The sequence below is a fragment of the Pseudophryne corroboree genome, chromosome 8 (assembly GCF_028390025.1).
Source record: "Pseudophryne corroboree isolate aPseCor3 chromosome 8, aPseCor3.hap2, whole genome shotgun sequence".
Lineage (NCBI taxonomy): Eukaryota > Metazoa > Chordata > Amphibia > Anura > Myobatrachidae > Pseudophryne > Pseudophryne corroboree.
Genome location: NC_086451.1, coordinates 171,920,945 through 171,993,033, shown reverse-complemented (window position 1 = coordinate 171,993,033; position 72,089 = coordinate 171,920,945). Strand labels below are relative to the sequence as shown.

At 39.9% G+C, this 72,089-nt stretch overlaps 5 non-coding genes across 5 annotated transcripts; all 5 read right to left on the bottom strand.

Annotated features, from left to right (window-relative positions):
- Positions 1 to 38,113: 38,113 nt before the first annotated feature.
- Positions 38,114 to 38,187, bottom strand: TRNAS-ACU (transfer RNA serine (anticodon ACU)). Its single transcript has one exon. It is a non-coding gene; the product is annotated as a tRNA-Ser (tRNA).
- Positions 38,188 to 41,622: 3,435 nt separating this feature from the next.
- On the bottom strand, positions 41,623 to 41,696 carry TRNAS-ACU (transfer RNA serine (anticodon ACU)). The gene has a single exon. It is a non-coding gene; the product is annotated as a tRNA-Ser (tRNA).
- A 4,582-nt stretch (positions 41,697 to 46,278) lies between these two features.
- TRNAS-ACU (transfer RNA serine (anticodon ACU)) lies at positions 46,279 to 46,352 on the bottom strand. The gene has a single exon. It is a non-coding gene; the product is annotated as a tRNA-Ser (tRNA).
- Positions 46,353 to 52,113: 5,761 nt separating this feature from the next.
- TRNAS-ACU (transfer RNA serine (anticodon ACU)) lies at positions 52,114 to 52,187 on the bottom strand. The gene has a single exon. It is a non-coding gene; the product is annotated as a tRNA-Ser (tRNA).
- Positions 52,188 to 69,639: 17,452 nt separating this feature from the next.
- On the bottom strand, positions 69,640 to 69,713 carry TRNAS-ACU (transfer RNA serine (anticodon ACU)). Its single transcript has one exon. It is a non-coding gene; the product is annotated as a tRNA-Ser (tRNA).
- Positions 69,714 to 72,089: the final 2,376 nt, after the last annotated feature.

Below are 72,089 nucleotides of genomic sequence, written 5' to 3'. Positions count from 1 at the left end.
TCAGATCCCTGTGTACTTTCTGGAGGCAATTGCTGGTAAATGTCTCCACGGAGGAATTGATTATAATTCATTTTGATGATCATCATCTTCTCCACATTTTCTGGAAGTAACCTCGTACGCCGATTGCTGACAAGGTGAGCGGCTGCACTAAACACTCTTTTGGAGTACACACTGGAGGGAGGGCAACTTAGGTAGAATAAAGCCAGTTTGTACAAGGGCCTCCAAATTGCCTCTTTTTCCTGCCAGTATACATACGGACTGTCTGACGTGCCTACCTGGATGCGGTCACTCATATAATCCTCCACCATTCTTTCAAAGGTGACAGAATCATATGTAGTGACAGTAGACGACATGTCAGTAATCGTTGCCAGGTCCTTCAGTCCGGACCAGATGTCAGCCCTCACTCCAAACTGCCCTGCATCACCGCCAGCGGGTGGGCTCGGAATTCTTAGCCTTTTCCTTGCACCCCCAGTTGCGGGAGAATGTGAAGGAGGAGCTGTTGACGGGTCACGTTCCGCTTGACTTGACAATTTTCTCACCAGCAGGTCTTTGAACCTCTGCAGACTTGTGTCTGCCGGAAAGAGAGATACAATGTAGGTTTTAAATCTAGGATCGAGCACGGTGGCCAAAATGTATTGCTTTGATTTCAACAGATTGAATCCTGGTTAAGCGAATTAAGGGCTCCATCCACAAGTCCCACATGCCTAGCGGAATCGCTCTGTTTTAGCTCCTCCTTCAATGTCTCCAGCTTCTTCTGCAAAAGCCTGATGAGGGGAATGACCTGACTCAGGCTGGCAGTGTCTGAACTGACTTCACGTGTGGCAAGTTCAAAGGGTTGCAGAACCTTACACAACGTTGAAATCATTCTCCACTGCGCTTGAGTCAGGTGCATTCCCCCTCCTTTGTCTATATCGTGGGTAGATGTATAGGCTTGAATGGCCTTTTGCTGCTCCTCCATCCTCTGAAGCATATAGAGGGTTGAATTCCACCTCGTTACCACCTCTTGCTTCAGAGGATGGCAGGGCAGGTGCAGGAATGTTTGGTGGTGCTCCAGTCTTCGGCACGCGGTGGCTGAATGCAGAAAGTGGCCCGCAATTCTTCGGGCCACCGACAGCATCTCTTGCACGCCCCTGTCGTTTTTTTAAATAATTCTGCACCACCAAATTCAATGTATGTGCAAAACATGGGACGTGCTGGAATTTGCCCAGATGTAATGCACGCACAATATTGGTGGCATTGTCCGATGTCACAAATCCCCAGGAGAGTCCAATTGGGGTAAGCCATTCTGCGATGATGTTCCTCAGTTTCCGTAAGAGGTTGTCAGCTGTGTGCCTCTTATGGAAAGCGGTGATACAAAGCGTAGTCTGCCTAGGAACGAGTTGGCATTTGCGAGATGCTGCTACTGGTGCCGCCGCTGCTGTTCTTGCTGCGGGAGGCAATACATCTACCCAGTGGGCTGTCACAGTCATATAGTCCTGAGTCTGCCCTGCTCCACTTAACCACGGACATGTGGACTAGTGGACCTTGGGTACAACTGCATTTTTTAGGACACTGTTGACTCTCTTTTTCTGAGGTCTGTGTACATTTTCGGTATCGCCTGCCTAGAGAAATGGAACCTAGATGGCATTTGGTACCGGGGACACAGTACCTCAATCAAGTCTCTAGTTGCCTCTGAATTAACGATGGATACCGGAACCACGTTTCTCACCACCCAGGCTGACAAGACCTGAGTTATCCGCTTTGCAGCAGGATGACTGCTGTGATATTTCATCTTCCTCGCAAAGGACTGTTGGACAGTCAATTGCCTACTGGAAGTAGTACAAGTGGTCTTCCGACTTCCCCTCTGGGATGATGATCGACTCCCAGCAGCAACAACAGCAGCGCCAGCAGCAGTAGGCATTACACTCAAGGATGCATCGGAGGAATCCCAGGCAGGAGAGGACTCGTCAGACTTGCCAGTGACATGGCCTGCAGGACTATTGGCTTTCCTGTCTAAGGAGGAAATTGACACTGAGGGAGTTGGTGGTGTGGATTGCAGGAGCTTGGTTACAAGAGGAAGGGATTTAGTGGTCAGTGGACTGCTTCCGCTGTCATCCAAAGTTTTTGAACTTGTCACTGACTTATGATGAATGCGCTGCAGGTGTCGTATAAGGGAGGATGTTCCGAGGTGGTTAACGTCCTTATCCCTACTTATTACAGCTTGACAAAGGCAACACACGGCTTGACACCTGTTGTCCGCATTTGTGTACAGGATGCATACCTTCATGTCCCCATTTATCCACCTCATCAGGCGTACCTCAGATTTGCGGTACAGGACTGTCATTGCCAATTTCAGACGTTGCTGTTTGGTCTCTCCACGGCTCAGAGAATTTTCACCAAGGTAATGGCGGAAATGATGGTTCTCCTGCGTAAGCAAGGTGTCACAATTATCCCGTACTTGAGCGATCTCATAAAAGCGAGATCAAGAGAGCAGTTGCTGAACAGCGTATCACTTTCACTGAAAGTGTTACAGCAACACGGCTGGATTTTCAATATCCCAAAGTCGCAGTTGGTTTCTACGACTCGTCTGTCTTTCTTGGGCATGATTCTGGACACAGACCAGAAGAGAGTTTATCTCCCGATAGGAAAGGCCCAGGAACTCATGACTCTTGTCAGGAACCTATTGAAACCAAAACTTGTGTCAGTGCATCACTGTACTCGAGTCCTGGGAAAGATGGTGGCATCATACGAAGCCATTCCATTCGGCAGGTTCCATGCGAGGACTTTCCAATGGGACCAACTGGACAAGTGGTCTGGGTCACATTTACAGATGCATTGGTTGATCACCCTGTCCCCCAGGGTCAGGGTATCACTCCTGTGGTGGCTGCAGAGTGCTCACCTTCTCGAGTGACGCAGATTCGGCATTCAGGACTGGATCCTGGTGACCACAGAGGCAAGCCTCCAAGGTTGGGGAGCAGTCACACAGGGAAGAAATATCCAAGGTCTTTGGTCAAGTCAAGAGACTTGTCTTCACATCAACATCCTGAAACTAGGGGCCATATACAATGCCCTACGTCAAGCGGAGACCTTACTTCGCGACCAACCGGTTCTGATCCAGTCAGACAACGTCACCACAGTGGCTCATGTAAACCGCCAAGGCGGCACAAGGAGCAGAGTGGCGATGGCACAAGCCACCAGAATTCTTCGCTGGGTGGAGAATCACGCAAGCGCACTGTCAGCAGTGTTCATTCTGGGAGTGGACAACTGGGAAGCAGACTTCCTCAGCAGACACGACCTACATCCGGGAGAGTGGGGACTTCATCAGGAAGTCTTTGCACAGATTACAAGTCGGTAGGAACTGCCACAGATAGACATGATGGCGTCCCGGCTCAACAAAAAGCTACAGAGGTATTGCGCAAGGTCAAGAGACCCTCAGGCAGTAGCTGTAGACACCCTAGTGACACTGTGGGTGTTCCGGCCGGTCTATGTATTTCCTCCTCTTCCTCTCATACCCAAGGTGTTAAGGATAATAAGACAAAGAAAAGTGAGAACAATCCTCATTGTTCCAGATTGGCCACGGAGGACCTGGTATCCGGATCTGCAGGAAATGCTCACAGAAGATCCGTGGCCTCTTCCTCTAAGACAGGACCTGTTGCATCAGGGGCCCTGTCTGTTCCAAGACTTACCGCGGCTGCGTTTGACGGCATGGCGGTTGAATGCCGGATCCTAGCAGTGAAAGGCATTCCGGTTGAGGTCATCCCTACGCTGATAAAGGCTAGGAAGGATGTAACGTCAATACATTACACCGTATATGGCGAAATTATGTTTCTTGGTGTGAGGCCAGGAATGCTCCTACGGAAGAATTCCATCTGGGCCGTTTCCTTCACTTCCTACAAACTGGAGTGAATTTGGGCCTAAAATTAGGCTCTATTAAGGTCCAGATTTCGGCCTTATCCATTTTCTTTCAAAAAGAATTGGTTTCTCTTCCAGAAGTTCAGACTTTTGTAAAAGGAGTGCTGCATATTCAGCCTCCTTTTGTGCCTCCGGTGGCACCTTGGGACCTTAACGTGGTGTTAAGTTTTCTAAAATCACACTGGTTTGAACCACTTAAAACGGTGGAGTTAAAATATCTCACATGGAAGGTGGTCATGTTATTATCCTTGGCTTCGGCTAGGCGAGTGTCGGAATTAGCGGCTTTGTCACATAAAAGCCCATATTTGGTGTACCATGTGGATAGAGCGGAATTGCGGACCCGTCCTCAATTCCTACCAAAAGTGGTCTCATCTTTTCACATGAACCAACCTATTGTGGTGCCTTTGGCTACGCGTGACTTGGAGGATTCCGAGTTACTTGATGTGGTCAGGGCTTTGAAAATTTACGTGGCCAGGACGGCTAGAGTCAGGAAAACTGAAGCGCTGTTTGTCCTGTATGCAACCAACAAGATTGGTGCCCCTGCTTCAAAGCAGGCTATTGCTCGCTGGATTTGTAACACGATTCAGCAAGCGCATTCTATGGCTGGATTGCAGTTACCGAAATCGGTCTAGGCCCATTCCACGAGGAAAGTGGGCTCTTCTTGGGCGGCTGCCCGAGGGGTCTCGGCACTACAGCTGTGTCGAGCTGCTACTTGGTCAGGTTCAAACACCTTTTCAAAATACTATAAGTTTGATACCCTGGCTGAGGAGGAACTCATGTTTGCTCAATCGGTGCTGCAGAGTCATCCGCACTCTCCCGCCCGTTTTGGAGCTTTGGTATAATCCCCATGGTCCTTACGGAGTCCCCAGCATCCTCTAGGACGTTAGAGAAAATAAGATTTTAAACCTACCGGTAAATCTTTTTCTCGAAGTCCGTAGAGGATGCTGGGCGACCGTCCCAAGTGCGGACTACTTCTGCAATACTTGTATATAGTTATTGCTTCAATAAGGGTTATGTTAGAGTTGCATCGGTCCTGCACTGATGCTACAGTATGTTGTTTTTTCGTACTCATAACTGGGTAGTTTATCACAAGTTATACGGTGTGATTGGTGTGGCTGGTATGAATCTTGCCCTGGATTAACAAAATCCTTTCCTCATACTGTCAGTCTCCTCTGGGCACAGTTTCTCTAACTGTGGCATAGAGGGGCATAGAGGGAGGAGCCAGTGCACACCCAGAACTAAAGTCTTTCTTAAAGTGCCCATGTCTCCTGCGGAGCCCGTCTATCCCCATGGTCCTTACGGAGTCCCCAGCATCCTCTACGGACTACGAGAAAAAGATTTACCGGTAGGTTTAAAATCTTATTTTCTACTTTATTCTTTTCTATCCTAGTTTATTACGACCAACTTTCATCCAAGGAGTTTGATATTCTACTACCTGCATGCAATTTAAATTGCTTAAATTGTTTATATGGTTGATTTGTCCTTCACAATCCATAATCTGCAACTTGGATGTACTTGTGTCATTGAAAATCTTATAATAAAAATGTTTATATATTGAAAAAAAAAGTTATAAGACATATGCCTACCTACTAAATGGGGTAAAATTAGGGGATTCTGTACTGGAAAAGGACTTAGGTGTCCTCATAGATAGCAAGCTAAGCAGTAGTACCCAAAGTAGGACTGCAGCAAAGAAGGCTAATAAGATATTAGCATGCATAAAACGGGGTATTGATGCTAGGGACGAGAGTATTATACTCCCGTTATATAAATCACTAGTGAGGCCACACCTTGAATACTGTGTACAGTTCTGGGCACCGTACTACAAAAAGGATATCCTGGAGCTTGAAAAGGTACAGAGGAGGGCGACCAAACTAATTAAGGGCATGGAGATGATGGAATACAAGGAAAGGCTTGAAAGACTAGGCATGTTTACATTGGAAAAGCGGAGACTAAGAGGGGATATGATCAACATCTACAAATATATAAGGGGACAATACACAGAGCTTGCGCGGGACCTGTTTCTGGTTAGATCAACACAGAGGACTCGTGGACACTCGCTCAGGTTAGAGGAGAGGAGATTCCGCACAATACAGCGTAAAGGCTTTTTCACGGTAAGGACAATACGTGTTTGGAATTCCCTGCCCGAGGGAGTTGTAATGGCGGAATCTGTCAACACCTTTAAGAATGGGTTAGATAAATTCCTATTGGATAAGGATATCCAGGGGTATGGTGCATAGTCATGCATTATAGTTACTATAAATAGGGATAAAATGCAATGGCTGACAGCAGCATCAGTCAGAAATTTTAGTAAAATCATCATGCATAGGACACCACAAATAGGTTGAACTCGATGGACAATTGTCTTTTTTCAACCTCAGATACTATGTTACTATGTTACTATGTAATATTTGAAGAAACAAAATAAAATAAAGCTATGTATTGGGTTTCACTAACAAGCACATTGGAAGACTTGACTACTGTTAAAAGACATGCATTACATGGTATAGAGCCACAAACCACAATGTAGTAAAATAAAAACAAACTTACATGTGTATCAAACCTATGTGAGGCTTACATTGATAGTGCAAGATCAACACTCTATCAACTGTGCAAACTAGACTGCACATAAATGCCATAAAATTTATCTGAGATTTTAGTAAATAAGGCCCGTTGCTGTCCGGGTCACACAGCCATCACGGCCCCGCCCCCATACGGTCCGGTCATGTCTGCGTTGTCCTGACTGTGCCCCCAAAATGGCGGCACAACGCCGCTGGCCCGACTCCTCCTGCCCAGTGACCGCCTCTACCTGTCAATCAGGCAGAGGCGCTCACTGGGCAGAGATGCTGATCGCATCTCTGGCATGTGCCGGTGCACTGTGGCACCAGCACACACGCACTTCAGACCTGATCTCCTGTTGTGTGAATATGCACAGCAGGGATCAGGTCTTAATTAGGCCCTATATACAGCTGTCAGTAAAGCAGGGATGTGCTGCTGCCAGTGAGGCAGGGATGTTCTGCTGTCAGTGAAGCAGTGATGTGCTGCTGTCAGTGAAGCAGTGATGTGCTGCTGTCAGCGAGGCAGTGATGTGCTGCTGTCAGCGAGGCAGGGATGTGCTGCTATAAGTGAGGCAGGGATGTGCTGCCGTCAATGAGGCAGGGATGTGCTGCCGTCAATGTTGCAGGGATGTGTTGCTGTCAACGTTGCAGGGATGTGCTGCTGTCAGTGAAGCAGGAATGTGCTGCTGCAGTGAGGCAGAGATATGCTGCCCACTATCTCCCTATCACCCCTGCCTGAGTCGCACACTTTCCCTGTCACCCCTGCCTCAGTTACCCACTATCTCCCAGTCACCGCTGCCTCAGTCAACCACTATACCTGCGACCCCTGCCTCAGTCACCCACTATCCCTGTCACCCCTGCCTCAGTCACCCACTGTCACTCTATCACCCCTGCTTCAGTCACCCACTATCCCTGTCAACCCTGCCTCAGTCTCTTACTGTCCCTGTCACCCCTGCCACAGTCATCCACTATCTCCCTATCATCCCTGCCTTATTCATTTATTATCCCTGTCACCCACTTTCTTCCCATACTTACCCAACCCCTTCCTATCACCCCTCCCTCAGTAACCCACTATCTCCCTGTCACCCCTGCCTAAGTCACCCACTATCACTGTCACCCCTGCATCAGTCACCCACTATCTCCCAGTCACCCCGGCTTCAGTCACCCACTATATCCCACTCATACATGCTTCAGTCACCCACTATCTCCCAGTCATCCCTGCCTCAGTCACCTACTGACACCAGTGCAGATATTTCTGCTGCAGCCTCTCCACTCTCCAGCGTGAACGTCCTGACGACTGAGGAAATCCGCTTCCCAGTTGAGGACTCCGGGAATGAACACTGCCGATATTGCTGGCAGATGACGTTCTACCCAACTGAGGATTTTTTTATACTTCCAGCTTTGCCATGCAGTTTCGAGTGCCGACTTGATGATTTGTGTACACTACCGTGGTGGCGTTGTCCGATTGTACTTGAACAGGCCTGTTCTGTACTAGAGGCAGGGCCAGTATCAATGAATTGAACACTGCCCGCAATTCCAGAATGTTTATCGGGAGGAGAGATTCCTCCCTGGTCCACGGATGGTGAAGGGTCGTCATCACGGCCATGACCTTGGTGAATTTACGAGGTGCCGTGGCCAAACCAGAAGGCAGGACCTGAAATCCAAAAACTAACCAGGCACAACACTGCTTAGCTTCCAACATCAGATGAGATTGGACATATCCAGTGTGATGCGGCTGTAGATGATTTTTGCTGTTTCTAACTTCTACATCAATGAATAAGTTTCAAAATAGAATGCATCAAGAGAACGGTGTTGGTAGTATAAAACTACCTACAGCACCTGGTATTCCCAGGTGGTCTCACATCCAAGAACAAACCAGGCCTAAGATCAGGTGATATTGGGCATATACAGTGTGGTGTGGCTGTAGATGAGCTTAGTGGTTTCTGTTAGAGTTCTTCTACTTCTAACTACTAGTACATAAATGAATAAGCGGCCGATTTATTAAACCTGGTGGAATGATAATTTGCATGGTGATAAAGTACCAGCCAATCAGCTCCTAATTGCCATGTCACAGGCTGGGTTTGAAAAATGACAGTTAGGAGCTGACTGGCTGGTACTTTATCACCTTGCACTTTATCAGTTCACCAGGCTTAATAGATCTGCCCCAATGTTTCAAAATGGAATGCATCAAGAGAACGGTGTTGGTATTGTAAAAATACACACAGCTCCTGGTATTTCCTGGTGGTCTCCCATCCAAGTACTAAAACCAGGACCAACACTGCTCAGCTTCCATGATCAGGAGAGATTGGGCAAATCCAGTGTGCTGTGACTGTAGATGAGCTCGTGGTTTCTGTTAGAGCTTTTCTACTTCTAACTTCTGGTACATAAAAGAATACGTGTAAAAATTAAATGTACCAAGAAAAGGGTGTTGGTAGTTTAAAAACACCTAAAGAATCTGATAATACATGGATGGGAGACTGCTTGGTAGTAACAAAGTCCAATACTGCTTTGCTTCAAAGATCAAATGAGATTGGGCATATCCAGTGTGGTGTGGCTTTAGATAAGCTTTGTGGTTTCTGTTAGAGCTCTTCTACTTCTAACTACTGGTACATTAATGAATATGTATAAGGTTGTAGTTTATCCAATATGCCTTTACTACCTTACCTTACCCCCCCCCCTCCCCTCCCCTCCTTATAGCTTCCTTTGTTCTCTCCTCGTGTGTGCGTTATTTGTTTTCTCATACGTCCTAGAGGATGCTGGGATCACATTAAGAACCATGGGGTATAGACGGGATCCGCAGGAGACATGGGCACTTTAAGACTTTCAAAGGGTGTGAACTGTCTCCTCCCTCTATGCCCCTCCTCCAGACTCCAGTTTTAGAATTGTGCCCAGTGAGACTGGATGCACTACAGGGGAGCTCTACTGAGTCTCTCTGAAAAGACTTATGTTAGTTTTTCTTATTTTCAGGGAGGCTGCTGGCAACAGTCTCCCTGCTTCGTGGGACTTAGGGGAGAGAAGTATGACCAACTTCTAGTGAGTTCAATGGCTCTACCTCTGGCTGACAGGACACCATTAGCTCCTGAGGGTGCTGATCGCTGGGTACGCCTAGATGCCCACTCTCGTAGCCTGCCGTCACCCCCTTACAGAGCCAGAAGTCAGAAGACAGGCGAGTAGCAGAAGAACAGATGGCATTCTGAGGTACCACGCAGCGAGCGGAATGCTGTGCGCCATGCTCCCACACAAACACAGGCACTGCAGGGTGCAGGGCGTTAAGGGGGGGGGGCACCCTGGGCAGCATAAATTCCTCACAAAAGGCTGGCAAAAGTGGACATTAGTGCCTGGGCACTGTCCTTACCCCACCAGCGTAATTAATTATTTGTTTCTGAGCGGGACAGAAGCGTGCCATTACAGCGGCGGGGCTTCTTCCTCACCTCACCAGCACATCTATAGAGCGTTACAAGTCTATCACTATAGAGTTTATTATTTCCCAGACTGTGTACTTTTGACGCTGGGTTGTGAGCTGAAAAATCCCATCTGTCCCTCTGACAGATTTACTGTAGGTCTATCCCCCATAAGCCGATGTGTCTGTGGGTACTTGGTACATGTGTGTCAACATGTCGGTGGCTGAATGTTTTTCCCAAGAGGAAACTATATTAGGAATGCAGACATATGATGGTGGCCCTGTTGGCACCACCAATAACTGACTGGGTGAAAGTTTCAGTAATATCAGAGTGAGGTTGTATAAATCTGTGTCCCAGACACAGACGTAGAGAAAAGATGTGATGTTCATGGCTATGCTTCTTTTCCCTCAGGCCCCGCAAAAATGTTATTTTGCCCAGTTACTACACACTGATACTGACTCGGATACTGATTCCTATGTCGACCATAATATTTCCTGATTAGATCCAATATTGGCAAGGAGCATTCAGTACATGATTGTGGATATTAAGGACATATTAACATCACTGAGGACCCTGCTGTTCCTGACAAAGGGGTCTATATGTATGTATATATAGATATATAATGAAAGCTGATGTAACGTTCCTCCATCTCTGTTTGAGAAAGTCTGGGCCAGCTCGACAAGATGGTTTCAAATCCCCAAAATGTTTCCGGTTGTTTATTCATTTCCTGCCGCGGACAGAATAAAGTGGGAATCACCCCCTGTTCTGCACGGGGCCCTGTCACAAATCCAGCGGATCGTATGCAGGAAGCTACATTATTTCTAGTTATGTAACCACGGGTACATTACTTAGACCTGCCATTACATGCGCATGGGTGAGTAGTAGTATTCAAGAATTGGTCGAATACCTTGTCATCCGATATAGATATCCTGGAGACATGGGATGCTCCTTACGTTGGATCATATCAAGGACACTGCAGCATACTTACGACTGCAAGGGATATAGGACTCTTGAGTTCACGGGCCAATTTCATGGCAGTCTCGTATAGGAGGGCATTGTGGATTCACCAAGGGAATGCTGATGCTGACTCCAAGAAGAAAGGGAGTCTCTTCCCTATGAAGGTGAAGCCTTGTTTGGCGACGGCCTAGTTAATTTGATCTCAGCAGCTCCCGCAGGTAAGTCAACCTTCTTGCCCTATGTTTCCTCTCAACGGATGAAGACGCATCATTATCTAATGCAGTCATTTTGGCCCAATAGATATGCAAGAAGTTAAGATTCCCCTTTCTTTGCAGGTAGAGGAAGGAGAAGAGGGAAGAGGTCTGTAGCCTCTTCAAGATCGCAGGAGCAGAGATCGTCCTCTGCTTCTGCCAAATCCACTGCATGACGCTGGGGCTCTCTTGCAGGAGCCCACACCAGTGGGGGCACGTCTAAAACACTTCAGTCAGTTCTGGATTAATTTGGACCTGGACTCGTGGGTTTTACAAATAGTGTCCCAAGGGTACAAACTGGGGTTTCAAGACGTTCCCCCTCACCGATTGTTCAAATCGGCCTTAGTCAGCAGGGAGAAGGCTTTTATTCAAGCCTCTTCGTGGTCCCGAAGCCGGAAGGCTCAGTCAGACCAATCTGAAATCTGAAATCCCTCAATTTCTACCTAAAGAAATTCAATTTCAAGATGGAATCTCTCAGGGTAGGGATCTCCAGTCCGGAGGAAGGAGATTTCATGGTTTTGGTAGACATAAGGATGCCTACTTACATGTTCCGTTTAGCCACTGCATCAAGCTACCTGAGGTTTGCAATTCAGTATTGTCATTACCAATTTCAGACGTTGCCGTTTGGTCTGTCCACGGCTCCGAGGATTTTCACCAGGGTGATGGCGGAAATGATGGTTCTCCTTCGCAAGCAAGGAGTCACAATTATCCCGTACTTGGATGATCTCTTGATAAAGGCGAGATCCAGGGACCAGTTGTTGCAAAACATTGCACTCTCCCTGACAGTTCTTCAACAACATGGTTGGCTCCTAAACTTGCCAAAATGGCAGTTGGTCCCAATGACGCGGTTGTTGTTTTTGGGAGTGATACTGTACACAGAAGAGGTTTTCTTCCAGTGGAAAGGCTATGGAGATCCAGAGTCTGGTCAAACAAATTCTGAAACCAGCAAGAGTGTTAATCCATCAATGCATTCGGTTGCTGGGGAAGATGGTTGCGGCCTACGAGGCCATTCAGTTTGGCAGGTTCCATGCTAGAGTGTTCCAGTGGGACCTGTTGGACAAGTGGTCCGGATCCCACCTACACATGCACCGGAGGATAATCCTGTCTTCCAAGACCAGAATATCACTCCATTGGCGGCTGCACAGTTCTCACCTCCTAGAGGGGCGATGGTTCGGGATCCAGGACTGGATCCTAGGGACCACGGATGCAACCCTCCGAGGCTGGGGAGCAGTCACACAGGGGGAAAACATCCAAGGAAGATGGTCAAGTCGGGAAAGTTGTCTCCACATAAATGTTCTGGAGTTAAGGGCCATTTAATAACTGCAGACACAGTACGCACTGGGACGGGTGCCCAGCATCCTCTACGGACTAAGAGAAAAGGATTTACCGGTAGGTATTAAAATCCTATTTTCTCTAACGTCCTAGAGGATGCTGGGGACTCTGTAAGGACCATGGGGATAGACGGGCTCCGCAGGAGACATGGGCACTTTAAGAAAGACTTTAGTTCTGGGTGTGCAGTGGCTCCTCCCTCTATGCCCCTCCTCCATACCTCAGTTTGATACTGTGCCCAGTGGAAACTGTGTGCTTTTCAGGAGCTCTCCTGAGCTTTCTGACAGAAAGTATTTTGTTAGGTTTTTAATTTTCAGGGAGCACTGCTGGCAACAGACTCCCTGCATCGAGGGACTGAGGGGAGAGAAGCAGCCCTACTCTCTGAGTTGCAAGGTCCTGCTTCTTAGGCTACTGGACACCATTAGCTCCAGCGGGATTGGTACGCAGGATCTCACCCTCGCCGTCCGTCCCAGAGCCGCGCCGCCGTCCCCCTCGCAGAGCCGGAAGATAGAAGCCGGGTGAGTATGAGAAAAAAAGAGACTTCAGCGGTGGCAGAAGACTTCATGATCTTCACTGAAGTAACGCACAGCACTGCAGCTGTGCGCCATTGCTCCCATACACCTCACATACTCTGGTCACTGTAAGGGTGCAGGGCGCCCTAAGCAGCAATATAAACCTCTTTTTGCCAAAAATATAACATATATACAGCTGAGCACTGTATATATGTATGAGCCCCCGCCAATTTTACAGTTTAAGCTGGACAGAAGCCCGCCGCCGAGGGGGCGGGGCTTCTCCCTCAGCACTCACCAGCGCCATTTTTTCTCCACAGCACCGCTGAGGCAGCTCCCCAGACTCTCGCCTGCTGAAACCACGGTAGACAAGAGGGTTGAAAAGAGGGGGGGGGGGGCACATAATTCGGCGCAAATTACATACAGCAGCACTACTGGGCAAACATTAAGTTACTGTGTTATTCCTGGGTTATATAGCGCTGGGGTGTGTGCTGGCATACTCTCTCTCTCTGTCTCTCCAAAGGGCCTTGTAGGGAAACTGTTTTCAGAAAAAGCATTCCCTGTGTTTGTGGTGTGTCGGTACACGTGTGTCGACATGTCTGAGGAAGAAGGCTATATTAGAGAGGAGCGGGAGCAAATTAATGTGGTGTCTCTGCGACAGCTGATTGGATGGATATGTGGAATGTTTTAAATGCTAGTGTAAACTCAGTGCACAAAAGATTAGACAAGGCTGAAGCTTCGGGACAGTCAGGGTCTCAACCCATGCCTGATCCTATGTCGCAGGGACTGTCAGGGTCTCATAAGCGCCCACTATCCCAGATTGTTGACACAGATACTGACACGGATTCTGACTCCAGTGTCGATTACGATGATGCAAAGCTACAGCCAAAATTGGCAAAATCCATTCGATATAGGATTATGGCAATAAAAGATGTTTTGCACATCACAGAGGAACCCCCTGTCCCTGACAAGAGGGTACATAAGTACAAGGGAAAGAAGCCTGAGGTAACCTTACCCCTCTCACACGAGCTGAACGAGTTATGTGAAAAAGCCTGGGAATCTCCAGATAAAAGACTGCAGATTTCCAAAAGGATTCTTATGGCGTATCCTTTCCCATCAATGGATAGGTTAAGATGGGAATCCTCCCCTAGGGTGGACAAAGCATTAACACGCTTATCCAAGAAGGTAGCCCTCCCGTCCCAGGATACGGCTACCCTCAAAGAGTCTGCTGACCGCAAACAGGAGATAACCCTGAAGTCCATTTATACACATTCGGGTACCTTACTCAGACCGGCAATTGCGTCGGCCTGGGTGTGTAGTGCTGTAGCAGCATGGACGGATACCTTATCTGAGGGAATGGATACCCTAGATAAGGATACTATTTTATTGACCCTGGGGCATATAAGAGATGCTGTCCTATATGTGTGTATGCAAAGTACAGGTGGTGCTGCAGGGCTCACACCCTTTTACTTGTCTTGTAGAGCAACTCTGGAGCTGTTATTGGATCCATCTGCTGCAGGCCTTCCCCCAGGAATGCTTGCACTAGTTGTTGCATTTGGTTTGTTGTTTGGGGGTGCTTCAGTATTAGGCAGCCTTCTGCCCTCCCACATTCATCTGAAAATGTGTTCTCCCTGCAGTTGTTGTCCCCAGATGAGAGTTCCCTTGTGCTTCCTCAGTTGAATCTCCTTAACTTGACGGGGGTGTGCCCGAGCAGCCGCCCTCCACAGCCCTATCCCAACACATACTTATCTTGCATATGAGATCTCTTGATCATGAAGATAGTTCTCACAGGGTGAGGAGGTTCATCCATTACATTTTAAAGTAGGAAGGTACAAATTACATATTCGAATTACATATATGTGCTGGATTCAAATGTTTTCCCCCCTTCCTTTCTCAATTGTGCCCATCAGCAGCTATTCTTATGTTGCTGCCAATGGTTGTGACACATTTTTTTCTTCTGTGGGGTACACTGGACTCCACAAGGATTCATATTGGGGTGTAGAGTAGGATCTTGATCTGAGGCACCAACAAGCTCAAAGCTTTTGACTGTTCACAAGATACTCAGCGCCCCCTCCTCTATAACCTTGCTTCCATGAACAGGGAGCTCAGTTTGTAGTTGGTGCCTTCAGTAGCAGGCCACCTAACAGGGGGCTGCCTCAGGCATCCTATTCTTAGCTATTAATTTTGACAAGAAAAGAAGAACTTTTTTAATAAGAATCTACAAGGGCTGCAGCAGGCTAGGTCTAATAGACATATTTACTGCAGCTCCATCACTCCCAGCGGCACAGTATACTCCAGTGCCCCGGTTGCTGGGTCACTGCAGCGGAGGCTCCGGTTTCTTCCTAAGGTCAGTCACACACACACCGCCCTCCGGGATCACGAGGCCGCTGATGAAAGGGTGGTAAGGGGCTTCTGTGCCCACTTTATACCGTGATCCAGCGTGGCTGTAGGGGGCGGGCCGTGTGCGCACTGGCGTGGACACTGATTACTGGGCAGCTGCTCCACTAGCCACCAGGGACAGTTAAGGAGCACAGCTCTGGGGGTTTTTCTCCTATATTAACCCCATTTTGTACTACCCGCAGTGCATTGTGATAGGTAATAGGGCCTGATTCAGGTTGGATTGCAATCGCAATAAGCAATCCAACTGCAAAAATTGCTAAGAGCATACGCATCCGCCTGCAGATAATGCGATCGCCTCTGCCTGTCAATCGGTGCAGGGGGGGGGGAGGGGGGTCAACAACACTCCATTTCCAAGTCGGAGATGGAGCGGTGCGGGGGCAGGGTTTCAATATTGGGTCGGCAACGGAGAAACAGGAGGCGTGGTCAGAGCGGCTGCATGACATCACATGGGCCGGACTCCGCCAGTGGAGCCCCAGCGTCATGCAGTAGATTTTGTAGAGGCCGGGGAGGACTTCTGTTCCTGGGAGCTAGCTGTGTTGTGCATCTTTTTTCCTCTGCCCCTACCTCTGGCAAGAAAGGACGCACCTCGCACTTTCTTGTTTCTTTGTGACCGAAAGGACTGCATTTGATAATGCAGAGCTTTCTTATGCTGTGAGGGAACATAAGGTAAAAAATTTGATTTTCCAGCTGTAGCTGTGCGTGTTAATGCTTTGTCCATCCTAGGGGAGGATTCCCATCGTAACCTATCCGTTGATGGGAAAGGATACGCCATAAGAATCCTTTTGGAAATCTGCAGTCTTTTATCTGGAGATTCCCAGGCTTTTTCACATAACTCGTTCAGCTCGTGTGAGGGGAGAAAGGTTACCTCAGGCTTCTTTCCCTTGTACATATGTACCCTCTTGTCAGGGACAGGGGGTTCCTCTGTGATGTGCAAAACATCTTTTATTGCCATAATCCTATATCGAATGGATTTTGCCAATTTTGGCTGTAACTTTGCATCAACGTAATCGACACTGGAGTCAGAATCCGTGTCGGTATCTGTGTCAACAATCTGGGATAGTGGGCACTTATGAGACCCTGACAGTCCCTGCGACATAGGATCAGGCATGGGTTGAGACCCTGACTGTCCCAAAGCTTCAGCCTTGTCTAATCTTTTGTGCAATGAGTTTACACTAGCATTTAAAACATTCCACATATCCATCCAATCAGGTGTCGGCGGAGACACCACATTCATTTGCTCCCGCTCCTCTCTAATATAGCCTTCTTCCTCAGACATGTCGACACACGTGTACCGACACACCACACACACACAGGGAATGCTTTTTCTGAAGACAGTTTCCCCACAAGGCCCATTGGAGAGACAGAGAGAGAGAGTATGCCAGCACACACCCCAGCGCTATATAACCCAGGAATAACACAGTAACTTAATGTTTGTCCAGTAGCGCTGCTGTATGTCATTTGCGCCGAATTATGTGCCCCCCCTCTCTTTTCAACCCTCTTGTCTACCATGGTATAAGCAGGGGAGAGTCCGGGCAGCTTCCTCTCAGCGGTGCTGTGGAGAAAAAATGGCGCTGGTGAGTGCTGAGGGAGAAGCCCCGCCCCCTCGGCGGCGGGCTTCTGTCCCGCTTAAACTGTAAAATTGGCAGGGGCTCATACATATACAGTGCCCAGCTGTATATATGTTATATTTTTGCCAAAAAGAGGTTTATATTGCCGCCCAGGGAGCCCCCCCTGCGCCCTGCACCCTTACAGTGACCGGAGTATGTGAGGTGTATGGGAGCAATGGTGCACAGCTGCAGTGCTGTGCGTTACCTCAGTGAAGATCATGAACTCTTCTGCCGCCTCTGAAGTCTTCTTTTCTTCTCATACTCACCCGGCTTCTATCTTCTGAATCTGCGAGGGGGACGGCGGCGCGGCTCTGGGACGGACGGCGAGGGTGAGATCCTGCGTACCAATCCCGCTGGAGCTAATGGTGTCCAGTAGCCTAAGAAGCAGGACCTTGCAACTCAGAGAGTAGGGCTGCTTCTCTCCCCTCAGTCCCTCGATGCAGGGAGTCTGTTGCCAGCAGTGCTCCCTGAAAATTAAAAACCTAACAAAATACTTTCTGTCAGAAAGCTCAGGAGAGCTCCTGAAAAGCACCCAGTCTCAACTGGGCACAGTATCAAACTGAGGTATGGAGGAGGGGCATAGAGGGAGGAGCCAGTGCACACCCAGAACTAAAGTCTTTCTTAAAGTGCCCATGTCTCCTGCGGAGCCCGTCTATCCCCATGGTCCTTACGGAGTCCCCAGCATACTCTAGGACATTAGAGAAACTAGAATTTTAATACCTACCGGTAAATCCTTTTCTCTTAGTCCGTAGAGGATGCTGGGCACCCGTCCCAGTGTGTACTGTGTCTGCTGTTATTAAATGGCCCTTAACTCCAGAACATTTATGTGGAGACAACTTTCCTGACTTGACCATCTTCCTTGGACGTTTTCCCCCTGTGTGACTGCTCCCCACCTCGAAAGGGTTGCATCCGTGGTCCCTAGGATCCAGTCCTGGATCCCGAACCATCGCCCCTCTAGGAGGTGAGAACTGTGCAGCCACCAATGGAGTGAGATTCTGGTCTTGGAAGACAGGATTATCCTCCGGTGCATGTGTAAGTGGGATCCGGACCACTTGTCCAACAGGTCCCACTGGAACACTCTGGCATGGAACCTGCCAAACTGAATGGCCTCGAAGGCCAAAACCATTTTCCCCAGCAACCGAATGCATTGATGGATTAACACTCTTGCTGGTTTCAGAATTTGTTTGACCAGACTCTGGATCTCCATAGCCTTTCCACTGGAGGAAAACCTCTTCTGTGTCCAGTATCACTCCCAAAAACAACAACCGCGTCATTGGGACCAACTGCGATTTTGGCAAGTTTAGGAGCCAACCATGTTGTTGAAGAACTGTCAGGGAGAGTGCAATGTTTTGCACCAACTGGTCCCTGGATCTCGCCTTTATCAGGAGAACATCCAAGTACGGGATAATTGTGACTCCTTGCTTGCGAAGGAGAACCATCATTTCCGCCATCACCCTGGTGAAAATCCTCGGAGCCGTGGAAAGACCAAATGGCAACGTCTGAAATTAGTAATGACAATCCTGAATTGCAAACCTCAGGTAGCTTGATGCAGTGGCTAAATGGGAACATGTAAGTAGGCATCCTTTAAGTTTACCAAAACCATGAAATCTCCTTCCTCCGGACTGGAGATCACTACCGTGAGAGATTCCATCTTGAAATTGAATTTCTTTAGGTAGAAATTGAGGGATTTCAGATTTCAGATTGGTCTGACTGAGCAGTCCGGCTTCGGGACCACGAAGCGGCTTGAATAAAAACCTTCTCCCTGCTGACTAAGGCTGATTTGAACAATCGGTGAGGGGGAACGTCTTGAAACCCCAGTTTGTACCCTTGGGACACTATTTATAAAACCCACGAGTCCAGGTCCGAATGAATCCAGAACTGACTGAAGAGTTTTAGACGTGCCCCCACTGGTGCGGGCTCCTGCAAGAAAGCCCTAGCGTCATGCAGTGGATTTGGCAGAAGCAGAGGACAATCTCTGCTCCTGCAATCTTGAAGAGGCTACAGACCTCTTCCCTCTTCTCCTTCCTCTACCTGCAAAGAAAGGGGAATCTTAACTTCTTGCATATCTATTGGGCCGAAATGACTGCATCAGATAATGATGCGTCTTTATCCGTTGAGAGGGAACATAGTGCAAGAAGGTTGACTTACCTGCGGGAGCTGCCGAGATCAAATTAACTAGGCCGTCACCAAACAAGGCTTCACCTTCATAGGGAAGAGACTCCCTTTCTTCTTGGAGTCAGTATCAGCAGTTCCTTGGTGAATCCAGATATACAGGGAATGGGGGGAAGGGGATGTATTCTGCACCAGCTATTAAATTCTAAATATTTGTATGAAGAGGCCCCAATAAATGTCCATCAGTTATATTAAATATTAATTGTAGGACGTTCGGGGGTGCTACCAGAGACAAGTAATGTTATGCAGGAAAGGAGAAGAGAAAAGAATGTCTCTTTTGCTGGCGCACAAATGATGATTTAAAAATTAACTTTTAATAAATTCGTTAAAATTGTCTAAACACAAAATAAAGTACAATAAGTTTGTATAATGTAATTACCATATATAATAAATGGAAATACATTTATTAATATCAAGGTTCGCTACCTGTGTTGTGTCTTTATTATTGATCCAAATTGACTATATCAATTAGTCTGATACTGAATTACTGGACACTATGTAATATTAGTTGAATGTATATTAGTAATTCACTTGACAAATGTCAGAACCTGGCAATAGTTCTACATATCATACACTTACAGCACTCTTTCCACAATATTTTCCCTTTATTCCAGATCAAATGGTATAATCCCCCACAGTAATTATTCCTGTTGTAGTATAGTACAGTATGGTTGCTGGGGACGTCTTTAATGAAAAGAGAGGGAACATCTAATGTGTCTCCTTATGGGTAAAATACTTGCAAGCTAAGTGCTATGAATAGCATCAGCATGTAGATAAATGCTGAGTGTTAGGTGAGTAATGCAGATAAATAGGGATATCTAATAATTCTATAGAATAGTGGGTGAATTATTAGATATCCCTATTTATCTGCACCTCTAAGCACACTATTTGACTGTCCACACCCTGCTGTGCCTATTACCCATCTCCTCCACCACCCTCAACACTGACCCACACATCATTCACCCACAAAGATACAATAAAGGTAGTTTGGATAAATTAGCTAAATGAAATGGATTTAACCAATTTATCTAAATGACAATTTTTGGATGTTTTCCAGTGTTTGGGAGCAAATGGTCAATTGTCATTTGCTGCCACATATTAGCATAATTTTGTTTCAACAAGAAAAAAAAATTGGACAGATAATCTAAGTGTGGATCCAGTTTAATGCTGATTTCAGAGCCAACTATAGACTTGATTGAGGTACTGTGTCCCCGGTACCAAATACCAATTAAAATAATATTGTGAGGTGTTCAAAAAAGACTGAAAATGAGTGGAAATTATGGTTATTGAGGTTAATAATACTATGGGATCAAAATGACCCCCAAATTCTATGATTTAAGCTGTTTTTTAGGGTTTTTTGAAAAAAACACCCGAATCCAAAACACACCCGAATCCGACAAAAAAATTTCGGTGAGGTTTTGCCAAAACGCGTCCGAACCCAAAACACGGCCGCGGAACCGAACCCAAAACCCGAAAAATTTCCGGTGCACATCACTACTTAATTAGAACTTCGGTCAATGTGAATTCATTATTGGACTCAACCATGGTTATACTTAAAACCCAGGGGTCTATTTAAGATCGATCTTAATCGATGTTGGGCTTCCAGGTTGAAAAAAACACACATTTACTAACATTTTAAAATTTATATAAAAAATCATCTGTTCGTAAATGCAGTGCACATGGTTTTGCCCAACTGCTAACAAAATTCCTGCTGCGATCAACTTGGAATTACCCCCATCGATTGATGTTTTCACACTGCTCGTTCCAACCCCAAAAACTATGAAGAGGATGGGGGCATATACGCAGGGTCCATCCTGTGCATGTGCCTACATTTTCTCCGGGTGCCCCGCAGAAAATGCGAATGCCTCTGCCTGTCAATCAATAGAGGGCGTACCTTCGCAGGTATATCGCGATCATGAGCCATGTCTCCCATTTTTGTCATTATAGGTGCTCTGTGAGCTGCTGACCATGCCCCAGCCCCTCTGTCTCCCGTGAATAGACATTCGGGCTTATTCAGACCAGATCGCTTCAATTTATTTTCACCCAGCGGGCAATCAGGTCTGCACTGCACATGCGTATGCACAACAATGCGTAGGTGCGACGGTCCGGAGATCACAAGAAGATTGACAAGAAGAGGGTGTTTGTGTGGGTGGCAACTGAATGTTTCTAGGGAGTGTCCGGAAAAACATTGGAGGGACCCGGCGTTTTGTGGGAGGATTTGTGACGTCACCTCAATGGCTGAGTAAGTGCTGAGCTGTGCAGCTCTTGTGCACATGTGATCACACACCTGCACAGCAAATTTTCCCTTCCGCTGTAGGCGGCAACCACCTGATCACAGGGATGCAAAAAACACACCCTAGCGATCAGGTCTGAATTACCCACAATGTGCATATTTGCAGAGCAACAAGCTACAGGGAGCCTTCCACCCCCCCCCTTCCCCATGACTATGGGACACTGGGGGGGGGTTATTTGGGTTAGCTGGACATTCCCAAAAAAGTGACTGTCCTGCAAAAATTGGGTTAGTTGGGAGGTATGTGCAAATACATTTATTGTTTTGCATGCAGGGTAAATACTGGCTTCTTTGACATTTAGCCACAAATGCTGCACAGTTGAATTACAGTATTACACTGCAATTAACAGTTATGCTAGGACATTCCTTCTCCCAAAATCTACCTCTCTCTGCATGTTACATCTGTCCCACAGTGGCGTGCGGTGAGGTCAGTGGCTAGTGAGGCACTACAGCCATAATGTCCGCCGAATCCTGCCGATGACCCTTAGCCAATGCCCGCTACTGCCTCTGAGCCGATACCCACTGCCACCGCCAATGGCTTAATAAACTCTCCCACAATCAACTGACCCAGCCCTCCACCACTAATTTCTATCTCAGTCCGATGCCGCCAATGCCCGCTGCCTGCCTGCTCATTGTTCTTGTGATATATTATAAATTTTTAAAGAAAAAAAATGAGTGTTTGGGACTGGGAAGGGTGAGGGAGGAGGACATGAATGCAATTTTGTTGTCCAGGGCTTCCATTAACTTAAAGGAGAAGGGTCTGAATGGGTTAAAAAAAATGTGTGAGGTCCCCCCTCCTTAGTATAACCAGCCTCTTTGAGCCGGTCCTGGTTATTTAAATACTGGGGGAAAAATTGGACAGAGGTTCCCCGTATTTAGACAACCAGCACCGGGCTCTTAGACGGGTCCTGGTTCCAAAAATACGTGGGACAAAAGATGTAGGGGTCCCCCATATTTTTAAAACCAGCACCGGGCTCCACTAGCCAGAGAGATAATGCCACAGCCAGGGGACACTTTTATGTAGGTCCCTGCGGCCCTGGCATTACCCCTCCAACTAGTCACCCCTGGCCGGGGTTCCCTGGAGAAGTGGGGATCCCTTAAATCAAGAGGTTCCTCCCCTCGAGGCACCCAAGGGCCAGGGGTGAAGCCCGAGGCTATCCCCAGCACCCCTGGGTGGTGGGTGCCGGGCTGATAGCCATATGTGTAAAAAAAGAATATTGTTTTTTTTGTTGTGGAACTAAAAGGCCCAGCAAGCCTCCCCCACTTGCTGGTACTTGGAGAACCTCAAGTACCAGCAGGCGGGGAAATAACGGGCTCGCTGGTACCTGTAGTTCTACAACAGCAAAAAATACCCAAATAAAAACACAAACACACACACCGTGACAGTAAAATTATTGAGACAGGCTGTAGCATGTGGATGCATGTAACCCTATAAAAGTGATGGATTGGGTGACTATTACAATACCCACTGTTGCTGTCTGAAAAATGATGGATATATAGATTGCTCTGCCGAGATGTTTTTTTTCTAAAATGCACCACAGGTATGGATGGATAGTATACTTGACGACACAGAGGTAGGTAGAGCAGTGGCCTACTGTACCGTACTGCTATATATTATATTATTTATTATTATTATCCTTTATTTATATGGCGCCACAAGGATTCCGCAGCACCAAATTACAGAGTACATAAACAAATAATCAAACAGGAAAACAGCAACTTACAGTTGATGACAATATAGGACAAGTACAGGGTAAATAAACATAGCTACATCAGCAGATGACACTGGAATAAGTATCAGGTGGCAGAAGACTGCTGGATTTGGTGCAGCTGAAGATTATTAAAGTAAGAAAAGAGTAAGCACATGAGGGAAGAGGGCCCTGCTCATGAGAGCTTACATTCTAAAGGGGAGGGGTAGACAGACAGGGGTGAGACAGATGGGGTACATAGAGAGCGTGGAACAGAGGTTTAGGATGAGATTTGGCTGGGTTTGGTGAAGAAGTGGGTCTTGAGAGCCCATTTGAAGTTTTGTAGAGAGGTGGAGAGTCTGAGGGGGAGAGGTAGGGAATTCCAGAGAAGTGGTGCAGCACGTGAAAAATCTTGGAGGTAGGAGTGGGAGGAAGTAATCCGTAGGCAGGAGAGACGGCGTGCATTAGCAGAGCGAAGAGGACGGGTGGGAGTGTAAAGCGAGATAAGATCAGAGATGTAGATGGGAGAGGAGTGGGTGAGGGTTTTGTAAGCAAGTGTGAGAAGCTTGAAATGGATTCTGAAAGGGAAGGGGAGCCAGTGAAGGACTAGTAAGAGAGGAGAGGTGGACGTAGTGCATTTGGTGAGGAAAATGAGCCGGGCAGCAGCATTGAGGATAGATTGGAGTGGAGAGAGGTATTTGTCAGGAATGCCAGTCAGGAGGAGATTACAGTAGTCCAGTCTGGAGATGACCAGTGAGTGGATAAGAGTCTTAGTAGCATCCTGGGTCAGAAAGGGTCTGATCCTGGAAATATTTTTTAGATGAAAACGGCAGGTTTGTGAGAGGTGCTAAATGTGTGGTTTGAAGGAGAGGGAGGAGTCAAGGATTACTCCAAGACAGCGCACTTGGGGGGTAGAGGAGATAGTAGTGCCATCAATAGATAATGAGATTGTAGGAGGTGAGGTTATGCGGGAGGGAGGGAAGATGATCAGCTCGGTCTTAGACATGTTAAGTTTAAGAAAGCGCTGGGACATCCAGGAAGAGATAGCAGAGAGACAGTTGGAGATACGAGTGAGGAGAGTAGGGGAGAGGTCTGGAGAGGAAAGATAGATTTGAGTGTCATCAGCATAGAGATGATATTGGAAACCAAAAGAACTAATGAGCTTACCTAGTGAGGACGTATAGAGAGAGAAGAGGACCAAGGACAGAACCTTGGGGTACCCCTACAGTTAGTGGAAGTGAGGGGGAGGTGGAGTCATGAGAGGAGACAGAGAATGAACGGTCAGAAAGGTAGGACGACAACCAAGAGAGGGCAGTGTTACGCAGACCAATGGAGTGAAGGATTTGCAGTAGGAGAGGATGGTCCACAGTGTCAAAAGCAGCAGAGAGATCAAGTAGAATAAGTAGAGAGTAGTGTCCCTTAGATTTAGCAGCATGGAGGTCATTGCATACTTTTGTAAGGGCAGTTTCAGTGGAGTGGAGAGGACGGAAGCCAGACTGGAATGGGTCAAGCAGTGAGTGTGAGGAAAGAAAGGAAGTAAGGCGGTTGTAGACAATACGCTCAAGGAGTTTGGAGGCAAAAGGGAGAAGAGAGATGGGTCGGTAGTTGGAGAGAGTGTTTGGATCAAGGGTAGGTTTTTTAAGAATAGGAGAGATGAGAGCGTGCTTGAAGGCAGAGGGGACAGTGCCTGATGAGAGGGAGAGATTGAGAAGGTGGGAAAGATGGGAACAAGCAGAAGAAGAGATGTGGCAGAGGAGGCGGGAGGGGATAGGGTCAAGTGGGGAGGTGGTGAGGGGACAGGAACGAATGAGGGCCATGACTTCCTCTCCAGATGCATGGGAGAAAGATGACAGAGTTGGTGCGAGGGATGGGGAGGGTTGGTAAGGGATGGGAGAAGGCTGGTTACTGATAGTCTGGTGTGATGTGATGTCCTGACGTATGGAGTCAATTTTGGATGTGAAGTAAGTGGCAAATTCAAGAGCAGAGAGTGAGGAAGGGAGACGAGGTGGAGGTGGGCAGAGGAGTGAGTTGAGAGTGGCAAAGAGGCGCCGGGGGTTGGAAGACTGGGAGGAGATGAGGTTCTTGAAGTATGACTGTTTAGCAAGAGAAAGGGCAGCACTGAAGGATGAGAGCATAAGTTTGAAATGGAGGAAGTCTGCCTTAGAGCGTGATTTCCTCCAGTGTCGCTCAGCAGTACGTGAGCATTTTTGCAGATATCTGGTGCATTTGGTGTGCCAGGGTTGAGGTGTTAATTTGCGAGGGTGAACAGTGGTTGGTGGAGCAACAGAGTCAAGAGCAGAAGTAAGGGAAGCATTGTATGTGGAAGTGGCTTGTTCAGGGCATGAGAGAGAGAGAGAGAGAATAGGAGAGAGAAGTGAGTCAAACAGGGAGGAAAGGAATGTGGTGTCAATAGCTTCAATGTTACGCTTAGTGATGGTAGCCTTAGGAGGTTGAGATGGGGAAGTCGAGAGAGATAGGTTGAAGGAGAGCAGGTGGTGGTCAGAGAGGGGAAATGGGGAGTTGGAAAAATCAGAAATATCACAGCGGTGAGTGAAGACCAGATCCAGTGAGCTCCCATTCACATGGGAGGGTGAGGAGGTCCACTGGGAGAGACCAAGTGAAGAGGTGAGGTTAAGGAGTTTAGAGGCAGGGGATTGTGTGGGGATGTCAATAGGGATGTTGAAATCGCCTAGGATAATAGTGGGAATGTCAGAAGAGAGGAAGTGAGGAAGCCAGGAAGCAAAGTTGTCGATGAATTTGGAAGCAGTGCCAGGGGGGCGGTAAATGACAGCTACTCTAAGATGGACTGGTTGGAAGAGACATATGGAGTGGACCTCAAATGTAGATAATATAAGGGATGGTTCTGGTGGTATGAGTTGGTAGGAGTAACTAGAAGGTAAAAGGACCCCAACACCACCCCCATGGCGACCCCCAGGTCGGGGGGTGTGTGTGAATGTAAGGCCCCCAGCAGAGAGAGCAGCAGCAGAAGTAGTGTCAGAGGGCGTAATCCAAGTTTCAGTAATGGCTAGTAGGTGTAGGGAGTTGGAAATGAAAAGGTCATGAGTGGGGACCAGTTTGTTACAAACGGATCTGGCATTCCAGAGGGCACAGGATAGGGGGTATGAGTTTGTGGGAGAGATGTGAATTAGATTTTCAGGGTTGCTGTAGCGATGAGGTGGGATTAACTTTGAGGGCAGGGATGAGAGAGTAGTGATGGTACGGGTGCCTGAGATAGGAGGGGAAACTGCAGGAGGTGGGCAGGGAGGGAGGTCAGTGTGATGTGGATGGGGGTGTGGGGAGGTGACAGGGAAGGGAGAGAGGGAGCAGGGCTGAGTTGTGGGGTAGCAGGACCATGGGGCAGAGGTGAATGAAAGTGGGGTAACAGGAAAGGTGGGGGAAGGAAACAGAGGGATGGAGGGGAGACAGAGGAGGAGGTGGAGGAGACTAGGGGGGGGGGAGGATAAAGATACATTATTAGGTAGACACTGAGTGATGTGGGGAGTATAAGAAAGCATTCACATAGTGTTAAGTAGGTAAATAGGTTGAGGGAAAGTGGAAGTAGGAGAGGAGACTGTAAGGGAATCCGAGCAGAAGAATTGTAGAAATGCAGGTGAGAAAAGCAGTGTAGGCTCAAGGGGTGTAGATTTAGTATGAAATGAGTCAAAAGCGTAGATAAAGTGGGTGCAGAAATGTATTTGGAGTGTAAGAAATGAAAGGATTGTGAGAGGTTTAAGAAGCAATGGTAATTATGTTAGATGTTTTAAGTGTTTGCAGGTAAAATTGCATTGGTGCAGCTGTGCTTAAAAAACAAAATTACAATAATACAGATACAGGCATTTGTAGGTGAAATGGATGGTTTATGAAATGTCCAAGTAAGGTAGTTCTGTGCTATGTAATCAGATGCAACAATCAGGAGGTGAGTGATCTGAGGAGTAAGTGACTCACATTTGTTATTAGTTCTTCAGTTTTCTTTGTTTTGTTAGATTGGTGTGCTTCTGTTTTCCTTCTTTTTCACTTCGATTGAACGCTAATTGAACACTGCTGTTATGTGTCAATTTTATCACGCTTTTATAAAAATGCACGCTTAGATCAATAAATGCACAGCCAAATGGCTTTGCACAGCCTACACCATTGGACTTAAGTAGAAGACTATTACAAGTGAAACCAATAATTGAAATCTGTAACCACACCCCACCCCCTCAAATGCCAGGCAATAAATTACCTTAAAAACAACAACCAGGCATTCCACAAAGATTAAACTGGGTCTATATCATTCAAAACTTTAAAAAAGTACTTCAAAATCACATACTATGCAATAATGTTTCAATTTGCATTACCCAGCAGAATTAGCTTTGCATATATAGATATAGTGCAGCAGAATAGATTGGTGGTTGTAGTCAATTGTAATTACCCGTAGGTGACAAGAAGAGAAGAAACGTCAATTCACAATCGATATCAGCTGAAGATAAATTAACGCTGATTGAACGCTGCGTTATGTGTCAATTTTATCACGCTTTGATAAAAATGCATGCTTAGATCAATAAATGCACAGCCAAACAGCTTTGCACATCCTACACCATTGGACTTAAGTAGAAGTCTGGTGGTCAGCAAAATTTTGCACTGTCCTCCTACTATATATAGTGCGCACAACTACTAAAATACACCACAGGTATGGATGGATAGTATACTTGACGACACAGAGGTAGGTAGAGCAGTGGCCTACTGTACCGTATTGCTATATATTATATACTGGTGGTCAGCAAAATTCTGCCCTGTCCTCATACTATATAATACAATGCAGCACAGATATGGAGCATTTTTCAGGCAGAGAACGTAGATATTTTCAGCACACTGAGCACAGATATTTGCAAGCACACTGAGCACAGATATTTGCAGCACACTGAACACAGAAACTGAGAAAACGCTGCACGTCCTCTCCCTATCATCTCCAATGCACAAGTGAAAATGGCGGCGACTCGTGGCTCCTTATATAGAATAGAATAGCTGCTGACGGGCACGATTGAGGGAGGAAAGGGACATTTGAATCCAGCCCATAGATGCAATGTGAATATGTAATTTGTACCTTCCTATCTTAAAATGTATATACAGTGTATATGTCACAACTGAGGGCCTGAGCTGACTGGAGGCAGCCTCAGTTGTAGGGGCTGAGGTGTAGTGGAACCTGGGAGGTTGTATCAGACCCCTGGACATGTAAGTTAAATGTAGAAGAATTGCCCGAAGGCGTGCCCACGACAACCAGGATAAAAGTCAATGATGTTTATTTTGACAAACTCCATGCATCACAGCAGTAATAAAAGAGAAACATAAAATCAGCAGAGAAATAATACAGTTCCTGTGTACTACAGGAGGACAAGGACCAAAGGGCTCTGGTAGTATGAGACAGTTCTTATTATCTTCTAGTTGGAAAGTCCTTACCAGGCTCGACTGTAGCAATGGAGATAGCCCAGGATCATACTAGCTAGTGTTCCAGGAAAAGCTGGGCTGCTGTGGATAAAATGGCTGCTGTGGGTACTGGCTGAAACCAGACTGATGTAAGCACGGAGTGGATTGCTGGATGGAACCAGCCAAATAATAAATGAAGCTTGAGAGCGATGAAATATGATTGATATATGGAGTTTGAGAGCGGTGAAATAATAGTGCCGGTGGTGAGTGGTAATCTGCGGAAATGATACCGGCACTTTAAGAAGAGCTGATCTCTGCTGGAAGCTAGGCTGGAAGCAGGTAAATCTGTAACTGGAAACAGATGAGTCCCAGAGGACTGGAGAGTCAGGCTGCACCGCAGGTGGTAGACTAGAGCGGGTCTCTTTAGTGGAGGTTTGGAGATGGTAACTGGAACCTGGAAAACAACCACGGGAGAGAGACAAACTGGAACTAGGTTTGACAACCAAATCACTGACGCCTTCCTTGCTCAGGCACAGAATACTTATACCTGCAGCAAGGAAGGGATTGGCTAGGCAATTATGCAGATTACAATGGAAACAGCGGATTGGTGGAAATGAACAGGTGACAGAATCCAACATGGCTGCGCCCATGCAGACACTTGGAGGGAAGATTGGTTTGAAAATCCATGTGGGAACTTTAACAGCAATGGCGGCGCCGGCCACAGTAAACAGGAGACGCCAGACTGATGAGTGCACATTTGAACCACGCGGGCAACAGCGGAGGCCGCGGCTGACATAAGCGCCACTCTGACATCCTGCATGCAGAAACTCAGGGACGGCGGCGGAGGCCGCGGGAGATGCCATTCAAGATGTAACATGGCGCCGCTGTGACAGCGTCTCAGAGTGACAGGAGAGGAGGCAGGAATGGGGACATCAGAATAACAGATGGGATCCGGTCCTGGAGCGCTGAGCCAGCCTTAGGAGGCATCTGAAAGGTAAGTTATGGCGTCCAGATACCCGGATCGTGACAGTATACACTAGAGGTCTTTCCGAACCCCCTAATCCTAACATTGTAATTTGCTTTAGGGCGCACCTCCAATTAGTCTAGTGTTTCTTGCTGCCTTTCCAATGAAGCAAGTTTAATTTAGTAATAGGTGAAAAACCATCCCTACAAAGGTGTTAATCAGAGACTTGGCTTTGTGGACACTTTTCAGAGAACAACTTTGTTAGCATAAAAGTAAAGCCAGAAAATGAAGAGCTGTTTAATCACTCAATTGGATTTTTTTGCCAGCATATTTCTTTTTCTCTGCAACCCACTGCTAAATTGTGCTTCCTAGCTGTTTTTATAAAATCACTGAATCAAATCTAACTCTGATTACATCAGAGAAGGCCAGGTACCCTACACCATAACAGGGGGTTTGAAATTTTGACTTGTCTACTTAAAGATCACCAAAATCTGATCACAAGGTCAATTACGTCCCTGGGTGGGATTGAACCACCAACCTTTTGGTTAATAGCTAAACACACTAACCGATTGCGCCACAGAGACACTTTGCGAAAAGTACATACTGACAAAGGCTAATAAGCATTTATCTAGAACGTTTCCTAGAAAAACTTTAAAAAGTCAATAATCTGGAGAGTTTTTGTAAAATGTTTCTTCCATCAACCAACGAAGAAACACATTGGTACTTTTCCATGATGAGTGAGTGCTTCAGGTTCTCTTGCACTTACATGTGCAGCAGAGTACTGCAATGGAAGCATGCTGGGCCCATAACCCAGAGGTAGGCAGATTGAAACTATCCTCTGCTATATGCATTTTTTTTTTGTTAATTAAAGTAATCCAAAACTGGGATTGATATTTTGGTTCTTTTATTTTTACTTAAAGTACAATAACTTTTACCATTTTAATTTGTTTTAATAGTATATTGACAGTATTGTTTTCTTTCAAATATCCACTTAATTTTCTTTACCCTATTATTAAAATGGTAATTGACAAAAACAAACTACATTGTCACCAGAAGAGCAATACAAAATGTACAAGTGATATATTAAAATCATCTTTCCAGCTTGAATTTCAATGATGCATTGGGGCAACAATTTTTTTAGCAACATCTTCACCCTTAAATAAAGATTTTCTTAATTCCTTACCTGTGTGCTAATTAGATATCACCTTGTTTTCACATTAAACAGACTTCCACATGAGAAAGCAGCAAGGATGCAGTGGCGTTAATGTTTCCTGGTGTCAACCCGTATTATTTCAGTAGACATTGAAATGAGGATGCATCTTGCTGCCTTTCCAATGAAGCAAGTTTAATTTAGTAATAGGTGAAAAACCATCCCTACAAAGGTGTTAATCAGAGACTTGGCTTTGTGGACACTTTTCAGAGAACAAATTTGTTAGCATAAAAATAAAGCCAGAAAATGAAGAGCTGTTTAATCACTCAATTGGATTTTTTTTGCCAGCATATTTCTTTTTCTCTGCAACCCACTGCTAAATTGTGCTTCCTAGCTGTTTTTATAAAATCAATGAATCAAATCTAACTCTGATTACATCAGAGAAGGCCAGGTACCCTACACCAGAACAGGGGGTTTGAAATTTTGACTTGTCTACTTAAAGATCACCAAAATCTGATAACAAGGTCAATTACGTCCCTGGGTGGTATTGAACCACCAACCATTTGGTTAGTAGCCGGACGCACTAACCGATTGCGCCACAGAGACACTTTGCAAAAAGCACATACTGACAAAGGCTAATAAGCATACATCTAGAACGTTTCCTAGAAAAACTTTAAAAAGTCAATAATCTGGAGAGTTTTTGTAAGATGTTTCTTCCATCAACCAACGAAGAAACACATTGGTACTTTCCCATGATGACTGAGTGCTTCAGGATCTCTTGCACTTACATGTGCAGCAGAGTACTGCAATGGAAGCATGCTGGGCCCATAACCCAGAGGTAGGCAAATTGAAACTATCCTTTGCTATATGCATTTTTTTTTGTTAATTTAAGTAATCAAAACTGGGATTGATATTTTTGCTCTTTTATTTTTACTTAAAGTACAATAACTTTTACCATTTTAATTTGTTTTAATAGTACATTGACAGTATTGTTTTCTTTCAAATATCCACTTAATTTTCTTTACCCTATTATTAAAATGGTAATTGACAAAAACAAACTACATTGTCACCAGAAGAGAAATACAAAATGTACAAGTGATATATTAAAATCATCTTTCCAGCTTGAATTTCAATGATGCATTGGGGCAACAATTTTTTTAGCAACATCTTCACCCTTAAATAAAGATTTTCTTAATTCCTTACCTGTGTGCTAATTAGATATCACCTTGTTTTCACATTAAACAGACTTCCACATGAGAAAGCAGCAAGGATGCAGTGGCGTTAATGTTTCCTGGTGTCAACCTGTATTATTTCAGTAGACATTGAAATGAGGATGCATCTTGCTGCCTTTCCAATGAAGCAAGTTTAATTTAGTAATATGTTAAAAACCATCCTTACAAAGTTGTTAATCAGAGACTTGGCTTTGTGGACACTTTTCAGATAACAAATTTGTTAGCATAAAAATAAAGCCAGAAAATTAAGAGCTGTTTAATCACTCAATTGGATTTTTTTTGCCAGCATATTTCTTTTTCTCTGCAACCCACTGCTAAATTGTGCTTCCTAGCTGTTTTTATAAAATCACTGAATCAAATCTAACTCTGATTACATCAGAGAAGGCCAGGTACCCTACACCAGAACAGGGGGTTTAAAATTTTGACTTGTCTACTTAAAGATCACCAAAATCTGATAACAAGGTCAATTACGTCCCTGGGTGGGATTGAACCACCAACCATTTGGTTAGTAGCCGGACACACTAACCGATTGCGCCACAGAGACACTTTGCGAAAAGTACATACTGACAAAGGCTAATAAGCATACATCTAGAACGTTTCCTAGAAAAACTTTAAAAAGTCAATAATCTGGAGAGTTTTTGTAAGATGTTTCTTCCATCAACCAACGAAGAAACACATTGGTACTTTCCCATGATGACTGAGTGCTTCAGGATCTCTTGCACTTACATGTGCAGCAGAGTACTGCAATGGAAGCATGCTGGGCCCATAACCCAGAGGTAGGCAGATTGAAACTATCCTTTGCTATATGCAATTTTTTTTGTTAATTTAAGTAATCAAAACTGGGATTGATATTTTTGCTCTTTTATTTTTACTTAAAGTACAATAACTTTTACCATTTTAATTTGTTTTAATAGTATATTGACAGTATAGTTTTCTTTAAAAAATCCACTTAATTTTCTTTACCCTATTATTAAAAGGGTAATTGACAAAAACAAACTACATTGTCACCAGAAGAGCAATACAAAATGTACAAGTGATATATTAAAATCATCTTTCCAGCTTGAATTTCAATGATGCATTGGGGCAACGATTTTGTGAGAAACATCTTCACCCTTAAATAAAGATTTTCTTAATTCCTTACCTGTGTGCTAATTAGATATCACCTTGTTTTCACATTAAACAGACTTCCACATGAGAAAGCAGCAAGGATGCTGTGGCGTTAATGTTTCCTGGTGTCAACCCGTATTATTTCAGTAGACATTGAAATGGATGCATCTTGCTGCCTTTCCAATGAAGCAAATTTAATTTAGTAATAGGTGAAAAACCATCCCTACAAAGGTGTTAATCAGAGACTTGGCTTTGTGGACACTTTTCAGAGAACAAATTTGTTAGCATAAAAATAAAGCCAGAAAATTAAGAGCTGTTTAATCACTCAATTGGATTTTTTTGCCAGCATATTTCTTTTTCTCTGCAACCCACTGCTAAATTGTGCTTCCTAGCTGTTTTTATAAAATCACTGAATCAAATCTAACTCTGATTACATCAGAGAAGGCCAGGTACCCTACACCATAAGAGGGGGTTTGAAATTTTGACTTGTCTACTTAAAGATCACCAAAATCTGATAACAAGGTCAATTACGTCCCTGGGTGGGATTGAACCACCAACCTTTTGGTTTATAGCCGTACACACTAACTGTTTGCGCCACAGAGACACTTTGCAAAAGTACATACTGACAAAGGCTAATAAGCATTCATCTAAAACGTTTCCTAGAAAAACTTTAAAAAGTCAATAATCTGGAGAGTTTTTGTAAGATGTTTCTTCCATCCACCAACGAAGAAACACATTGGTACTTTCCCATGATGAGTGAGTGCTTCAGGATCTCTTGCACTTACATGTGCAGCAGAGTACTGCAATGGAAGCATGCTGGGCCCATAACCCAGAGGTAGGCAGATTAAAACTATCCTCTGCTATATGCATTTTTTTTGTTAATTAAAGTAATCCAAAACTGGGATTGATATTTTTGCTCTTTTATTTTTCATTAAAGTACAATAACTTTTACCATTTTAATTTGTTTTAATAGTATATTGAAAGTATTGTTTTCTTTTAAAAATCCACTTAATTTTCTTTACCCTATTATTAAAATGGTAATTGACAAAAACAAACTACATTGTCACCAGAAGAGCAATACAAAATGTACAAGTGATATATTAAAATCATCTTTCCAGCTTGAATTTCAATGATGCATTGGGGCAACGATTTTGTGAGAAACATTTTCACCCTTAAATAAAGATTTTCTTAATTCCTTACCTGTGTGCTAATTAGATATCACCTTGTTTTCACATTAAACAGACTTCCACATGAGAAAGCAGCAAGGATGCAGTGGCGTTAATGTTTCCTGGTGTCAACCTGTATTATTTCAGTAGACATTGAAATGAGGATGCATCTTGCTGCCTTTCCAATGAAGCAAGTTTAATTTAGTAATAGGTTAAAAACCATCCTTACAAAGGTGTTAATCAGAGACTTGGCTTTGTGGACACTTTTCAGAGAACAAATTTGTTAGCATAAAAATAAAGCCAGAAAATGAAGAGCTGTTTAATCACTCAATTGGATTTTTTTTGCCAGCATATTTCTTTTTCTCTGCAACCCACTGCTAAATTGTGCTTCCTAGCTGTTTTTATAAAATCAATGAATCAAATCTAACTCTGATTACATCAGAGAAGGCCAGGTACCCTACACCAGAACAGGGGGATTTGAAATTTTGACTTGTCTACTTAAAGATCACCAAAATCTGATAACAAGGTCAATTACGTCCCTGGGTGGGATTGAACCACCAACCTTTTGGTTAATAGACGTGCACACTAACTGATTGCGCCACAAAGACACTTTGCAAAAGTGCATACTGACAAAGGCTAATAAGCATTCATCTAAAACGTTTCCTAGAAAAACTTTAAAAAGTCAATAATCTGGAGAGTTTTTGTAAAATGTTTCTTCCATCAACCAACGAAGAAACACATTGGTACTTTCCCATGATGAGTGAGTGCTTCAGGATCTCTTGCACTTACATGTGCAGCAGAGTACAGCAATGGAAGCATGCTGGGCCCATAACCCAGCGGTAGGCAGATTGAAACTATCCTCTGCTATATGCATTTTTTTTTGTTAATTAAAGTAATCCAAAACTGGGATTGATATTTTGGCTCTTTTATTTTTACTTAAAGTACAATAACTTTTACCATTTTAATTTGTTTTAATAGTATATTGACAGTATTGTTTTCTTTCAAAAATCCACTTAATTTTCTTTACCCTATTATTAAAATGGTAATTGACAAAAACAAACTACATTGTCACCAGAAGAGCAATACAAAATGTACAAGTGATATATTAAAATCATCTTTCCAGCTTGAATTTCAATGATGCATTGGGGCAACGATTTTGTGAGAAACATCTTCACCCTTAAATAAAGATTTTCTTAATTCCTTACCTGTGTGCTAATTAGATATCACCTTGTTTTCACATTAAACAGACTTCCACATGAGAAAGCAGCAAGGATACAGTGGCGTTAATGTTTCCTGGTGTCAACCTGTATTATTTCAGTAGACATTGAAATGAGGATGCATCTTGCTGCCTTTCCAATGAAGCAAGTTTAATTTAGTAATAGGTGAAAAACCATCCCTACAAAGGTGTTAATCAGAGACTTGGCTTTGTGGACACTTTTCAAAGAACAAATTTGTTAGCATAAAAATAAAGCCAGAAAATGAAGAGCTGTTTAATCACTCAATTGGATTTTTTTTGCCAGCATATTTCTTTTTCTCTGCAACCCACTGCTAAATTGTGCTTCCTAGCTGTTTTTATAAAATCACTGAATCAAATCTAACTCTGATTACATCAGAGAAGGCCAGGTACCCTACACCATAACAGGGGGTTTGAAATTTTGACTTGTCTACTTAAAGATCACCAAAATCTGATAACAAGGTCAATTACATCCCTGGTTGGGATCGAACCACCAACCTTTTGGTTAGTAGCCGGACACACTAACCGATTGCGCCACAGAGACACTTTGCAAAAAGTACATACTGACAAAGTCTAATAAGTATACATCTAGAACGTTTCCTAGAAAAACTTTAAAAAATCAATAATCTGGAGAGTTTTTGTAAGATGTTTCTTCCATCAACCAATGAAGAAACACATTGGTACTTTCCCATGATGAGTGAGTGCTTCAGGATCTCTTGCACTTACATGTGCAGCAGAGTACTGCAATGGAAGCATGCTGGGCCCATAACCCAGAGGTAGGCAGATTGAAACTATCCTTTGCTATATGCATTTTTTTTGTTAATTAAAGTAATCCAAAACTGGGATTGATATTTTTGCTCTTTTATTTTTACTTAAAGTACAATAACTTTTACCATTTTAATTTGTTTTAATAGTATATTGACAGTATAGTTTTCTTTAAAAAATCCACTTAATTTTCTTTACCCTATTATTAAAAGGGTAATTGACAAAAACAAACTACATTGTCACCAGAAGAGCAATACAAAATGTACAAGTGATATATTAAAATCATCTTTCCAGCTTGAATTTCAATGATGCATTGGGGCAACGATTTTGTGAGAAACATCTTCACCCTTAAATAAAGATTTTCTTAATTCCTTACCTGTGTGCTAATTAGATATCACCTTGTTTTCACATTAAACAGACTTCTACATGAGAAAGCAGCAAGGATGCAGTGGCGTTAATGTTTCCTGGTGTCAACCTGTATTATTTCAGTAGACATTGAAATGAGGATGCATCTTGCTGCCTTTCCAATGAAGCAAGTTTAATTTAGTAATAGGTGAAAAACCATCCCAACAAAGGTGTTAATCAGAGACTTGGCTTTGTGGACACTTTTCAGAGAACAAATTTGTTAGCATAAAAATAAAGCCAGAAAATGAAGAGCTGTTTAATCACTCAATTGGATTTTTTTTGCCAGCATATTTCTTTTTCTCTGCAACCCACTGCTAAATTGTGCTTCCTAGCTGTTTTTATAAAATCAATGAATCAAATCTAACTGATTACATCAGAGAAGGCCAGGTACCCTACACCATAACAGGGGGTTTGAAATTTTGACTTGTCTACTTAAAGATCACCAAAATCTGATAACAAGGTCAATTACGTCCCTGGTTGGGATTGAACCACCAACCATTTGGTTAGTAGCCAGACACACAAACCAATTGCGCCACAGAGACACGTTGCAAAAAGCACATACTGACAAAGGCTAATAAGCATACATCTAGAACGTTTCCTAGAAAGACTTTAAAAAGTCAATAATCTGGAGAGTTTTTGTAAAATGTTTCTTCCATCAACCAACGAAGAAACACATTGGTACTTTCCCATGATGAGTGAGTGCTTCAGGATCTCTTGCACTTACATGTGCAGCAGAGTACTGCAATGGAAGCATGCTGGGCCCATAACCCAGAGGTAGGCAGATTGAAACTATCCTTTGCTATATGCATTTTTTTTGTTAATTTAAGTAATCAAAACTGGGATTGATATTTTTGCTCTTTTATTTTTACTTGAAGTACAATAACTTTTACCATTTTAATTTGTTTGAATAGTATATTGACAGTATAGTTTTCTTTAAAAAATCCACTTAATTTTCTTTACCCTATTATTAAAAGGGTAATTGACAAAAACAAACTACATTGTCACCAGAAGAGCAATACAAAATGTACAAGTGATATATTAAAATCATCTTTCCAGCTTGAATTTCAATGATGCATTGGGGCAACGATTTTGTGAGAAACATCTTCACCCTTAAATAAAGATTTTCTTAATTCCTTACCTGTGTGCTAATTAGATATCACCTTGTTTTCACATTAAACAGACTTCCACATGAGAAAGCAGCAAGGATGCAGTGGCGTTAATGTTTCCTGGTGTCAACCTGTATTATTTCAGTAGAAATTGAAATGAGGATGCATCTTGCTGCCTTTCCAATGAAGCAAGTTTAATTTAGTAATAGGTGAAAAACCATCCCTACAAAGGTGTTCATCAGAGACTTGGCTTTGTGGACACTTTTCAGAGAACAAATTTGTTAGGATAAAAATAAAGCCAGAAAATGAAGAGCTGTTTAATCACTCAATTGGATTTTTTTTGCCAGCATATTTCTTTTTCTCTGCAACCCACTGCTAAATTGTGCTTCCTAGCTGTTTTTATAAAATCAATGAATCAAATCTAACTCTGATTACATCAGAGAAGGCCAGGTACCCTACAACATAACAGGGGGTTTGAAATTTTGACTTGTCTACTTAAAGATCACCAAAATCTGATAACAAGGTCAATTACGTCCCTGAGTGGGATTGAACCACCAACCTTTTGGTTAGTAGCCAGACACACTAACCAATTGCGCCACAGAGACACTTTGTAAAAATTATATACTGACAAAGACTAATAAGCATACATCTAGAACGTTTCCTAGAAAAACTTTAAAAAGTCAATAATCTGGAGAGTTTTTGTAAGATGTTTCTTCCATCAACCAACGAAGAAACACATTGGTACTTTCCCATGATGAGTGAGTGCTTCAGGATCTCTTGCACTTATATGTGCAGCAGAGTACAGCAATGGAAGCATGCTGGGCCCATAACCCAGAGGTAGGCAGATTGAAACTATCCTTTGCTATATGCATTTTTTTTTGTTAATTTAAGTAATCAAAACTGGGATTGATATTTTTTCTCTTTTATTTTTACTTAAAGTACAATAACTTTTACCATTTTAATTTGTTTTAATAGTATATTGACAGTATAGTTTTCTTTAAAAAATCCACTTAATTTTCTTTACCCTATTATTAAAAGGGTAATTGACAAAAACAAACTACATTGTCACCAGAAGAGCAATACAAAATGTACAAGTGATATATTAAAATCATCTTTCCAGCTTGAATTTCAATGATGCATTGGGGCAACGATTTTGTGAGAAACATCTTCACCCTTAAATAAAGATTTTCTTAATTCCTTACCTGTGTGCTAATTAGATATCACCTTGTTTTCACATTAAACAGACTTCTACATGAGAAAGCAGCAAGGATGCAGTGGCGTTAATGTTTCCTGGTGTCAACCTGTATTATTTCAGTAGACATTGAAATGAGGATGCATCTTGCTGCCTTTCCAATGAAGCAAGTTTAATTTAGTAATAGGTGAAAAACCATCCCTACAAAGGTGTTAATCAGAGACTTGGCTTTGTGGACACTTTTCAGAGAACAAATTTGTTAGCATAAAAATAAAGCCAGAAAATGAAGAGCTGTTTAATCACTCAATTGGATTTTTTTTGCCAGCATATTTCTTTTTCTCTGCAACCCACTGCTAAATTGTGCTTCCTAGCTGTTTTTATAAAATCAATGAATCAAATCTAACTCTGATTACATCAGAGAAGGCCAGGTACCCTACACCAGAACAGGGGGTTTGAAATTTTGACTTGTCTACTTAAAGATCACCAAAATCTGATAACAAGGTCAATTACGTCCCTGGTTGGGATTGAACCACCAACCATTTGGTTAGTAGTCGGACACACTAACCGATTGCGCCACAGAGACACTTTGCAAAATGCACATACTGACAAAGGCTAATAAGCATACATCTAGAACGTTTCCTAGAAAGACTTTAAAAAGTCAATAATCTGGAGAGTTTTTGTAAAATGTTTCTTCCATCAACCAACGAAGAAACACATTGGTACTTTCCCATGATGAGTGAGTGCTTCAGGATCTCTTGCACTTACATGTGCAGCAGAGTACTGCAATGGAAGCATGCTGGGCCCATAACCCAGAGGTAGGCAGATTGAAACTATCCTTTGCTATATGCATTTTTTTTGTTAATTTAAGTAATCAAAACTGGGATTGATATTTTTGCTCTTTTATTTTTACTTGAAGTACAATAACTTTTACCATTTTAATTTGTTTGAATAGTATATTGACAGTATAGTTTTCTTTAAAAAAATCCACTTAATTTTCTTTACCCTATTATTAAAAGGGTAATTGACAAAAACAAACTACATTGTCACCAGAAGAGCAATACAAAATGTACAAGTGATATATTAAAATCATCTTTCCAGCTTGAATTTCAATGATGCATTGGGGCAACGATTTTGTGAGAAACATCTTCACCCTTAAATAAAGATTTTCTTAATTCCTTACCTGTGTGCTAATTAGATATCACCTTGTTTTCACATTAAACAGACTTCTACATGAGAAAGCAGCAAGGATGCAGTGGCGTTAATGTTTCCTGGTGTCAACCTGTATTATTTCAGTAGACATTGAAATGAGGATGCATCTTGCTGCCTTTCCAATGAAGCAAGTTTAATTTAGTAATAGGTGAAAACCATCCCTACAAAGGTGTTAATCAGAGACTTGGCTTTGTGGACACTTTTCAGAGAACAAATTTGTTAGCATAAAAATAAAGCCAGAAAATGAAGAGCTGTTTAATCACTCAATTGGATTTTTTTTGCCAGCATATTTCTTTTTCTCTGCAACCCACTGCTAAATTGTGCTTCCTAGCTGTTTTTATAAAATCAATGAATCAAATCTAACTCTGATTACATCAGAGAAGGCCAGGTACCCTACACCAGAACAGGGGGTTTGAAATTTTGACTTGTCTACTTAAAGATCACCAAAATCTGATAACAAGGTCAATTACGTCCCTGGTTGGGATCTAACCACCAACCATTTGGTTAGTAGCCAGACACACAAACCAATTGCGCCACAGAGACACGTTGCAAAAAGCACATACTGACAAAGGCTAATAAGCATACATCTAGAACGTTTCCTAGAAAAACTTTAAAAAGTCAATAATCTGGAGAGTTTTTGTAAGATGTTTCTTCCATCAACCAACGAAGAAACACATTGGTACTTTCCCATGATGAGTGAGTGCTTCAGGATCTCTTGCACTTACATGTGCAGCAGAGTACTGCAATGGAAGCATGCTGGGCCCATAACCTAGAGGTAGGCAGATTGAAACTATCCTTTGCTATATGCATTTTTTTTTGTTAATTTAAGTAATCAAAACTGGGATTGATATTTTTGCTCTTTTATTTTTACTTAAAGTACAATAACTTTTACCATTTTAATTTGTTTTAATAGTATATTGACAGTATAGTTTTCTTTAAAAAATCCACTTAATTTTCTTTACCCTATTATTAAAAGGGTAATTGACAAAAACAAACTACATTGTCACCAGAAGAGCAATACAAAATGTACAAGTGATATATTAAAATCATCTTTCCAGCTTGAATTTCAATGATGCATTGGGGCAACGATTTTGTGAGAAACATCTTCACCCTTAAATAAAGATTTTCTTAATTCCTTACCTGTGTGCTAAATAGATATCACCTTGTTTTCACATTAAACAGACTTCTACATGAGAAAGCAGCAAGGATGCAGTGGCGTTAATGTTTCCTGGTGTCAACCTGTATTATTTCAGTAGACATTGAAATGAGGATGCATCTTGCTGCCTTTCCAATGAAGCAAGTTTAATTTAGTAATAGGTGAAAAACCATCCCTACAAAGGTGTTAATCAGAGACTTGGCTTTGTGGACACTTTTCAGAGAACAAATTTGTTAGCATAAAAATAAAGCCAGAAAATGAAGAGCTGTTTAATCACTCAATTGGATTTTTTTTGCCAGCATATTTCTTTTTCTCTGCAACCCACTGCTAAATTGTGCTTCCTAGCTGTTTTTATAAAATCAATAAATCAAATCTAACTCTGATTACATCAGAGAAGGCCAGGTACCCTACACCAGAACAGGGGGTTTGAAATTTTGACTTGTCTACTTAAAGATCACCAAAATCTGATAACAAGGTCAATTACGTCCCTGGGTGGGATTGAACCACCAACCATTTGGTTAGTAGCCAGACACACTAACCAATTGCGCCACAGAGACACTTTGCAAAAAGCACATACTGACAAAGGCTAATAAGCATACATCTAGAACGTTTCCTAGAAAAACTTTAAAAAGTCAATAATCTGGAGAGTTTTTGTAAGATGTTTCTTTCATCAACCAACGAAGAAACACATTGGTACTTTCCCATGATGACTGAGTGCTTCAGGATCTCTTGCACTTACATGTGCAGCAGAGTACTGCAATGGAAGCATGCTGGGCCCATAACCCAGAGGTAGGCAGATTGAAACTATCCTTTGCTATATGCATTTTTTTTGTTAATTTAAGTAATCAAAACTGGGATTGATATTTTTGCTCTTTTATTTTTACTTACCATTTTAATTTGTTTTAATAGTATATTGACAGTATAGTTTTCTTTAAAAAATCCACTTAATTTTCTTTACCCTATTATTAAAAGGGTAATTGACAAAAACAAACTACATTGTCACCAGAAGAGCAATACAAAATGTACAAGTGATATATTAAAATCATCTTTCCAGCTTGAATTTCAATGATGCATTGGGGCAACGATTTTGTGAGAAACATCTTCACCCTTAAATAAAGATTTTCTTAATTCCTTACCTGTGTGCTAATTAGATATCACCTTGTTTTCACATTAAACAGACTTCCACATGAGAAAGCAGCAAGGATGCAGTGGCGTTAATGTTTCCTGGTGTCAACCCGTATTATTTCAGTAGACATTGAAATGAGGATGCATCTTGCTGCCTTTCCAATGAAGCAAATTAAATTTAGTAATAGGTGAAAAACCATCCCTACAAAGGTGTTAATCAGAGACTTGGCTTTGTGGACACTTTTCAGAGAACAAATTTGTTAGCATAAAAATAAAGCCAGAAAATGAAGAGCTGTTTAATCACTCAATTGGATTTTTTTGCCAGCATATTTCTTTTTCTCTGCAACCCACTGCTAAATTGTGCTTCCTAGCTGTTTTTATAAAATCACTGAATCAAATCTAACTCTGATTACATCAGAGAAGGCCAGGTACTCTACACCATAAGAGGGGGTTTGAAATTTTGACTTGTCTACTTAAAGATCACCAAAATCTGATAACAAGGTCAATTACGTCCCTGGGTGGGATTGAACCACCAACCTTTTGGTTTTTAGCCGTACACACTAACTGATTGCGCCACAGAGAGACTTTGCAAAAGTATATACTGAAAAAGGCTAATAAGCATTCATCTAAAACGTTTCCTAGAAAAACTTTAAAAAGTCAATAATCTGGAGAGTTTTTGTAAGATGTTTCTTCCATCCACCAACGAAGAAACACATTGGTACTTTCCCATGATGAGTGAGTGCTTCAGGATCTCTTGCACTTACATGTGCAGCAGAGTACTGCAATGGAAGCATGCTGGGCCCATAACCCAGAGGTAGGCAGATTAAAACTATCCTCTGCTATATGCATTTTTTTTGTTAATTAAAGTAATCCAAAACTGGGATTGATATTTTTGCTCTTTTATTTTTCATTAAAGTACAATAACTTTTACAATTTTAATTTGTTTTAATAGTATATTGAAAGTATTGTTTTCTTTTAAAAATCCACTTAATTTTCTTTACCCTATTATTAAAATGGTAATTGACAAAAACAAACTACATTGTCACCAGAAGAGCAATACAAAATGTACAAGTGATATATTAAAATCATCTTTCCAGCTTGAATTTCAATGATGCATTGGGGCAACGATTTTGTGAGAAACATTTTCACCCTTAAATAAAGATTTTCTTAATTCCTTACCTGTGTGCTAATTAGATATCACCTTGTTTTCACATTAAACAGACTTCCACATGAGAAAGCAGCAAGGATGCAGTGGCGTTAATGTTTCCTGGTGTCAACCTGTATTATTTCAGTAGACATTGAAATGAGGATGCATCTTGCTGCCTTTCCAATGAAGCAAGTTTAATTTAGTAATAGGTGAAAAACCATCCTTACAAAGGTGTTAATCAGAGACTTGGCTTTGTGGACACTTTTCAGAGAACAAATTTGTTAGCATAAAAATAAAGCCAGAAAATGAAGAGCTGTTTAATCACTCAATTGGATTTTTTTGCCAGCATATTTCTTTTTCTCTGCAACCCACTGCTAAATTGTGCTTCCTAGCTGTTTTTATAAAATCACTGAATCAAATCTAACTCTGATTACATCAGAGAAGGCCAGGTACCCTACACCATAAGAGGGGGTTTGAAATTTTGACTTGTCTACTTAAAGATCACCAAAATCTGATAACAAGGTCAATTACGTCACTGGGTGGGATTGAGCCACCAACCTTTTAATTAATAGCCATACACACTAACTGATTGCGCCACAGAGACACTTTGCAAAAAGTACATACTGACAAAGTCTAATAAGCATACATCTAGAACGTTTCCTAGAAAAACTTTAAAAAGTCAATAATCTGGAGAGTTTTTGTAAGATGTTTCTTCCATCAACCAATGAAGAAACACATTGGTACTTTCCCATGATGAGTGAGTGCTTCAGGATCTCTTGCACTTACATGTGCAGCAAAGTACTGCAATGGAAGCATGCTGGGCCCATTACCCAGAGGTAGTCAGATTGAAACTATCCTCTGCTATATGCATTTTTTTTGTTAATTAAAGTAATCAAAACTGGGATTGATATTTTTGCTCTTTTATTTTTACTTAAAGTACAATAACTTTTACCATTTTAATTTGTTTTAATAGTATATTGACAGTATAGTTTTCTTTAAAAAATCCACTTAATTTTCTTTACCCTATTATTAAAAGGGTAATTGACAAAAACAAACTACATTGTCACCAGAAGAGCAATACAAAATGTACAAGTGATATATTAAAATCATCTTTCCAGCTTGAATTTCAATGATGCATTGGGGCAACGATTTTGTGAGAAACATCTTCACCCTTAAATAAAGATTTTCTTAATTCCTTACCTGTGTGCTAATTAGATATCACCTTGTTTTCACATTAAACAGTCTTCTACATGAGAAAGCAGCAAGGATGCAGTGGCGTTAATGTTTCCTGGTGTCAACCTGTATTATTTCAGTAGACATTGAAATGAGGATGCATCTTGCTGCCTTTCCAATGAAGCAAGTTTAATTTAGTAATAGGTGAAAAACCATCCCTACAAAGGTGTTAATCAGAGACTTGGCTTTGTGGACACTTTTCAGAGAACAAATTTGTTAGCATAAAAATAAAGCCAGAAAATGAAGAGCTGTTTAATCACTCAATTGGATTTTTTTTGCCAGCATATTTCTTTTTCTCTGCAACCCACTGCTAAATTGTGCTTCCTAGCTGTTTTTATAAAATCAATGAATCAAATCTAACTCTGATTACATCAGAGAAGGCCAGGTACCCTACACCATAACAGGGGGTTTGAAATTTTGACTTGTCTACTTAAAGATCACCAAAATCTGATAACAAGGTCAATTACATCCCTGGTTGGGATTGAACCACCAACCTTTTGGTTAGTAGCTGGACACACTAACCGATTGCGCCACAGAGACACTTTGCGAAAATTACATACTGACAAAGGCTAATAAGCATACATCTAGAACGTTTCCTAGAAAAACTTTAAAAAGTCTATAATCTGGAGAGTTTTTGTAAGATGTTTCTTCCATCAACCAATGAAAAAACACATTGGTACTTTCCCATGATGAGTGAGTGCTTCAGGATCTCTTGCACTTACATGTGCAGCAGAGTACTGCAATGGAAGCATGCTGGGCCCATAACCCAGAGGTAGGCAGATTGAAACTATCCTTTGCTATATGCATTTTTTTTTGTTAATTTAAGTAATCAAAACTGGGATTGATATTTTTGCTCTTTTATTTTTACTTAAAGTACAATAACTTTTACCATTTTAATTTGTTTTAATAGTATATTGACAGTATAGTTTTCTTTAAAAAATCCACTTAATTTTCTTTACCCTATTATTAAAAGGGTAATTGACAAAAACAAACTACATTGTCACCAGAAGAGCAATACAAAATGTACAAGTGATATATTAAAATCATCTTTCCAGCTTGAATTTCAATGATGCATTGGGGCAACGATTTTGTGAGAAACATCTTCACCCTTAAATAAAGATTTTCTTAATTCCTTACCTGTGTGCTAATTACATGTCACCTTGTTTTCACATAAAACAGACTTCTACATGAGAAAGCAGCAAGGATGCAGTGGCGTTAATGTTTCCTGGTGTCAACCTGTATTATTTCAGTAGACATTGAAATGAGGATGCATCTTGCTGCCTTTCCAATGAAGCAAGTTTAATTTAGTAATAGGTGAAAAACCATCCTTACAAAGGTGTTAATCAGAGACTTGGCTTTGTGGACACTTTTCAAAGAACAAATTTGTTAGCATAAAAATAAAGCCAGAAAATGAAGAGCTGTTTAATCACTCAATTGGATTTTTCTACCAGCATATTTTTTTCTCTGCAACCCATTGCTAAATTGTGCTTCCTAGCTGTTTTTTATAAAATCACTGAATCAAATCTAACTCCGATTACATCAGAGAAGGCCAGGTACCCTACACCAAAAGAGGGGGTTTGAAATTTTGACTTGTCTACTTAAATATCACCAAAACCTTATCACAAGGTCAATCATGTCCCTGGGTGGGATTGAACCACCAACCTTTTGGTTAGTAGCCAGACACACTAACCGATTGCGCCACAGAGACACTTTGCAAAAAGTACATACTGACAAAGGCTAATAAGCATTAATCTAGAACGTTTCCTAGAAAAACTTTAAAAAGTCAATAATCTGGAGAGTTTTTGTAAGAATTTTCTTAAATCAACCAACGAAGAAACACATTGGTACTTTCCCATGATGAGTGAGTGCTTCAGGTTCTCTTGCACTTACATGTGCAGCAGAGTACTGCAATGGAAGCATGCTGGGCCCATAACCCAGAGGTAGGCAGATTGAAACTATCCTCTGCTATATGCATTTTTTTTGTTAAAGTAATCCAAAACTGGGATTGATATGTTAGCTATTTTTTATTTAATTAAAGTACAATAACTTTTACCATTTTAATTTGTTTTAATAGTATATTGACAGTATTGTTTTCTTTCAAAAATCCACTTAATTGTCTTTACCCTATTATTAAAATGGTAATTGACAAAAACAAACTACATTGTCACCAGAAGAGCAATACAAAATGTACAAGTGATATATTAAAATCATCTTTCCAGCTTGAATTTCAATGATGCATTGGGGCAACGATTTTGTGAGAAACATCTTCACCCTTAAATAAAGATTTTCTTAATTCCTTACCTGTGTGCTAATTAGATATCACCTTGTTTTCACATTAAACAGTCTTCCACATGAGAAAGCAGCAAGGATGCATTGGCGTTAATGTTTCCTGGTGTCAACCTGTATTATTTCAGTAGACATTGAAATGAGGATGCATCTTGCTGCCTTTCCAATGAAGCAAGTTTAATTTAGTAATAGGTGAAAAACCATCCTTACAAAGGTGTTCATCAGAGACTTGGCTTTGTGGACACTTTTCAGAGAACATATTTGTTAGCATAAAAATAAAGCCAGAAAATGAAGAGCTGTTTAATCACTCAATTGGATTTTTTTGCCAGCATATTTCTTTGTCTATGCAACCCACTGCTAAATTGTGCTTCCTAGCTGTTTTTATAAAATCACTGAATCAAATCTAACTCTGATTACATCAGAGAAGGCCAGGTACCCTACACCATAAGAGGGGATTTGAAATTTTGACTTGTCTACTTAAAGATCACCAAAATCTGATAACAAGGTCAATTACGTCCCTGGGTGGGATTGAACCACCAACCTTTTGGTTAATAGCCGTGCACACTAACTGAATGCGCCACAAAGACACTTTACAAAGTCCTTACTGACAAAGGCTAATAAGCATTCATCTAAAACGTTTCCTAGAAAAACTTTAAAAAGTCAATAATCTGGAGAGTTTTTGTAAAATGTTTCTTCCATCAACCAACGAAGAAACACATTGGTACTTTCCCATGATGAGTGAGTGCTTCAGGATCTCTTGCACTTACATGTGCAGCAGAGTACAGCAATGGAAGCATGCTGGGCCCATAACCCAGCGGTAGGCAGATTGAAACTATCCTCTGCTATATGCATTTTTTTTTGTTAATTAAAGTAATCCAAAACTGGGATTGATATTTTGGCTCTTTTATTTTTACTTAAAGTACAATAACTTTTACCATTTTAATTTGTTTTAATAGTATATTGACAGTATTGTTTTCTTTCAAAAATCCACTTAATTTTCTTTACCCTATTATTAAAATGGTAATTGACAAAAACAAACTACATTGTCACCAGAAGAGCAATACAAAATGTACAAGTGATATATTAAAATCATCTTTCCAGCTTGAATTTCAATGATGCATTGGGGCAACGATTTTGTGAGAAACATCTTCACCCTTAAATAAAGATTTTCTTAATTCCTTACCTGTGTGCTAATTAGATATCACCTTGTTTTCACATTAAACAGACTTCCACATGAGAAAGCAGCAAGGATACAGTGGCGTTAATGTTTCCTGGTGTCAACCTGTATTATTTCAGTAGACATTGAATTGAGGATGCATCTTGCTGCCTTTCCAATGAAGCAAGTTTAATTTAGTAATAGGTGAAAAACCATCCCTACAAAGGTGTTAATCTAAGACTTGGCTTTGTGGACACTTTTCAAAGAACAAATTTGTTAGCATAAAAATAAAGCCAGAAAATGAAGAGCTGTTTAATCACTCAATTGGATTTTTTTTGCCAGCATATTTCTTTTTCTCTGCAACCCACTGCTAAATTGTGCTTCCTAGCTGTTTTTATAAAATCACTGAATCAAATCTAACTACATCAGAGAAGGCCAGGTACCCTACACCATAAGAGGGGGTTTGAAATTTTGACTTGTCTACTTAAAGATCACCAAAATCTGATAACAAGGTCAATTACGTCCCTGGTTGGGATTAAACCACCAACCTTTTGGTTAGTAGCCGGACACACTAACCGATTGCGCCACAGAGACACTTTGCAAAAAGTGCATACTGACAAAGTCTAATAAGCATACATTTAGAACGTTTCCTAGAAAAACTTTAAAAAGTCAATAATCTGGAGAGTTTTTGTAAGATGTTTCTTCCATCAACCAATGAAGAAACACATTGGTACTTTCCCATGATGAGTGAGTGCTTCAGGATCTCTTGCACTTACATGTGCAGCAGAGTACTGCAATGGAAGCATGCTGGGCCCATAACCCAGAGGTAGGCAGATTGAAACTATCCTTTGCTATATGCATTTTTTTTTGTTAATTTAAGTAATCAAAACTGGGATTGATATTTTTGCTCTTTTATTTTTACTTAAAGTACAATAACTTTTACCATTTTAATTTGTTTTAATAGTATATTGACAGTATAGTTTTCTTTAAAAAATCCACTTAATTTTCTTTACCCTATTATTAAAAGGGTAATTGACAAAAACAAACTACATTGTCACCAGAAGAGCAATACAAAATGTACAAGTGATATATTAAAATCATCTTTCCAGCTTGAATTTCAATGATGCATTGGGGCAACGATTTTGTGAGAAACATCTTCACCCTTAAATAAAGATTTTCTTAATTCCTTACATGTGTGCTAATTAGATATCACCTTGTTTTCACATTAAACAGACTTCTACATGAGAAAGCAGCAAGGATGCAGTGGCGTTAATGTTTCCTGGTGTCAACCTGTATTATTTCAGTAGACATTGAAATGAGGATGCATCTTGCTGCCTTTCCAATGAAGCAAGTTTAATTTAGTAATAGGTGAAAAACCATCCCTACAAAGGTGTTAATCAGAGACTTGGCTTTGTGGACACCTTTCAGAGAACAAATTTGTTAGCATAAAAATAAAGCCAGAAAATGAAGAGCTGTTTAATCACTCAATTGGATTTTTTTTGCCAGCATATTTCTTTTTCTCTGCAACCCACTGCTAAATTGTGCTTCCTAGCTGTTTTTATAAAATCAATGAATCAAATCTAACTCTGATTACATCAGAGAAGGCCAGGTACCCTACACCAGAACAGGGGGATTTGAAATTTTGACTTGTGTACTTAAAGATCACCAAAATCTGATAACAAGGTCAATTACGTCCCTGGGTGGGATTGAACCACCAACCTTTTGGTTTATAGCCGTACACACTAACTGATTGCGCCACAGAGACACTTTGCAAAAGTACTTACTGACATAGGCTAATAAGCATTCATCTAAAACGTTTCCTAGAAAATCTTTAAAAAGTCAATAATCTGGAGAGTTTTTGTAAGATGTTTCTTCCATCCACCAACAAAGAAACACATTGGTACTTTCCCATGATGAGTGAGTGCTTCAGGATCTCTTGCACTTACATGTGCAGCAGAGTACTGCAATGGAAGCATGCTGGGCCCATAACCCAGAGGTAGGCAGATTAAAACTATCCTCTGCTATATGCATTTTTTTTGTTAATTAAAGTAATCCAAAACTGGGATTGATATTTTTGCTCTTTTATTTTTCATTAAAGTACAATAACTTTTACCATTTTAATTTGTTTTAATAGTATATTGAAAGTATTGTTTTCTTTTAAAAATCCTCTTAATTTTCTTTACCCTATTATTAAAATGGTAATTGACAAAAACAAACTACATTGTCACCAGAAGAGCAATACAAAATGTACAAGTGATATATTAAAATCATCTTTCCAGCTTGAATTTCAATGATGCATTGGGGCAACGATTTTGTGAGAAACATTTTCACCCTTAAATAAAGATTTTCTTAATTCCTTACCTGTGTGCTAATTAGATATCACCTTGTTTTCACATTAAACAGACTTCCACATGAGAAAGCAGCAAGGATGCAGTGGCGTTAATGTTTCCTGGTGTCAACCTGTATTATTTCAGTAGACATTGAAATGAGGATGCATCTTGCTGCCTTTCCAATGAAGCAAGTTTAATTTAGTAATAGGTGAAAAACCATCCTTACAAAGGTGTTAATCAGAGACTTGGCTTTGTGGAAACTTTTCAGAGAACAAATTTGTTAGCATAAAAATAAAGCCAGAAAATGAAGAGCTGTTTAATCACTCAATTGGATTTTTTTGCCAGCATATTTCTTTTTCTCTGCAACCCACTGCTAAATTGTGCTTCCTAGCTGTTTTTATAAAATCACTGAATCAAATCTAACTCTGATTACATCAGAGAAGGCCAGGTACCCTACACCATAAGAGGGGGTTTGAAATTTTGACTTGTCTACTTAAAGATCACCAAAATCTGATAACAAGGTCAATTACGTCCCTGGGTGGGATTGAACCACCAACCTTCTGGTTAATAGCCATACACACTAACTGATTGCGCCACAGAGACACTTTGCAAAAGTACATACTGACAAAGGCTAATAAGCATTCATCTAAAACGTTTCCTTGAAAAATTTTAAAAAGTCAATAATCTGGAGAGTTTTTGTAAGATGTTTCTTCCATCAACCAACGAAGAAACACATTGGTACTTTCCCATGATGAGTGAGTGCTTCAGGATCTCTTGCACTTACATGTGCAGCAGAGTACAGCAATGGAAGCATGCTGGGTCCATAACCCAGCGGTAGGCAGATTGAAACTATCCTTTGCTATATGCATTTTTTTTGTTAATTTAAGTAATCAAAACTGGGATTGATATTTTTGCTCTTTTATTTTTACTTGAAGTACAATAACTTTTACCATTTTAATTTGTTTGAATAGTATATTGACAGTATAGTTTTCTTTAAAAAATCCACTTAATTTTCTTTACCCTATTATTAAAAGGGTAATTGACAAAAACAAACTACATTGTCACCAGAAGAGCAATACAAAATGTACAAGTGATATATTAAAATCATCTTTCCAGCTTGAATTTCAATGATGCATTGGGGCAACGATTTTGTGAGAAACATCTTCACCCTTAAATAAAGATTTTCTTAATTCCTTACCTGTGTGCTAATTAGATATCACCTTGTTTTCACATTAAACAGACTTCCACATGAGAAAGCAGCAAGGATGCAGTGGCGTTAATGTTTCCTGGTGTCAACCTGTATTATTTCAGTAGAAATTGAAATGAGGATGCATCTTGCTGCCTTTCCAATGAAGCAAGTTTAATTTAGTAATAGGTGAAAAACCATCCCTACAAAGGTGTTAATCAGAGACTTGGCTTTGTGGACACTTTTCAGAGAACAAATTTGTTAGCATAAAAATAAAGCCAGAAAATGAAGAGCTGTTTAATCACTCAATTGGATTTTTTTTGCCAGCTTATTTCTTTTTCTCTGCAACCCACTGCTAAATTGTGCTTCCTATCTGTTTTTATAAAATCACTGAATCAAATCTAACTCTGATTACATCAGAGAAGGCCAGGTACCCTACACCATAACAGGGGGTTTGAAATTTTGACTTGTCTACTTAAAGATCACCAAAATCTGATAACAAGGTCAATTACGTCCCTGGGTGGGATTGAACCACCAACCTTTTGGTTAGTAGCCAGACACACTAACCAATTGCGCCACAGAGACACTTTGTAAAAATTACATACTGACAAAGGCTAATAAGCATACATCTAGAACGTTTCCTAGAAAAACTTTAAAAAGTCAATAATCTGGAGAGTTTTTGTAAGATGTTTCTTCCATCAACCAACGAAGAAACACATTGGTACTTTCCCATGATGAGTGAGTGCTTCAGGATCTCTTGCACTTATATGTGCAGCAGAGTACTGCAATGGAAGCATGCTGGGCCCATAACCCAGAGGTAGGCAGATTGAAACTATCCTCTGCTATATGCATTTTTTTTTGTTAATTAAAGTAATCCAAAACTGGGATTGATATTTTGGTTCTTTTATTTTTACTTAAAGTACAATAACTTTTACCATTTTAATTTGTTTTAATAGTATATTGACAGTATTGTTTTCTTTCAAAAATCCACTTAATTTTCTTTACCCTATTATTAAAATGGTAATTGACAAAAACAAACTACATTGTCACCAGAAGAGCAATACAAAATGTACAAGTGATATATTAAAATCATCTTTCCAGCTTGAATTTCAATGATGCATTGGGGCAACGATTTTGTGAGAAACATCTTCACCCTTAAATAAAGATTTTCTTAATTCCTTACCTGTGTGCTAATTAGATATCACCTTGTTTTCACATTAAACAGACTTCCACATGAGAAAGCAGCAAGGATGCAGTGGCGTTAAAGTTTCCTGGTGTCAACCCGTATTATTTCAGTAGACATTGAAATGAGGATGCATCTTGCTGCCTTTCCAATGAAGCAAATTTAATTTAGTAATAGGTGAAAAACCATCCCTACAAATGTGTTAATCAGAGACTTGGCTTTGTGGACACTTTTCAGAGAACAAATTTGTTAGCATAAAAATAAAGCCAGAAAATTAAGAGCTGTTTAATCACTCAATTGGATTTTTTTGCCAGCATATTTCTTTTTCTCTGCAACCCACTGCTAAATTGTGCTTCCTAGCTGTTTTTATAAAATCACTGAATCAAATCTAACTCTGATTACATCAGAGAAGGCCAGGTACCCTACACCATAAGAGGGGGTTTGAAATTTTGACTTGTCTACTTAAAGATCACCAAAATCTGATAACAAGGTCAATTACGTGCCTGGGTGGGATTGAACCACCAACCTTTTGGTTTATAGCCGTACACACTAACTGATTGCGCCACAGAGACACTTTGCAAAAGTACTTACTGACATAGGCTAATAAGCATTCATCTAAAACGTTTCCTAGAAAAACTTTAAAAAGTCAATAATCTGGAGAGTTTTTGTAAGATGTTTCTTCCATCCACCAACAAAGAAACACATTGGTACTTTCCCATGATGAGTGAGTGCTTCAGGATCTCTTGCACTTACATGTGCAGCAGAGTACTGCAATGGAAGCATGCTGGGCCCATAACCCAGAGGTAGGCAGATTAAAACTATCCTCTGCTATATGCATTTTTTTTGTTAATTAAAGTAATCCAAAACTGGGATTGATATTTTTGCTCTTTTATTTTTCATTAAAGTACAATAACTTTTACCATTTTAATTTGTTTTAATAGTATATTGAAAGTATTGTTTTCTTTTAAAAATCCACTTAATTTTCTTTACCCTATTATTAAAATGGTAATTGACAAAAACAAACTACATTGTCACCAGAAGAGCAATACAAAATGTACAAGTGATATATTAAAATCATCTTTCCAGCTTGAATTTCAATGATGCATTGGGGCAACGATTTTGTGAGAAACATTTTCACCCTTAAATAAAGATTTTCTTAATTCCTTACCTGTGTGCTAATTAGATATCACCTTGTTTTCACATTAAACAGACTTCCACATGAGAAAGCAGCAAGGATGCAGTGGCGTTAATGTTTCCTGGTGTCAACCTGTATTATTTCAGTAGACATTGAAATGAGGATGCATCTTGCTGCCTTTCCAATGAAGCAAGTTTAATTTAGTAATAGGTGAAAAACCATCCTTACAAAGGTGTTAATCAGAGACTTGGCTTTGTGGAAACTTTTCAGAGAACAAATTTGTTAGCATAAAAATAAAGCCAGAAAATGAAGAGCTGTTTAATCACTCAATTGGATTTTTTTGCCAGCATATTTCTTTTTCTCTGCAACCCACTGCTAAATTGTGCTTCCTAGCTGTTTTTATAAAATCACTGAATCAAATCTAACTCTGATTACATCAGAGAAGGCCAGGTACCCTACACCATAAGAGGGGGTTTGAAATTTTGACTTGTCTACTTAAAGATCACCAAAATCTGATAACAAGGGCAATTACGTCCCTGGGTGGGATTGAACCACCAACCTTTTGGTTAATAGCCATACACACTAACTGATTGCGCCACAGAGACACTTTGCAAAAGTCAATACTGACAAAGGCTAATAAGCATTCATCTAAAACGTTTCCTTGAAAAACTTTAAAAAGTCAATAATCTGGAGAGTTTTTGTAAGATGTTTCTTCCATCAACCAACGAAGAAACACATTGGTACTTTCCCATGATGAGTGAGTGCTTCAGGATCTCTTGCACTTACATGTGCAGCAGAGTACAGCAATGGAAGCATGCTGGGCCCATAACCCAGCGGTAGGCAGATTGAAACTATCCTTTGCTATATGCATTTTTTTTGTTAATTTAAGTAATCAAAACTGGGATTGATATTTTTGCTCTTTTATTTTTACTTGAAGTACAATAACTTTTACCATTTTAATTTGTTTGAATAGTATATTGACAGTATAGTTTTCTTTCAAAAATCCACTTAATTTTCTTTACCCTATTATTAAAAGGGTAATTGACAAAAACAAACTACATTGTCACCAGAAGAGCAATACAAAATGTACAAGTGATATATTAAAATCATCTTTCCAGCTTGAATTTCAATGATGCATTGGGGCAACGATTTTGTGAGAAACATCTTCACCCTTAAATAAAGATTTTCTTAATTCCTTACCTGTGTGCTAATTAGATATCACCTTGTTTTCACATTAAACAGACTTCTACATGAGAAAGCAGCAAGGATGCAGTGGCGTTAATGTTTCCTGGTGTCAACCTGTATTATTTCAGTAGACATTGAAATGAGGATGCATCTTGCTGCCTTTCCAATGAAGCAAGTTTAATTTAGTAATAGGTGAAAAACCATCCCTACAAAGGTGTTAATCAGAGACTTGGCTTTGTGGACACTTTTCAGAGAACAAATTTGTTAGCATAAAAATAAAGCCAGAAAATGAAGAGCTGTTTAATCACTCAATTGGATTTTTTTTGCCAGCATATTTCTTTTTCTCTGCAACCAACTGCTAAATTGTGCTTCCTAGCTGTTTTTATAAAATCAATGAATCAAATCTAACTCTGATTACATCAGAGAAGGCGAGGTACCCTACACCAGAACAGGGGGTTTGAAATTTTGACTTGTCTACTTAAAGATCACCAAAATCTGATAACAAGGTCAATTACGTCCATGGGTGGGATTGAACCACCAACCATTTGGTTAGTAGCCGGACACACTAACCAATTGCGCCACAGAGACACTTTGCAAAAAGCACATACTGACAAAGGCTAATAAGCATACATCTAGAACGTTTCCTAGAAAAACTTTAAAAAGTCAATAATCTGGAGAGTTTTTGTAAGATGTTTCTTCCATCAACCAACGAAGAAACACATTGGTACTTTCCCATGATGAGTGAGTGCTTCAGGATCTCTTGCACTTATATGTGCAGCAGAGTACTGCAATGGAAGCATGCTGGGCCCATAACCCAGAGGTAGGCAGATTGAAACTATCCTTTGCTATATGCATTTTTTTTTTGTTAATTTAAGTAATCAAAACTGGGATTGATATTTTTGCTCTTTTATTTTTACTTAAAGTACAATAACTTTTACCATTTTAATTTGTTTTAATAGTATATTGACAGTATAGTTTTCTTTAAAAAATCCACTTAATTTTCTTTACCCTATTATTAAAAGGGTAATTGACAAAAACAAACTACGTTGTCACCAGAAGAGCAATACAAAATGTACAAGTGATATATTAAAATCATCTTTCCAGCTTGAATTTCAATGATGCATTGGGGCAACGATTTTGTGAGAAACATCTTCACCCTTAAATAAAGATTTTCTTAATTCCTTACCTGTGTGCTAATTAGATATCACCTTGTTTTCACATTAAACAGACTTCTACATGAGAAAGCAGCAAGGATGCAGTGGCGTTAATGTTTCCTGGTGTCAACCTGTATTATTTCAGTAGACATTGAAATGAGGATGCATCTTGCTGCCTTTCCAATGAAGCAAGTTTAATTTAGTAATAGGTGAAAAACCATCCCTACAAAGGTGTTAATCAGAGACTTGGCTTTGTGGACACTTTTCAGAGAACAAATTTGTTAGCATAAAAATAAAGCCAGAAAATGAAGAGCTGTTTAATCACTCAATTGAATTTTTTTTGCCAGCATATTTCTTTTTCTCTGCAACCCACTGCTAAATTGTGCTTCCTAGCTGTTTTTATAAAATCAATGAATCAAATCTAACTCTGATTACATCAGAGAAGGCCAGGTACCCTACACCAGAACAGGGGGTTTGAAATTTTGACTTGTCTACTTAAAGATCACCAAAATCTGATAACAAGGTCAATTACGTCCCTGGTTGGGATTGAACCACCAACCATTTGGTTAGTAGCCAGACACACTAACCAATTGCGCCACAGAGACACGTTGCAAAAAGCACATACTGACAAAGGCTAATAAGCATACATCTAGAACGTTTCCTAGAAAAACTTTAAAAAGTCAATAATCTGGAGAGTTTTTGTAAAATGTTTCTTCCATCAACCAACGAAGAAACACATTGGTACTTTCCCATGATGAGTGAGTGCTTCAGGATCTCTTGCACTTACATGTGCAGCAGAGTACTGCAATGGAAGCATGCTGGGCCCATAACCCAGAGGTAGGCAGATTGAAACTATCCTTTGCTATATGCATTTTTTTTGTTAATTTAAGTAATCAAAACTGGGATTGATATTTTGCTCTTTTATTTTTACTTGAAGTACAATAACTTTTACCATTTTAATTTGTTTGAATAGTATATTGACAGTATAGTTTTCTTTAAAAAAATCCACTTAATTTTCTTTACCCTATTATTAAAAGGGTAATTGACAAAAACAAACTACATTGTCACCAGAAGAGCAATACAAAATGTACAAGTGATATATTAAAATCATCTTTCCAGCTTGAATTTCAATGATGCATTGGGGCAACGATTTTGTGAGAAACATCTTCACCCTTAAATAAAGATTTTCTTAATTCCTTACCTGTGTGCTAATTAGATATCACCTTGTTTTCACATTAAACAGACTTCTACATGAGAAAGCAGCAAGGATGCAGTGGCGTTAATGTTTCCTGGTGTCAACCTGTATTATTTCAGTAGACATTGAAATGAGGATGCATCTGGCTGCCTTTCCAATGAAGCAAGTTTAATTTAGTAATAGGTGAAAAACCATCCTTACAAAGGTGTTAATCAGAGACTTGGCTTTGTGGACACTTTTCAGAGAACAAATTTGTTAGCATAAAAATAAAGCCAGAAAATGAAGAGCTGTTTAATCACTCAATTGAATTTTTTTTGCCAGCATATTTCTTTTTCTCTGCAACCCACTGCTAAATTGTGCTTCCTAGCTGTTTTTATAAAATCAATGAATCAAATCTAACTCTGATTACATCAGAGAAGGCCAGGTACCCTACACCAGAACAGGGGGTTTGAAATTTTGACTTGTCTACTTAAAGATCACCAAAATCCGATAACAAGGTCAATTACATCCCTGGTTGGGATTGAACCACCAACCATTTGGTTAGTAGCCGGACACACTAACCGATTGCACCACAGAGACACTTTGCAAAATGCACATACTGACAAAGGCTAATAAGCATACATCTAGAACGTTTCCTAGAAAGACTTTAAAATGTCAATAATCTGGAGAGTTTTTGTAAAATGTTTCTTCCATCAACCAACGAAGAAACACATTGGTACTTTCCCATGATGAGTGAGTGCTTCAGGATCTCTTGCACTTACATGTGCAGCAGAGTACTGCAATGGAAGCATGCTGGGCCCATAACCCAGAGGTAGGCAGATTGAAACTATCCTTTGCTATATGCATTTTTTTGTTAATTTAAGTAATCAAAACTGGGATTGATATTTTGCTCTTTTATTTTTACTTGAAGTACAATAACTTTTACCATTTTAATTTGTTTGAATAGTATATTGACAGTATAGTTTTCTTTAAAAAAATCCACTTAATTTTCTTTACCCTATTATTAAAAGGGTAATTGACAAAAACAAACTACATTGTCACCAGAAGAGCAATACAAAATGTACAAGTGATATATTAAAATCATCTTTCCAGCTTGAATTTCAATGATGCATTGGGGCAACGATTTTGTGAGAAACATCTTCACCCTTAAATAAAGATTTTCTTAATTCCTTACCTGTGTGCTAATTAGATATCACCTTGTTTTCACATTAAACAGACTTCTACATGAGAAAGCAGCAAGGATGCAGTGGCGTTAATGTTTCCTGGTGTCAACCTGTATTATTTCAGTAGACATTGAAATGAGGATGCATCTTGCTGCCTTTCCAATGAAGCAAGTTTAATTTAGTAATAGGTGAAAAACCATCCCTACAAAGGTGTTAATCAGAGACTTGGCTTTGTGGACACTTTTCAGAGAACAAATTTGTTAGCATAAAAATAAAGCCAGAAAATGAAGAGCTGTTTAATCACTCAATTGGATTTTTTTTGCCAGCATATTTCTTTTTCTCTGCAACCCACTGCTAAATTGTGCTTCCTAGCTGTTTTTATAAAATCAATGAATCAAATCTAACTCTGATTACATCAGAGAAGGCCAGGTACCCTACACCAGAACAGGGGGTTTGAAATTTTGACTTGTCTACTTAAAGATCACCAAAATCTGATAACAAGGTCAATTACGTCCCTGGTTGGGATTGAACCACCAACCATTTGGTTAGTAGCCAGACACACTAACCAATTGCGCCACAGAGACACGTTGCAAAAAGCACATACTGACAAAGGCTAATAAGCATACATCTAGAACGTTTCCTAGAAAAACTTTAAAAAGTCAATAATCTGGAGAGTTTTTGTAAGATGTTTCTTCCATCAACCAACGAAGAAACACATTGGTACTTTCCCATGATGAGTGAGTGCTTCAGGATCTCTTGCACTTACATGTGCAGCAGAGTACTGCAATGGAAGCATGCTGGGCCCATAACCCAGAGGTAGGCAGATTGAAACTATCCTTTGCTATATGCATTTTTTTTTTGTTAATTTAAGTAATCAAAACTGGGATTGATATTTTTGCTCTTTTATTTTTACTTAAAGTACAATAACTTTTACCATTTTAATTTGTTTTAATAGTATATTGACAGTATAGTTTTCTTTCAAAAATCCACTTAATTTTCTTTACCCTATTATTAAAAGGGTAATTGACAAAAACAAACTACATTGTCACCAGAAGAGCAATACAAAATGTACAAGTGATATATTAAAATCATCTTTCCAGCTTGAATTTCAATGATGCATTGGGGCAACGATTTTGTGAGAAACATCTTCACCCTTAAATAAAGATTTTCTTAATTCCTTACCTGTGTGCTAATTAGATATCACCTTGTTTTCACATTAAACAGACTTCTACATGAGAAAGCAGCAAGGATGCAGTGGCGTTAATGTTTCCTGGTGTCAACCTGTATTATTTCAGTAGACATTGAAATGAGGATGCATCTTGCTGCCTTTCCAATGAAGCAAGTTTAATTTAGTAATAGGTGAAAAACCATCCCTACAAAGGTGTTAATCAGAGACTTGGCTTTGTGGACACTTTTCAGAGAACAAATTTGTTAGCATAAAAATAAAGCCAGAAAATGAAGAGCTGTTTAATCACTCAATTGGATTTTTTTTGCCAGCATATTTCTTTTTCTCTGCAACCCACTGCTAAATTGTGCTTCCTAGCTGTTTTTATAAAATCAATGAATCAAATCTAACTCTGATTACATCAGAGAAGGCGAGGTACCCTACACCAGAACAGGGGGTTTGAAATTTTGACTTGTCTACTTAAAGATCACCAAAATCTGATAACAAGGTCAATTACGTCCCTGGGTGGGATTGAACCACCAACCATTTGGTTAGTAGCCGGACACACTAACCAATTGCGCCACAGAGACACTTTGCAAAAAGCACATACTGACAAAGGCTAATAAGCATACATCTAGAACGTTTCCTAGAAAAACTTTAAAAAGTCAATAATCTGGAGAGTTTTTGTAAGATGTTTCTTCCATCAACCAACGAAGAAACACATTGGTACTTTCCCATGATGAGTGAGTGCTTCAGGATCTCTTGCACTTATATGTGCAGCAGAGTACTGCAATGGAAGCATGCTGGGCCCATAACCCAGAGGTAGGCAGATTGAAACTATCCTTTGCTATATGCATTTTTTTTTGTTAATTTAAGTAATCAAAACTGGGATTGATATTTTTGCTCTTTTATTTTTACTTAAAGTACAATAACTTTTACCATTTTAATTTGTTTTAATAGTATATTGACAGTATAGTTTTCTTTAAAAAATCCACTTAATTTTCTTTACCCTATTATTAAAAGGGTAATTGACAAAAACAAACTACGTTGTCACCAGAAGAGCAATACAAAATGTACAAGTGATATATTAAAATCATCTTTCCAGCTTGAATTTCAATGATGCATTGGGGCAACGATTTTGTGAGAAACATCTTCACCCTTAAATAAAGATTTTCTTAATTCCTTACCTGTGTGCTAATTAGATATCACCTTGTTTTCACATTAAACAGACTTCTACATGAGAAAGCAGCAAGGATGCAGTGGCGTTAATGTTTCCTGGTGTCAACCTGTATTATTTCAGTAGACATTGAAATGAGGATGCATCTGGCTGCCTTTCCAATGAAGCAAGTTTAATTTAGTAATAGGTGAAAAACCATCCTTACAAAGGTGTTAATCAGAGACTTGGCTTTGTGGACACTTTTCAGAGAACAAATTTGTTAGCATAAAAATAAAGCCAGAAAATGAAGAGCTGTTTAATCACTCAATTGAATTTTTTTTGCCAGCATATTTCTTTTTCTCTGCAACCCACTGCTAAATTGTGCTTCCTAGCTGTTTTTATAAAATCAATGAATCAAATCTAACTCTGATTACATCAGAGAAGGCCAGGTACCCTACACCAGAACAGGGGGTTTGAAATTTTGACTTGTCTACTTAAAGATCACCAAAATCTGATAACAAGGTCAATTACATCCCTGGTTGGGATTGAACCACCAACCATTTGGTTAGTAGCCGGACACACTAACCGATTGCGCCACAGAGACACTTTGCAAAATGCGCATACTGACAAAGGCTAATAAGCATACATCTAGAACGTTTCCTAGAAAGACTTTAAAATGTCAATAATCTGGAGAGTTTTTGTAAAATGTTTCTTCCATCAACCAACGAAGAAACACATTGGTACTTTCCCATGATGAGTGAGTGCTTCAGGATCTCTTGCACTTACATGTGCAGCAGAGTACTGCAATGGAAGCATGCTGGGCCCATAACCCAGAGGTAGGCAGATTGAAACTATCCTTTGCTATATGCATTTTTTTGTTAATTTAAGTAATCAAAACTGGGATTGATATTTTGCTCTTTTATTTTTACTTGAAGTACAATAACTTTTACCATTTTAATTTGTTTGAATAGTATATTGACAGTATAGTTTTCTTTAAAAAAATCCACTTAATTTTCTTTACCCTATTATTAAAAGGGTAATTGACAAAAACAAACTACATTGTCACCAGAAGAGCAATACAAAATGTACAAGTGATATATTAAAATCATCTTTCCAGCTTGAATTTCAATGATGCATTGGGGCAACGATTTTGTGAGAAACATCTTCACCCTTAAATAAAGATTTTCTTAATTCCTTACCTGTGTGCTAATTAGATATCACCTTGTTTTCACATTAAACAGACTTCTACATGAGAAAGCAGCAAGGATGCAGTGGCGTTAATGTTTCCTGGTGTCAACCTGTATTATTTCAGTAGACATTGAAATGAGGATGCATCTTGCTGCCTTTCCAATGAAGCAAGTTTAATTTAGTAATAGGTGAAAAACCATCCCTACAAAGGTGTTAATCAGAGACTTGGCTTTGTGGACACTTTTCAGAGAACAAATTTGTTAGCATAAAAATAAAGCCAGAAAATGAAGAGCTGTTTAATCACTCAATTGGATTTTTTTTGCCAGCATATTTCTTTTTCTCTGCAACCCACTGCTAAATTGTGCTTCCTAGCTGTTTTTATAAAATCAATGAATCAAATCTAACTCTGATTACATCAGAGAAGGCCAGGTACCCTACACCAGAACAGGGGGTTTGAAATTTTGACTTATCTACTTAAAGATCACCAAAATCTGATAACAAGGTCAATTACGTCCCTGGTTGGGATTGAACCACCAACCATTTGGTTAGTAGCCAGACACACTAACCAATTGCGCCACAGAGACACGTTGCAAAAAGCACATACTGACAAAGGCTAATAAGCATACATCTAGAACGTTTCCTAGAAAAACTTTAAAAAGTCAATAATCTGGAGAGTTTTTGTAAGATGTTTCTTCCATCAACCAACGAAGAAACACATTGGTAATTTCCCATGATGAGTGAGTGCTTCAGGATCTCTTGCACTTACATGTGCAGCAGAGTACTGCAATGGAAGCATGCTGGGCCCATAACCCAGAGGTAGGCAGATTGAAACTATCCTTTGCTATATGCATTTTTTTTTTGTTAATTTAAGTAATCAAAACTGGGATTGATATTTTTGCTCTTTTATTTTTACTTAAAGTACAATAACTTTTACCATTTTAATTTGTTTTAATAGTATATTGACAGTATAGTTTTCTTTAAAAAATCCACTTAATTTTCTTTACCCTATTATTAAAAGGGTAATTGACAAAAACAAACTACATTGTCACCAGAAGAGCAATACAAAATGTACAAGTGATATATTAAAATCATCTTTCCAGCTTGAATTTCAATGATGCATTGGGGCAACGATTTTGTGAGAAACATCTTCACCCTTAAATAAAGATTTTCTTAATTCCTTACCTGTGTGCTAATTAGATATCACCTTGTTTTCACATTAAACAGACTTCTACATGAGAAAGCAGCAAGGATGCAGTGGCGTTAATGTTTCCTGGTGTCAACCTGTATTATTTCAGTAGACATTGAAATGAGGATGCATCTTGCTGCCTTTCCAATGAAGCAAGTTTAATTTAGTAATAGGTGAAAAACCATCCCTACAAAGGTGTTAATCAGAGACTTGGCTTTGTGGACACTTTTCAGAGAACAAATTTGTTAGCATAAAAATAAAGCCAGAAAATGAAGAGCTGTTTAATCACTCAATTGGATTTTTTTTGCCAGCATATTTCTTTTTCTCTGCAACCCACTGCTAAATTGTGCTTCCTAGCTGTTTTTATAAAATCAATGAATCAAATCTAACTCTGATTACATCAGAGAAGGCGAGGTACCCTACACCAGAACAGGGGGTTTGAAATTTTGACTTGTCTACTTAAAGATCACCAAAATCTGATAACAAGGTCAATTACGTCCCTGGGTGGGATTGAACCACCAACCATTTGGTTAGTAGCCGGACACACTAACCAATTGCGCCACAGAGACACTTTGCAAAAAGCACATACTGACAAAGGCTAATAAGCATACATCTAGAACGTTTCCTAGAAAAACTTTAAAAAGTCAATAATCTGGAGAGTTTTTGTAAGATGTTTCTTCCATCAACCAACGAAGAAACACATTGGTACTTTCCCATGATGAGTGAGTGCTTCAGGATCTCTTGCACTTATATGTGCAGCAGAGTACTGCAATGGAAGCATGCTGGGCCCATAACCCAGAGGTAGGCAGATTGAAACTATCCTTTGCTATATGCATTTTTTTTTGTTAATTTAAGTAATCAAAACTGGGATTGATATTTTTGCTCTTTTATTTTTACTTAAAGTACAATAACTTTTACCATTTTAATTTGTTTTAATAGTATATTGACAGTATAGTTTTCTTTAAAAAATCCACTTAATTTTCTTTACCCTATTATTAAAAGGGTAATTGACAAAAACAAACTACGTTGTCACCAGAAGAGCAATACAAAATGTACAAGTGATATATTAAAATCATCTTTCCAGCTTGAATTTCAATGATGCATTGGGGCAACGATTTTGTGAGAAACATCTTCACCCTTAAATAAAGATTTTCTTAATTCCTTACCTGTGTGCTAATTAGATATCACCTTGTTTTCACATTAAACAGACTTCTACATGAGAAAGCAGCAAGGATGCAGTGGCGTTAATGTTTCCTGGTGTCAACCTGTATTATTTCAGTAGACATTGAAATGAGGATGCATCTTGCTGCCTTTCCAATGAAGCAAGTTTAATTTAGTAATAGGTGAAAAACCATCCCTACAAAGGTGTTAATCAGAGACTTGGCTTTGTGGACACTTTTCAGAGAACAAATTTGTTAGCATAAAAATAAAGCCAGAAAATGAAGAGCTGTTTAATCACTCAATTGAATTTTTTTTGCCAGCATATTTCTTTTTCTCTGCAACCCACTGCTAAATTGTGCTTCCTAGCTGTTTTTATAAAATCAATGAATCAAATCTAACTCTGATTACATCAGAGAAGGCCAGGTACCCTACACCAGAACAGGGGGTTTGAAATTTTGACTTGTCTACTTAAAGATCACCAAAATCTGATAACAAGGTCAATTACGTCCCTGGTTGGGATTGAACCACCAACCATTTGGTTAGTAGCCGAACACACTAACCGATTGCGCCACAGAGACACTTTGCAAAATGCACATACTGACAAAGGCTAATAAGCATACATCTAGAACGTTTCCTAGAAAGACTTTAAAAAGTCAATAATCTGGAGAGTTTTTGTAAATGTTTCTTCCATCAACCAACGAAGAAACACATTGGTACTTTCCCATGATGAGTGAGTGCTTCAGGATCTCTTGCACTTACATGTGCAGCAGAGTACTGCAATGGAAGCATGCTGGGACCATAACCCAGAGGTAGGCAGATTGAAACTATCCTTTGCTATATGCATTTTTTTTGTTAATTTAAGTAATCAAAACTGGGATTGATATTTTGCTCTTTTATTTTTACTTGAAGTACAATAACTTTTACCATTTTAATTTGTTTGAATAGTATATTGACAGTATAGTTTTCTTTAAAAAAATCCACTTAATTTTCTTTACCCTATTATTAAAAGGGTAATTGACAAAAACAAACTACATTGTCACCAGAAGAGCAATACAAAATGTACAAGTGATATATTAAAATCATCTTTCCAGCTTGAATTTCAATGATGCATTGGGGCAACGATTTTGTGAGAAACATCTTCACCCTTAAATAAAGATTTTCTTAATTCCTTACCTGTGTGCTAATTAGATATCACCTTGTTTTCACATTAAACAGACTTCTACATGAGAAAGCAGCAAGGATGCAGTGGCGTTAATGTTTCCTGGTGTCAACCTGTATTATTTCAGTAGACATTGAAATGAGGATGCATCTGGCTGCCTTTCCAATGAAGCAAGTTTAATTTAGTAATAGGTGAAAAACCATCCTTACAAAGGTGTTAATCAGAGACTTGGCTTTGTGGACACTTTTCAGAGAACAAATTTGTTAGCATAAAAATAAAGCCAGAAAATGAAGAGCTGTTTAATCACTCAATTGAATTTTTTTTGCCAGCATATTTCTTTTTCTCTGCAACCCACTGCTAAATTGTGCTTCCTAGCTGTTTTTATAAAATCAATGAATCAAATCTAACTCTGATTACATCAGAGAAGGCCAGGTACCCTACACCAGAACAGGGGGTTTGAAATTTTGACTTGTCTACTTAAAGATCACCAAAATCTGATAACAAGGTCAATTACATCCCTGGTTGGGATTGAACCACCAACCATTTGGTTAGTAGCCGGACACACTAACCGATTGCGCCACAGAGACACTTTGCAAAATGCGCATACTGACAAAGGCTAATAAGCATACATCTAGAACGTTTCCTAGAAAGACTTTAAAATGTCAATAATCTGGAGAGTTTTTGTAAAATGTTTCTTCCATCAACCAACGAAGAAACACATTGGTACTTTCCCATGATGAGTGAGTGCTTCAGGATCTCTTGCACTTACATGTGCAGCAGAGTACTGCAATGGAAGCATGCTGGGCCCATAACCCAGAGGTAGGCAGATTGAAACTATCCTTTGCTATATGCATTTTTTTTGTTAATTTAAGTAATCAAAACTGGGATTGATATTTTGCTCTTTTATTTTTACTTGAAGTACAATAACTTTTACCATTTTAATTTGTTTGAATAGTATATTGACAGTATAGTTTTCTTTAAAAAAATCCACTTAATTTTCTTTACCCTATTATTAAAAGGGTAATTGACAAAAACAAACTACATTGTCACCAGAAGAGCAATACAAAATGTACAAGTGATATATTAAAATCATCTTTCCAGCTTGAATTTCAATGATGCATTGGGGCAACGATTTTGTGAGAAACATCTTCACCCTTAAATAAAGATTTTCTTAATTCCTTACCTGTGTGCTAATTAGATATCACCTTGTTTTCACATTAAACAGACTTCTACATGAGAAAGCAGCAAGGATGCAGTGGCGTTAATGTTTCCTGGTGTCAACCTGTATTATTTCAGTAGACATTGAAATGAGGATGCATCTTGCTGCCTTTCCAATGAAGCAAGTTTAATTTAGTAATAGGTGAAAAACCATCCCTACAAAGGTGTTAATCAGAGACTTGGCTTTGTGGACACTTTTCAGAGAACAAATTTGTTAGCATAAAAATAAAGCCAGAAAATGAAGAGCTGTTTAATCACTCAATTGGATTTTTTTTGCCAGCATATTTCTTTTTCTCTGCAACCCACTGCTAAATTGTGCTTCCTAGCTGTTTTTATAAAATCAATGAATCAAATCTAACTCTGATTACATCAGAGAAGGCCAGGTACCCTACACCAGAACAGGGGGTTTGAAATTTTGACTTGTCTACTTAAAGATCACCAAAATCTGATAACAAGGTCAATTACGTCCCTGGTTGGGATTGAACCACCAACCATTTGGTTAGTAGCCGGACACACTAACCAATTGCGCCACAGAGACACGTTGCAAAAAGCACATACTGACAAAGGCTAATAAGCATACATCTAGAACGTTTCCTAGAAAAACTTTAAAAAGTCAATAATCTGGAGAGTTTTTGTAAGATGTTTCTTCCATCAACCAACGAAGAAACACATTGGTACTTTCCCATGATGAGTGAGTGCTTCAGGATCTCTTGCACTTACATGTGCAGCAGAGTACTGCAATGGAAGCATGCTGGGCCCATAACCCAGAGGTAGGCAGATTGAAACTATCCTTTGCTATATGCATTTTTTTTTTTGTTAATTTAAGTAATCAAAACTGGGATTGATATTTTTGCTCTTTTATTTTTACTTAAAGTACAATAACTTTTACCATTTTAATTTGTTTTAATAGTATATTGACAGTATAGTTTTCTTTAAAAAATCCACTTAATTTTCTTTACCCTATTATTAAAAGGGTAATTGACAAAAACAAACTACATTGTCACCAGAAGAGCAATACAAAATGTACAAGTGATATATTAAAATCATCTTTCCAGCTTGAATTTCAATGATGCATTGGGGCAACGATTTTGTGAGAAACATCTTCACCCTTAAATAAAGATTTTCTTAATTCCTTACCTGTGTGCTAATTAGATATCACCTTGTTTTCACATTAAACAGACTTCTACATGAGAAAGCAGCAAGGGTGCAGTGGCGTTAATGTTTCCTGGTGTCAACCTGTATTATTTCAGTAGACATTGAAATGAGGATGCATCTTGCTGCCTTTCCAATGAAGCAAGTTTAATTTAGTAATAGGTGAAAAACCATCCCTACAAAGGTGTTAATCAGAGACTTGGCTTTGTGGACACTTTTCAGAGAACAAATTTGTTAGCATAAAAATAAAGCCAGAAAATGAAGAGCTGTTTAATCACTCAATTGGATTTTTTTTGCCAGCATATTTCTTTTTCTCTGCAACCCACTGCTAAATTGTGCTTCCTAGCTGTTTTTATAAAATCAATGAATCAAATCTAACTCTGATTACATCAGAGAAGGCGAGGTACCCTACACCAGAACAGGGGGTTTGAAATTTTGACTTGTCTACTTAAAGATCACCAAAATCTGATAACAAGGTCAATTACGTCCCTGGGTGGGATTGAGCCACCAACCATTTGGTTAGTAGCCGGACACACTAACCAATTGCGCCACAGAGACACTTTGCAAAAAGCACATACTGACAAAGGCTAATAAGCATACATCTAGAACGTTTCCTAGAAAAACTTTAAAAAGTCAATAATCTGGAGAGTTTTTGTAAGATGTTTCTTCCATCAACCAACGAAGAAACACATTGATACTTTCCCATGATGACTGAGTGCTTCAGGATCTCTTGCACTTACATGTGCAGCAGAGTACTGCAATGGAAGCATGCTGGGCCCATAACCCAGAGGTAGGCAGATTGAAACTATCCTTTGCTATATGCATTTTTTTTTGTTAATTTAGGTAATCAAAACTGGGATTGATATTTTTGCTCTTTTATTTTTACTTACCATTTTAATTTGTTTTAATAGTATATTGACAGTATAGTTTTCTTTAAAAAATCCACTTACTTTTCTTTACCCTATTATTAAAAGGGTAATTGACAAAAACAAACTACATTGTCACCAGAAGAGCAATACAAAATGTACAAGTGATATATTAAAATCATCTTTCCAGCTTGAATTTCAATGATGCATTGGGGCAACGATTTTGTGAGAAACATCTTCACCCTTAAATAAAGATTTTCTTAATTCCTTACCTGTGTGCTAATTAGATATCACCTTGTTTTCACATTAAACAGACTTCCACATGAGAAAGCAGCAAGGATGCTGTGGCGTTAATGTTTCCTGGTGTCAACCCGTATTATTTCAGTAGACATTGAAATGAGGATGCATCTTGCTGCCTTTCCAATGAAGCAAATTAAATTTAGTAATAGGTGAAAAACCATCCCTACAAAGGTGTTAATCAGAGACTTGGCTTTGTGGACACTTTTCAGAGAACAAATTTGTTAGCATAAAAATAAAGCCAGAAAATGAAGAGCTGTTTAATCACTCAATTGGATTTTTTTTGCCAGCATATTTCTTTTTCTCTGCAACCCACTGCTAAATTGTGCTTCCTATCTGTTTTTATAAAATCACTGAATCAAATCTAACTCTGATTACATCAGAGAAGGCCAGGTACCCTACACCATAACAGGGGGTTTGAAATTTTGACTTGTCTACTTAAAGATCACCAAAATCTGATAACAAGGTCAATTACATCCCTGGGTGGGATTGAACCACCAACCTTTTGGTTAGTAGCCAGACACACTAACCAATTGCGCCACAGAGACACTTTGTAAAAATTATATACTGACAAAGGCTAATAAGCATACATCTAGAACATTTCCTAGAAAAACTTTAAAAAGTCAATAATCTGGAGAGTTTTTGTAAGATGTTTCTTCCATCAACCAACGAAGAAACACATTGGTACTTTCCCATGATGAGTGAGTGCTTCAGGATCTCTTGCACTTACATGTGCAGCAGAGTACTGCAATGGAAGCATGCTGGGCCCATAACCCAGAGGTAGGCAGATTGAAACTATCCTTTGCTATATGCATTTTTTTTGTTAATTTAAGTAATCAAAACTGGGATTGATATTTTGCTCTTTTATTTTTACTTGAAGTACAATAACTTTTACCATTTTAATTTGTTTGAATAGTATATTGACAGTATAGTTTTCTTTAAAAAAATCCACTTAATTTTCTTTACCCTATTATTAAAAGGGTAATTGACAAAAACAAACTACATTGTCACCAGAAGAGCAATACAAAATGTACAAGTGATATATTAAAATCATCTTTCCAGCTTGAATTTCAATGATGCATTGGGGCAACGATTTTGTGAGAAACATCTTCACCCTTAAATAAAGATTTTCTTAATTCCTTACCTGTGTGCTAATTAGATATCACCTTGTGTTCACATTAAACAGACTTCTACATGAGAAAGCAGCAAGGATGCAGTGGCGTTAATGTTTCCTGGTGTCAACCTGTATTATTTCAGTAGACATTGAAATGAGGATGCATCTTGCTGCCTTTCCAATGAAGCAAGTTTAATTTAGTAATAGGTGAAAAACCATCCCTACAATGGTGTTAATCAGAGACTTGGCTTTGTGGACACTTTTCAGAGAACAAATTTGTTAGCATAAAAATAAAGCCAGAAAATGAAGAGCTGTTTAATCACTCAATTGAATTTTTTTTGCCAGCATATTTCTTTTTCTCTGCAACCCACTGCTAAATTGTGCTTCCTAGCTGTTTTTATAAAATCAATGAATCAAATCTAACTCTGATTACATCAGAGAAGGCCAGGTACCCTACACCAGAACAGGGGGTTTGAAATTTTGACTTGTCTACTTAAAGATCACCAAAATCTGATAACAAGGTCAAATACGTCCCTGGTTGGGATTGAACCACCAACCATTTGGTTAGTAGCCGGACACACTAACCGATTGCGCCACAGAGACACTTTGCGAAATGCACATACTGACAAAGGCTAATAAGCATACATCTAGAACGTTTCCTAGAAAGACTTTAAAAAGTCAATAATCTGGAGAGTTTTTGTAAAATGTTTCTTCCATCAACCAACGAAGAAACACATTGGTACTTTCCCATGATGAGTGAGTGCTTCAGGATCTCTTGCACTTACATGTGCAGCAGAGTACTGCAATGGAAGCATGCTGGGCCCATAACCCAGAGGTAGGCAGATTGAAACTATCCTTTGCTATATGCATTTTTTTTGTTAATTTAAGTAATCAAAACTGGGATTGATATTTTGCTCTTTTATTTTTACTTGAAGTACAATAACTTTTACCATTTTAATTTGTTTGAATAGTATATTGACAGTATAGTTTTCTTTAAAAAAATCCACTTAATTTTCTTTACCCTATTATTAAAAGGGTAATTGACAAAAACAAACTACATTGTCACCAGAAGAGCAATACAAAATGTACAAGTGATATATTAAAATCATCTTTCCAGCTTGAATTTCAATGATGCATTGGGGCAACGATTTTGTGAGAAACATCTTCACCCTTAAATAAAGATTTTCTTAATTCCTTACCTGTGTGCTAATTAGATATCACCTTGTTTTCACATTAAACAGACTTCTACATGAGAAAGCAGCAAGGATGCAGTGGCGTTAATGTTTCCTGGTGTCAACCTGTATTATTTCAGTAGACATTGAAATGAGGATGCATCTTGCTGCCTTTCCAATGAAGCAAGTTTAATTTAGTAATAGGTGAAAAACCATCCCTACAAAGGTGTTAATCAGAGACTTGGCTTTGTGGACACTTTTCAGAGAACAAATTTGTTAGCATAAAAATAAAGCCAGAAAATGAAGAGCTGTTTAATCACTCAATTGAATTTTTTTTGCCAGCATATTTCTTTTTCTCTGCAACCCACTGCTAAATTGTGCTTCCTAGCTGTTTTTATAAAATCAATGAATCAAATCTAACTCTGATTACATCAGAGAAGGCCAGGTACCCTACACCAGAACAGGGGGTTTGAAATTTTGACTTGTCTACTTAAAGATCACCAAAATCTGATAACAAGGTCAATTACGTCCCTGGTTGGGATTGAACCACCAACCATTTGGTTAGTAGCCGAACACACTAACCGATTGCGCCACAGAGACACTTTGCAAAATGCACATACTGACAAAGGCTAATAAGC